The sequence below is a fragment of the Mugil cephalus genome, chromosome 20, assembly GCF_022458985.1.
Source record: "Mugil cephalus isolate CIBA_MC_2020 chromosome 20, CIBA_Mcephalus_1.1, whole genome shotgun sequence".
Classification (NCBI taxonomy): Eukaryota; Metazoa; Chordata; class Actinopteri; order Mugiliformes; family Mugilidae; genus Mugil; species Mugil cephalus.
The window spans coordinates 10,003,091-10,074,172 of NC_061789.1; the positions used below are offsets into that span (position 1 = coordinate 10,003,091).

Genomic DNA, 71,082 nt, shown 5'->3' on the forward strand with positions numbered 1-71,082 from the left:
TGATTCTCGCAATGTTCCTATGTGTGACAATAGTCCCCTGTCCTTCTAACGCTGTTTACAGCGCCGCTGTCGAGCCCGTTCCCCGACAGCATCCACCGCTGCGCAACCAAAACATCCCAGCCTGACCCGCTACGGGAAACATAAAAATCTTTTCACCGGTAAACAGATGAGATGGTTACGGCGAGGGTGCACAGTGAGAAGTTGGGACGGGGACATGGCGACGGTTGGGTAAATGGTTTACTTACGTCTCAGGAGAAAATCCACGAAGATGATGGTGCTGATGGTGCTGAGGAGGGTCGACATGATTGGAGTCTGACATCAGCAGCGGATACTGCCGTGTGTGTGTGTGCCCTTCCCCACTCCCCCCTTTAGACCGTACAGCAAGATGGGGAGGGTGAGAAAATAGATGGAGACTTTGGGCTTCAGCAGAGGAAAAGCTTCCCATATTACTTTTATGTTTTATTTACTGAATATGCAATCTTTATTTAAAAAAGAAAAGAACATTGTTTTGTCTAAGAAAACCAGTCCATTTCATTGTCAGTGGAGAAATTAATTGAACACATGCATTTTTATAACTGGTTGCGTTTTACGTCAACCTTGCAGAACGTTTGGAAGGATCATTCTAGTTCACAGAACTCCTTCAATTCAAATCACCATCTTGACATCATCCCTGATTATACAACATTAAACTTTCCATTTTCATCTTGGTGGTGGTGAGCCGTCCAGGCCCAGAGGCAAAAAAAAAGGACATCATCAGATTATGATGCTGCCTCCACCGTGCTTCAGTTCTGTTACTATGCGTTGCCTTTACATTTTTATAGGGCAGTGTGTTCTTTCCCAAACAAGGTTAACAAAAAAATAAATAAATAAATAATTTTTTTAGATGTTTCACCTGCCATTCAGGTACAACCTTTTGCTCTAGAAGACTGGTGCTCAGTTGGGTTTTAAATCGGAACATCAAACATGCACAGGCCAACATGGATTTAGCTGTGCTTTGAGGACGACAACAGAAAAGACAGATAGTGTGAAAGAGGTGTGAAGGGAGTCGTCAGCGTCAAATTGGAAAACCCTTCTAGGAACAATGGAGGTAGACAAAAGCATGAAGTTGAGTCCTCACATCAGCTGAAATCAAACTGATATAGAACAAACTGGGCTGGAGTGAACAAATCCGACCGCAGTCGTGGTTGGTTTTCAGTGGTTTTGAATGATGGAGCTGTTTGTCAACTCTGCTGCTATCTGTGTCAGCTTCTCCAACATGAGTCACGTTGAGTCCGCTGGCCTACATTTCGGTAAAGATCCCCCGACCAGCACTTCAAAAACCGAAAATAAACAGGGAGAGGAGAGATCAGACGAGAGGTGACTGTGATGGGAGTACGCTGTGGTTTACAGTGACAGTAATGCTGTATGCTGTATATGCATGCACCAGGTTTATTTTTAGTACCACAGCATATATTTGAGCTATGTCCCAGTACAAAATACAAATACTATGTCTTTTAATTCTCCAAAGTCCACTTATATATATACTTCAGGATGTACTCTCAAGACAAACGCACAAGAACACCTCATTATCCAACAGGTACAGGGAACCAAGGCTGTACCAAGACTGAGGGAAGAAGGATTTCCTTGTAAATTTGCTCTTGCGTTTATAGTTCTCGCATTTTAAAGGGAAACGACTAATGTTAGCAACATCTCTCATATGTGTGATTTGATTCATCCTTTTCCCCTTCTCTAATTATGGGAAGGGGAAGATTTGAGGTTTCAAAGCCTCACATGACAGTGGCATTTCAAACACTGGAGACAAAACACTGCATGACTCATGCATTTTGTTTTTCAGTCATATTCGCAATAAGATTCTCCTCTAAGTACGTAGAGGGGGGTGGGGTGGTTGGGGGAAGGAAAGCCTTTTTTTTTTGTGGTTTTCTAAATGCAAAACTGGTGACATCTAGTGGCCATCACTAAATCTAACACATGTTAAAGATGTTGCAATTCTCAAAGCTGTCAGTCAACGCTCCAAAGGGTCAGTGACAGGACATTTTTTGAATTGTTACACCTAAGAAAAACAACAAACACGATTCCAGGTTGACGCCTTTCATCCCTTTTCATTATCAAATGTTTCCTCTTTCATTCTGGCGCAGCGGTTAGAACCTGAGGTGTGTCGGAACTAAATCTCTTCTTTTGTGTAAGAGTGCTTATATATCACTTGCAATGAATTGCATGTCACCATGCTACAATACTTAAAATGATGCTTGTATATTCCTCACCAAAGGTCTGAATTATTAATTATACCTTTTTGCCTCACATGTTACGACTTGTACCCACTGTTCTTGGACCAAACTCAGAATAGCACAGGATAGTCTCCTTTCTCCACCTCTAAACTGTTCCTCCTCTGTTGGTACAGGTATAACATTTCCAATCACTTTCAGTCCCACTGTTGTCATACGCTGCCTCAAATCACACCTCTCTGCGTTATCACCCTCCACAGAGTGGGCCCTTATCTTGTACAACGAGTTTCACAACAGACTTTTGTTACAACTGTGATAACACATGTGACCTTTGTGCTGCTTTCATGTATGGATTACACATTTCTTGGATTTCTTTTAAACTTAAAACTTTTGTTGAAGCCGAGAGCACTTTGTTCAAATAGCAATGGTTAGAAGCAGTCGTATGCCCCACTGCATTTGACTTCAGTGTGTTTTCCACTTATCAATAAAAGCAATAGCAATAATAAAAAAAAAGCTGTCAATCACATTAAAATATGAGATGGAATATGACATGATATTCTCCTATTGCATATTTCAAATGTGTTATGATATCTTTTAGACATCAGTTTTGTTATACACTGTAAAAATACGAAGAAAAACGTGAGTGAGCAGGAGAAATAAATTCACAATGTTCTGTTTTACAGCGCAGGTGAAGCTTCTATCTCGTTAGCATATTTACGGACCACTTTGAGTGCAAGTCCACGTTTGAGACGTCTTTTATGAGAAAGCACGCGCTTGTGGTCCGACGGAGGATGTGGGACACATTCCAGTCATTGCTCCTTCTTCTTCTGTGGCTATGCCACCAAAACCCAAAAGACTAAATAAGGTTCTCCTTAGAGACTCCCGCCATAAATACACACCGGCATAACATTATGACCACCTGTCTAGTATTGTGTAGGTCTCACTTGTGTCTTCAAAACACTTTAAGCTCATGAGAGAGTGGACACGGGCCTTCTTGAGGGTGTTGGAAAGACCCTCTGGATCATTCCCAAAAATGGATCTGTAGTTGGACCTGAAGTGTAAATAGTTACAAGGATATAAATCAGCATGGGGGGGTGACTGTGGGGTCAAATTGACAGAACTCCCGCGGAGAAAGACCAGATGCTACAGAGTGCTCTGCGTAAGGGACGAGCGGAGGGCGACAGATTGAAGTTTACGCGCAGCTCCGGCTCGTATCAACGCTGACATAAATCTGCTGCTGTTGCACCGCTTTGTTCTCTCTCTGTTCTTTCCACTGTGGCAACATGGGAAGACCAACAGCACACTAGCCAGGGGTGGTCCGCCTCGCTGAGATGTTCGTGTTTAGTTTCAAGCTCAGAAACGAAAATCAGCATCGTTTATAACGGTCCAAATCGTCTCAAGGCGCTTTACAGAACGACCGGCGGAGGTAGGCAGATAAATCGTCTGGGCAAAGCAAACATGACACAAGAAACTGTGCAAGAATTTGAAAAACAAGTCCGTGACTCGTTTATTACGAGATTAAGAGGCTTTGAGGATCTCTTACTCATCGTACAGCAGGACAGCTCCCCAGTCATCGAGTTCTGACCTCTCTAGCACAAAATACTTGGGATTCTAATGTTGCGTGACAAATAGATACACAGTGTGGATGTGATTGGGAACGGGTGGAAGGAAGGCGAGGTTTGCTCATCAGATGGAGGAAAGGGAGTTTGGAATCCTGTGAATGAACCAGGCGTTTGTGAGGGATAACGGGACAGAGTGCGTTTTTTGCCCCCCGTTGCTTCAAGCCATTAATCATTAAATCATAGGGTTCAGATCGTGGTCACAGGTGCTGTTCTCTGCACACGGAGCCAGCTAGGGAGGAGAACAAAAAGGAAAGAAAACATTCAGTCCAACTGAATTCAGTTCAGTTGTGTGAACAGTGTGCTCCCAACAACACCCCTTTAAGCAAACACTTGGCAACAGCAACAGCACATTTTTTAAGATAGGGATAAGACTGTTCCAACGACATTTGGGTTTTATCCCACCGTTAAACAGATGCACAGCTGCAGTGACGCACCCTTGCATTGAAATACACTGATTTGTGTAGAACATTCTGATTCATCGTAGAGTTCGCTTCCACCGATTATGGACGGCACCTGAAAATTAAAGTTACTCCTGTTTAAAAAAGGACAGTTAGATCAAATTTTCATGTTTTTGTGATGGCATGTAGTCAGTTGAATGGGGGAAGACAATGCATTTTGATATTTTTCACACCCTATATTTACCAAAATACATCAGATTTTCTCTAAAACTTCACAGTGAAAAGGAAACGGAGAGTCATCAAATACAAGATACTCCATGTTTCAGTAAAACATTACACGAGCATGATGTTTTACTGACATATAGATAACCTATGGACTCATTAGTGCTTCCTGGTAAAGTAGTTTGTCTCTAACTGTCTCTGATTTGGCTTTAAAATAGACTTTTTCACCTCAGCCACTGATATGTGATACTGGCTCATTTTGCCCGAATAAACAAACACAAAAGCATAATATCTCTGTATCATTGGCTTGATTGGGTCCTCTTTGTCTACTTTCAGGAAAATCTGGTGATGTTTTGAGTCTTTTTTATGCAGAAGTGTAAACAGTGCATGCTGTGTCCTGAGGACATTCACTTAGTGTCAAACCTGAAGTACGTGATATATTTAGGAGCCCATACTTGGTGTAAACCGAGGGAACCTCTCAGCCGTACCTTACCGCAGCTGCTGAGCCTGACTCCCTAGAATGACGCCGATAGCATCAGCAGAGCATAATTGCTTTCATACTTACTGCCTGAAAGACCTTGTGTAGCGTGCACGTCAAACTTTTGTGTTTATTCCAATGGATTTTTTTTTTTTAACTTGAAGCTGAACTGTATACATGATCTGGTTTATGGTCAATTTGACATATTTAATACACACACACATGTTGACATGTGACAAATTCACATGTGTGAGAGTCTTAACTCATCCGCACGGTATTTCAGGCAGCTTTTTAATGCACTATGTTTAAAGCGTCAAGCATCTCTGTGGAATGTACAGTTGACTCAGAAAGTAATCAAAGCAATAGAAGTGTTCAGACTATTTGCTGAGCGACTGGAGTCCACTTGTGGCGCACTGAATTGATCAGGTTTGTGAGTGTTGCCTTGTTGCCGTCATTTTCAAAAATGACTGAGTTGGATGGTAAATATATACACCATCACACATAACATTATGACCACTGACAGGAGAAGAAGCATCTTCTGCTGGGAAATGTATGGACCTATCATCTGTGTGGATGTTACGTAGACACGTACCACCCAACTAGACCAGACCAGACACCCCATAAAAAAAAAAAAAATACCTGAAGAACATCGCAAGGCGTTGACCTTTGACCTAACCTCCAAATTCCCTAGATCCCTATTAAGTATCTGGATGCAATAAATGAAAACGAAACGATAATCATTGCTAACCCAGCGCCCTTCGCCGTCTCATTTGTTACACATCTCTAGTCGGTGCTGCAGGCCAATCAAAGGTCAGACCTGCGAAGCTGAGAGAGAGTTATGCAAGCAGCAAGCTCTTGAAAAGAAGTGACGACCTCTGTGCTGACTGTGAGTGAAAAGGGAGCGTAATTTGACAGTGCGGAAAATACTGATAGGTCACGCTTCCTTCATTTGACACAATTCAAAAAACAATTCCATTTGTCATGTGCACATGCACACGTGCACTGAACTTTGTGCAAAGTATAAACAACTTCAGAGGAACTTAACACAAAAAACGTGAAAGGTTTGTCAGTAAAAAGGCAAAACATTTCCTCCTCAGATGCCAAATTTTGCAGCTAATCGTAGTTAAATAGAATAGAAAAAGAGTGAAGCCAGGTGAGTCTTTATTAATCGGTTATGGATTTGTGTGTTTACAGAATGGGGTGTGTATTAAGTGTGAAATATGATACATCAGCTCCACCCATGTGAAGCAATACCCCTCACAAATAGTGTGGTGTGACTGTCACAGTATTAAATGTTGTGAAATGCAGGACAGAGGTTGTATAAAACCACAGTTCCATAATTATTCATTCTAAAAAAAAGGAGGGCGAGTCAAGAGGTTATGTTGTCTGTGCAGAGAGCGTGGGAGGAAAAAGGACTTTGAAAGGCGCACCTCCCCTTTTCAAACGTGCCCGATTCCTGCCTCTTCCTCTCTTCCTCTGCTCTCTCTTCTCCAAGCGTGCGCACAATGGCAGAGCGGAGGAGGAACCCCCTGGTGAAGTGGGCGCTCATTCTTTTCGTCCTGACCTCCGTCATTCTCAACATCGTCCTGATTGCCATCCACTCCAGCAGGTCGCCCAAATGCTCCGCTCACCCTGTCCACCCGCCGAGGGGCACCCACGACGAGCGCAGCCTCGTGTTCGCCGACCTCACCGAGGAGGAGTACGCGCAGGTCCAGCGGTACATGCTCAAGCAGAAAGATTTGGACTTATCCATCAGCCAGACCACCAAGCCATCGCAAAACTATCTGTTTTTAATTGACCTTTCTCTTCCAAAGAAAGCTGAAGCGCTGGCTTACTTGGATGGGAAAGGTGCCAAGCCGGTAAGAGAGGCGACAGTGGTGGTCTTTTACGGCACTAGAGGCTATATCAAGGAGTATGTGGTGGGGCCTCTTCCCAACCCGACATTCCACAGGGATGTCACTATAGAGAGATACAACACGAGTCTGCCAATCAATTCACGTACAGTCACCATTGGGGAACATGTCTTGATTTCCAAGTTTTTTGAAACTGAGCTTTACCCCAAGTTGGAGAAACTCCTGAAAGAAAGCTTCGGCGTGGGCCAGGGAGAGAAACTGAACACGTTCGAGCATTTGCCCCGTGGGGTCCGATCGGGAGACAGGAAGACTTGGATGTCGTTCTTTAGGGACAGGAGCGGCATGTACATACACCCAGTGGGCTTCGAGGTGCTGCTCAATCACGAGAGCGTAAACGAGTCCCAGTGGAGAGTGGATCGAGTATTTTACAACGGCAAATACTTTGACTCCTTGGAGGAGCTTCAGCATCAATATGATAGCGGATCCGTTAAGAAAATCGTTTACAAGAAGTCGCCAGATTATAGCTCTCTGAAACCCAAGACCAAACCTCTGCAGATCGGCCCGCAACAGTTTTACGCAGAGGGGAAGCGCTACAGCGTCAAGGACAACCATGTCCTCTACCTGGACTGGAGTTTCGCCTTCGGACTGAACTCTCTCACTGGCATGAGGGTGTTTGATGTGCGGTTTAAAGGTGAGAGGATCGTCTACGAGCTGAGCGTGCAGGAGGCCATGTCTGTGTACGGCGCGGTGACGCCGGGGATGATCCTCACCAAGTTTCTGGATTCGAGCACCGGGATAGGACGCTACGCATATGAGCTAGTCCGTGGCGTGGATTGCCCCTACGGGGCAACTTACGTGGACACATACCGTTACATCGATATCCCAGCCCCGATGAGATACAGGAACTCAATCTGCATCTTTGAGCACAACATGGGTCAGCCCCTGCGAAGGCACTTCTCTGACTTTTACCAGAATAGTTTTGGAGGGATGGCGAATAGCGCTCTGGTGTTTAGGACCATCACAGCTATAGGGAACTACGACTACATGTGGGATTTCATCTTCTACCAGAACGGAGCCGTGGAGGCCAAAGTGCACGCCACCGGTTACATCTCCTCTTCTTACCTGGTGGAGGGCAGTTTGAAATTCGGACACCAGGTGGCGGAGAATGTGCTGGGGAACATCCACACCCACTTCATCAACTTCAAGGTTGACATGGATGTGGGTGGTGAGTATCCTGTCCATTAGTTGCCAGTGTAAAAATTGCTGAAAACATCTCTGTTTTAGCCTGTGGCCTTTATGTTGCTATTTGCAAAGTGTTTTCCCCCTAATTGCTTCAAATGTCAGGGGCGTCTCTGGCCAACACGGGGCCCTGGGCAAGACTGGGGCCCCCTTACTTTTATTGAGATCTTTGAAACAAGTTGTGCTGTGTAGGAACATATTTTTTAACAGATGTGCTTATTTGCTCTTACAACAGAGTATATGGCATATAAACTAATAGACTTAGATTTAGACAGACCTTAATGATACACAAGGGAAATTACTTGGTCACACTAGCTTAGTTGCACATGAAAGTAAAACTCTTAAAAATCACAAGTAGAAAGAAAGATAAAACAAAATAAGTTTAGATTAAAGACAGAAAACATAAGTAATAAAAAAATGAAATAAATCTAGTAAAATAAAATAAACAATGTAATCAAAAAGTTACAGAATTAGCATTATCAATAAATGTACAAAAGTAGTTGGCAAAACAGTGTCCAAGGTGATCCAGTTGTTTGGTCAGTTACATAGCAACAGTAGCATTGATTGTGTAGCATGGTGTTTCCTTGTCCGCTGAGGGAGGGATGTCAACTCCAACACCCACGAGTGCGTAATTTAGGCCTCAAGTGCTGCAGTGTTGCTGTAAAATCAAATTGATTGATTTGGCACAATAAAGAATCGGAAAGGTTAACTGAGGACATACAGACATTTGTATAACGCAAGTTTGTCTGAATTCGTCTGAAATTTCAGCAAAAGTTTTAGTCGCTATTGTTGAAAGTGAAGCAGCAAGTAGAAACAAAAATCAACCCCACTGTTTGATGTTTGGGTGGAGTTGTTACAGAGCAAGCCAGACTGACGAGCGCACAAGTATAAATATCGCACACCAGTGAAGGGTCCATGGTAAAAAAAAAGTTAAAAAAAATCACTAGACTAATTAAGCTAGCTTCCTTCACGGTCTTGCCAGTGAGCTGCCATGATCGATAAAAAGGTGTGCCATAAGGCTATATAGGCTGTATATAAACAAAGCATGAGCCGTTCACATCAAGATTCCCCGGTGCAATTTCTCGAACACGACGTAGGGCTACTTCACCTAGGCGCTTCCATCAAAAATGGTGTAAAAACGCATTTGATCAACCTGATTGAAAAAATGGAAAAAAATCTCTCCCCTTCAGTCTCTCTGTCGGACCGGTCTCTTAAGGGAGGGAACCAAAACTTTGCTCTGTTTTTGAGCTGTTCACAGCCCTGGAGCTTCTACAAAGACACAGTCTGACAGGCCGTCCAGTGACAAAATCAGAATGTGACAGGCAGGTACATCAACATCATAGTGTCAATTAGTGGGTCAACACGGCATTCCTGTTCACATCGAAGGTGAGCCAACCCGATAAATCCTGGGTCGATTGCTGGGTTATTCGACCCATGTCTACCCGCATTTTTCAGGTCGATGTGAAATTGGCTTAAGTTTCAAAAGTCCTTGAATGGTGGATCAGACTGGTCATTCACTGCAAGAGGTGTACCAATCATATCTATCCACTGATGTGATTTGCATGGGTGTACCTGGGTCAGAAGGATGCAAATTGGTTTGACTTCATCTATCCATTGAAAAGCAATGCCACTGGGCTGGGAATGAGCCTTTGATTTGCTTACTTGCAAAGATTTTACGAAACAAAACAAAGGCCATTGCGAGTGTAGTGTATCTTGAGTAGGCCGTAGTGTCTGTGTTTTTAAAGTGCATGTGTTTTTCCAAGAGTTCTTAAGACTGCCTGGCATAATACAGCAAATCTTTTACGAATCAAATGACCTGTGGTAGTGCCAGGTTCCTAAAACATTCTAAAGCCCTCTGCCTGTTGCAGAGCGACAGCAAGATGGTTCTTAGCCTGAAATATCCAGGTGTTTGATGAATGAAGTTTGATTTTAGACTAATACAGGAATGCAAAAATATGTAGAAAAATTAAAGCGGTAAAATCAATACAATGAGCTAAAAGACTCTAAAATGACAGACATTTTTTAATTGTCTCTTCCGCAGGTATGAAGAATATATTCCAGACCAAAGACATGGAGTATGTTAATGTGTCATTGCCCTGGATGCCCGATCGCTATGCTATGGTGCCCCAACTGGTGGAGAAGCAGCTCAACACAGAACAGGTCTGCACTGATCTTGCATCACATGTGCAAAGTCTTTCTTTTTTATGACATGTAAATTAGAATAACAGGAACAAGTACTAGTGTGCAACAAAGGTCAGTAACAAAGGATCTAAAGCTTTGATATGGAGACAGCTCTAAATGTTCTCTGCTCAGGGAACACTGTGTCTTACTCAGTTACTTAGTTTGTAACGATGCATGTCAGTAAACAGCAAAGTCAGATATTGACCAGTTAGTTCAATAATGTAAGTAGCCTACATGTAGAGTCTATATTAAACATACTGATTTCTTACCAATTTTGATGTCATGGTCATACATACATTAAATGAAACTACTTCTCTGCACATTTGTTTAAGAAAAACCGAGAAAGAAATTAAACATGTTCACGTAGTTTCATAGTCTACAGTATGTTTTTTTTCTATATTTTATTTGAAATCGTCATCTGTCAGTAGAATCTCAACTTACCACTCAGATATCAATTGTCTCTAGGGGTGGGAAAAAATATCGATATGGCAATATATTGCAATATTATTTTTTTGACCACCACTTTTGACCACCACTTTTTCTGCACAAGTGCAATGAATTGGAAATGGCTCATTTGCATTGATCTTGTATTTTGACTCAATTTGTCCAGTGAATTATAACTGTCATATGTACCATGTGTATTTAAAGCTGCATTTAAAAATTTTAAGTGAACTATGTAGAATATTGCAATATATCGTAATATGATATCTATCTTATCATTAATACTGACCCCTGCTTGATTTGTTGTTTTGTTATGTCTAGAACATTGAATGGGGGACTAATATCTGATGCAACACTTCGCAGGAAGCTGCCTTGCGACATGACACCAAGACTCCTCGCTACCTCCACATCGCCAGTGACAAAACCAACAAGTGGGGACACAAGCGCTCCTACAGACTCCAGGTGTACAGCTTTGCAGGTGACCACCTCCCAGAGAGCCAGGCTGAGGAAAGGTCCATGTCCTGGGCCAGGTAGGACTCGACAGCTGGAGAAAAAAAACTCTCATCTTTAAGATAAAATCACTGCAAACATGTTTTTTACCAGCAGGTTTGCATTGAACCTGCCGGCAAAAGATGTATGCAAGCCAGTCAATCAGAACATTCATGTTGATGACCCTGTGAACATGCCATGTGTGAAGATCTGGATGTGATGGAAGCTGAGTTGACAATTTGTTCTAAAAATCGATGGGTTGGATGTAAGAAAAATGTGCAGTTGTGAGCACCACAACAACTTTGACAAGGGCCCCATCATTACAGTCTCGAAGCTGGGTTAAAATATCTCTGAAACAACAAGGTCTGTGGGGTACTCGCACACACAGTAGTGGTGACTATCTGCCAGGAATAGTCAGACAAGGGGGAATCTTGGAACTGGTGAGAGGACGTTGGAGACGATGCCTGAAGTCTGATTTGCAATAGGTCCATCTCGCAACAGGGACTTACAAGACTGGCTGTTGCTGCTTTGGTCCAGGTACCACACGGCACTTTAGAGATCCTGTAGTCTTCGATAGGAGGAAACCTGTTTGGGGACACTAAAAGAACCAAGCCTGTTAGGGAGATGATTGTTATGATTTGGCTCATCAGTGTATGTTTCACTTATATGCAGATGACACAATGCTATATGTTGTCCCAAGACCTGCAATTTATGTTATAAGTGACCTGGAAATATTTTGATGTTACCAAGTGATTCAATTGTGGATTTCTGTTTTGGCCAAAGTCAACATTTTTGAATCTTCATGAATATGGCTTTTCTATCATGGTTCTGCTGCAAAGCCATCACTCTCTGCTCATCTTCTCTATGTTTCCAGGTATAAGGTTGCTATCACCAAGCATAAGGACTTGGAGCAGACCAGCAGCAGTCTGTACAGTCAAAACGACATGTGGACACCAGCTGTTGACTTCAGCACATACATTGAAGACAATGAAAGCATTGTTGATGAGGTACATAGACATGGAACCTGAATGTAAAAAAAAAAAAAATGCTAACTTAACTTAAATCATTTGCATGATGTTTCTACAGGACCTGGTTGCCTGGGTGACTGCTGGCTTCCTCCACATCCCTCACGCGGAGGACATCCCCAACACAGTAACTGTGGGCAATGGGGGCGGGGTCCTGCTGCGGCCCCACAACTACTTTGATGAAGACCCGTCCATCCACTCTGCGGACGGAGTGTATTTTAAGCCAGGTGCAGAGGACAGTTGTGAGCACAACAGGATGGCCTGCCTTACTCAAGATGTCTGCAGTCCTGTCCTGGAGACCTTCACCTTCCAGGGCTTCTTCACAAGCATGAAGTTTGATTAGGTCTGAGTTGATGTTCACTGCTGGGTTATAGCCTCCACGAGGAAGTCAGAGGTGTTCTCAGGGTTGTTTAACAATCTATCAATAAGCTCAAATGTCTTTTTAAATGGCAGACTTTAGCATTGGCTTCAAAGCTGCACTGGGCAGCATCTTGTGCAAATTTTCTAATGTACGTGGAAGAAAGAACACATTCGACACATTTTTGCCATCCCTACAGATTGTCTCAGAATGTTTCCAGAATGGCCATGATGAATGTAAATTTATGTGACAGTACGCCACATGTATGTTTGGCAAGACTATGCAAGGTACAATTTAGGGCTCTTGTGACTTAAGGCATAAATATTTAAAATGAATATATATTTTTCCATTTTTCACCCACTGTACTTTTACCTGCAAAGTACAGTCGACTGTGTAGAGTCTCTTTTATAATGGAAGTCTATGTGAACAATGGTGTTGCTGCTGGAGATTTTTTCTTTTAGCAATAGACAATTGCCATTTGGAAGAAATAGATATTCTGTATCTGTATCTTGTTGTGACTGTTCTAAAAAATGAAAGGAGAGTGTCTGTTCTGCCAGGCGTACATGAGATGGACACCATAATTATTTTTAAATGCCAGTAGTAGTGACCCACTGTTGGATAAATCAGGATGATCTTATCTCATCACAGATATTTTATTAGTTAAATATTTGTAATAATTTTCATTTCTCTTTCAGCCTCAATCTAAACCAATCACCAAATTTTGATTTGGACGGACATGATTGTTTTTCTCAGTTTGTTAACGATGAAGCTCTGCGATACGAAATGTGATGTAATATAGTCAGATAAATAAATGCACTGATAAACATGACCAAGGCGGGGCCATTCCTATGTGGCTCCAAGCTGTGACTTTGTGTTGTGCATTGATCTGAGGAAATTTATGGACACTGAAATGATTGTTTCACAGAACAGAAGTCTGAACTTTTACACATGTATACCTTCAAAGTGGCGTCCCAGCCAGAGGGGCAATATTTCTCTTACATATAATTCTCTCTCTTCACTTAGTTTTATGACTTGCACTTGTTAAAGAAAGGCAGTAATATGATGTAAATGACAAAGGAGAGCAGGGTCCCTAAACAGAAGCAAGCAAAAATAAACTGTGCTCCATTTGAGGCTGTGGTAAGACAGATGGCCACTGACTGCGACAAAAAAAAAAAAAAAAAAAAAAACTTACGAGACCTTTTCATTTTTTCAGGCTAAAATGCCCAAAAAATATACATCTACTTCTATGGGATAAAATGCACACATCTGGGACTGATCCTGAGATTTTAATTACCAAGAACACTGAATTATAAACCTGAATACGACTGTAAATGTTGCCACTGTACTTTACCTTATGATGAGCAGTGATACATGCAAAAAATGTAACACATAAAAGTTTTTTTATGGGGCAATGTGCAAAGTTAAGGTAAATATCTGCCGGTTACACATGAAAATATCATACTGTAAGACTCTCTTTATCCAAACTAGTTTGGCTTCACTTAAAAACCATGGCTGTTGTCTTGAATCTAGATCTGGAATTCCCATGGCTATCAAGCACATCAATATGTGAAAGAGGATGTTGGCCTCATGCCTGTTCTGAAATACAAACATGTCCCATCAGGCTAACAGGATGCAGGGCGAATCAGAAGCAGGCTGATTAAGACCAACATCCTTTGTTTCTGTGTGACCTGACGGGACACAGGACACAACAGGAGATCGGCAATTCACAAAAAGGCAGGATAGATATACTCTCAACTGAGTCGTATTAAGTTGTTTCATTCCTCTCCTCTCTTCTCCAAGCGCGCACGTAATGGTAGAGCAGAGGATGAATTGTTTTGTTTTGTTATGACTTGAACACTGGGGATTAATATCTGCCGTGACACACCACAGGAAGCTGCCCTGCGACATGACACCAAGACTCCTCGCTACCTCCACATCGCCAACAATAAAACCAACAAGTGGGGACACAACCGCTCCTACAGACTCCAGGTGTACAGCTTTGCAGGGGACCACCTTCCAGAGAGCCAGGCTAAGGAAAGGTCCATGTTCAGGCCAGGTAGGACTAGAAAATAGGAGAAAAAACACTCATCTCAAAGATAAAATGACTGCAAACATGTCTTTTGCCAGCAGGTTTGCGTTGAACCTGCTGGCAGAAGATGTATGCAAGCCAGTCAAGCAGAATATTCATGTTGATGGCCCTGTGTGATGGAAGCTGAGTTGACAATTTGTTCTAAAAGTCAGAGTTGGATGTAAGAAAAATGTGCAGTTGTGAGCACCAGAACAACTTTGACAAGGGCCCCATCATTACAGCCAGAGAGCTGGGTTAAAATATTTCTGAAACAACAAGGTTTGTGGGGTAGCTTAAACTAGCAGCACATGTAGCTAGATTAGTTAGATAAACGTACTCCATACGAATCGCATTTGTTTTGATACTGCAGCACTGTACTGTCTGCTGGACATTTACAGTCCACAGCATCCTAAAGCTAATGCTACTACATCTGGACAGAAATGTCACCTCAGGGCTCCACCAGCTCTGTACATGGCATTAGCTAAATATAAGCTAAATAAATGTAGCTAAATAAACGCTACACTTAACATTTAGAGTTAGCATTTAACATTTGGATTTAACATTTACATTTAGGTTTAATATTTACATTTAGATTTAACATTTAGATGTAAATTAAAAATTTAGATTTAACTTGAACATTTAGTTAATGTGACAAAAAAAAAAAAAAATAGTGACTTTGAAAGATTTACACCTATTTTTTTTTTAGTATTTTTTAGTATTTTGGAGCTAAAACTGTGTGTCCATTTTAACATGCACAACTTTACAAATCCACCCCAGAGGGAGTCCTCATCACTTTCTGCATTTAGATGAAGACTTGTATTCCACAATTACACATAATTTTCTTTTATATTTTTTTATAAGCAAAGAAGTCCAAAGAAGTCTTTGTATACCTCTGATATAAAAAAAAAAAACATTTCTGAGTGTTTCCATAGCCTGAGCAATTGTGAAATGGGCAAAGCTTGAAATACGTGATACAGTGCAAGTGCATGTAAATATTTAATTCTGTTAAAATTATATTTTACTGTGTTAAATGACATGGAACGTGGTGAGAATAGTGCTGTGTAGGCATTTCATTGAAAATATGTGGCATTAAACCACAAAATTGTACTTATCCCACTAACAAATGCGAGAATCAGTTAGGACTTTATGGCAACTAGTTGTTGAATTTTCCTGAAAGTCGTTCCTAAATGTGTACACCTGTGAGCTTGAAAAGACTTCATAGGGAAGATGAGGGAGCTGAGACCTAAATAGTTTTTGAGGCGTCTACAGCTAGAGCTAAACTAAACAAGGCGAGAATAAATGAAAGCATGAAGACAATATATCATGCTACATTCCCAAAAAAGATAGCTGGAATGTATTGAGCCCACAGGGTCAACCTAAACAACCATTTGTAAAGTTTAAGTGGTAACAGACGTTATGTGTCTGCGTTGGTGTGCGTATCCGTGCGTGTGTGTGTGTTGGGCAGAGAGCTAGCAGCCCCCATTCATCCTCTCCGCACACTTTTAAATATTTATGACCAGCGAATCCCTCTCAGGTCAGCTGCTATCACGAGCCAATCAAAGAGTCAGGGCTCTGCCAAGAGCTCAGAGAGGAGTTACGCAAGCAGCAAGCCTTTGGTGGGAAAGAAAGTCGTACAAGCTCGCCCCATGTACTGATCTGTGAGCTGTAAAAGAAGTGTGAGTTTTGATAGTGCATGTGGAAAATACTGATAAGTGACTTTGCTTATCACTCACTTCACAGGACATGAGTTGGTTAGGGTATAACCTGGCGTCTGAGAACATCATGGACAAGCATAAAAGCTATTTTTAGGAGACTGAATGGTGACATCAAGTTCATTTTGATGTGATAACAAAAGGTGCTTAAGAATCAGCAGGAGCAACAGGAACGGAGAACAATCACATTTATTAGAACTCTGTTTTTAGACTTTAGTTCCTACTTCGGGGTAAGAGCACAAGAGGAATCTTGAGTGTTGTAAGTGTATGTGTGTTCATTGATAGTTTGGAGACATAAATACAGAGCTGGCAATCTGACACATATGAGACATAACCTGAGGAAAAGGGTGTTGTCAGGTGTAACTTCTGTTGCGTGTCACACAGAACTACTGTAAGTATGATGCAATACTGTAAGAATCAGAACAAAACAAAGAGTTTGATCTGAAGGTGCCTAAAAAGGCTGGAAACATTCAGGACATGCACAAAAGTACGCAGAAGACAAACATCCTTAAATGGTGCAAGCAGAGAGCAGACAATAACAACATCAATAAATCTAGTTGACGTTGCGTCAGAGGATCTACCAGGAAGAATGAGATAAAATACACACATCTGGGCAGGACTGATCCTGAGATTTTACAGACTTACCCAAGAACACTGAATTATAAGCCTGAACACTGCCATAAATGTTGCTACTGCACTCTACCTTTGAAGAACAGCAATACATGCAAAAAAAAAGTAACATATGGAGGTTTTTAATGAGGGAATATGCAAAGTGAATGTAAATATGCCGGTTACACATGAAAATATCATACTGTAAGACTCTCTTTATCCAAACTAGTTTGGCCTCACTTAAAAACCATGGTTGTTTTCTTACATCCAGTTCTGGAATTCCCATGGCTATCAAGCACATCAATACGTGAAAGTGAATGTTGGCCTCATGCCTGTTCTGAAAAACAAACATTTCCCATCGGGCTAGCAGGATGCAGGGCGAGTCAAAAGTAGGCAGATTATGACCAACATTCTATTTTTTCTGACGGGACTCGGATGACACAACAGGAGATTCAGAGAAAGGCAGGACAGAGATAATCTCAAACGTCCTGCTAAAAATATTCAGCCGATTAAGGGAAATATAATTTACAAGGAACTGCAAGGACATTTCAAGGACCTTTCTATATGCAATGACATTTTGTGCAAAGTATAAACTTTACGCAACTTCCAAGACAACTGAGCCATATTAAGTTTTATTTATTTATTTTTTAGTTTTTGCCAACCTTTGCAACCAACTGTAGATAAAAATAAATAGAATAGAAAAAGTATTAGACTACTGCTCACAAAACATCCTTTGTCTTTTCCGTTCTTTCTAAAGCATTTAATCGAGGTTATTATCACAATATTAAATGTCGTGCGTAAACATCCGTGACGAGCAGAACAGAGGCTAAATAAAACCGCACTTCTATAATTGTTCATTCGAAGGAGGGCGGGTCAAGAGGTTATGTGATATAGGAAGAGAGGGTGGGAGGGAAAGGGCGCGCCTCCCCTTTCCAAATTTTCCTGACTGGTTCCTCTCCCCCAGAACATTCCTCTGCTCTCTCTTCTCCAAGCGTGCGCGTAATGGTAGAGCGGAGGATGAACTCTCTGGTGAAGTGGGCGCTCATCCTTTTCGTCCTGACCTCCATCATTGTCAACATCGTCCTGATTGGCATCCACTCCAGCAGGTCGCCCAAATGCTCCGCTCACCCTGTCCACCCGCCGAGGGGCACCCACGACGAGCGCAGCCTCGTGTTCGCCGACCTCACCCGGGAGGAGTACGTGCAGGTCCAGCAGTACATGCTCAAGCAGAAAGATTTGGATATATCCATCAACCAGACCACCAAGCCATCGCAAAACTATCTGTTTTTAATTGACCTTTCTCTTCCAAAGAAAGCTGAAGCGCTGGCTTACTTGGATGGGAAAGGTGCCAAGCCGGTAAGAGAGGCGACAGTGGTGGTCTTTTACGGCACTAGAGGCTACATCAAGGAGTATGTAGTGGGGCCTCTTCCCAACCCGACATTCCACAGGGATGTCACTATAGAGAGATACAACACGAGTCTGCCAATCAATTCACGTACAGTCACCATTGGGGAATATGTCTTGATTTTCAAATTGTTTGAAACTGAGATTTTCGTCAAGTTGAAGAAGCTCCTGAACGAAAGCTTCGGCGTGGGCCAGGGAGAGCACCTAAACGCGTTCGAGCAGATGCCCCGTGGAGTCCGATCGGGAGACAGGAAGACTTGGGTGTCGTTCTTTAGGGACAGGAGCGGCATGTACATCCACCCGGTGGGCTTCGAGGTGCTGCTCAACCACGAGAGCGTAAACGCGTCCCAGTGGAGACTGGAGCGAGTATTTTACAACGGCAAATACTTTGACTCCGTGGAGGAGCTTCGGCAGCAATATGATAGTGGGTCTGTTGACAAAATAGTTTACAGGAATCCGCCTGATTATGGCTTTCTGAAACCCAAGACCAAACCTCTGCAGATCGGCCCGCAACAGTTTTACGCAGAGGGGAAGCGCTACAGCGTCAAGGACAACCATGTCCTCTACCTGGACTGGAGTTTCGCCTTCGGACTGAGCTCTCTCACTGGCATGAGGGTGTTTGATGTGCGGTTTAAAGGTGAGAGGATCGTCTACGAACTGAGCGTGCAGGAGGCCATGTCTGTGTACGGCTCGGTGACGCCGGGGATGATCCTCACCAAGTTTCTGGATTCGAGCATCGGGATAGGACGCTTCGCACACGAACTAGTCCGTGGCGTGGATTGCCCCTACGAGGCAACTTACGTGGACACATACCGTTACATCGATATCTCAGCCCCGATGAGATTCAGGAACTCAATCTGCATCTTTGAGCACAACATGGGTCAGCCCCTGCGAAGGCACTTCTCTGACTTTTTCCATAATAGTTTTGGAGGGATGGCGAATAGCGCTCTGGTGTTTAGGACCATCACAGCTATAGGGAACTACGACTACATGTGGGATTTCATCTTCTACCAGAACGGAGCCGTGGAGGCCAAAGTGCACGCCACCGGTTACATCTCCTCTTCCTACCTGGTGAAGGGCAGTCTGAAATTCGGACACCAGGTGGCGGAAAAAGTGCTGGGGAACATCCACACCCACTTCATCAACTTCAAAGTTGACCTGGATGTGGCTGGTGAGTATCCTGTCCGTATGTTGCTAGTGTCTCCTGCAAACTTCTCTGTTTTAGCCTGTGCATCTTGAGTATTTTTGTTGGCTATTGGCAAAGTTTTTTTTTGCACCCCCTTAAATACTTCAGGTATTGCCAGGGGCGTCTCTAGGTAACACGGGGCCTTGGGCGAGACTGGGGCCACCTTATTTTAATTGACACGTTTAAAACAAGTTGTTCTGTGTAGAAACATAATTTTGTAACAGATGTGCTTATTAGCTCATATTAACACGGTATATGACACATAAACTTATAAAGTAAATGGAGATTGATTTATATTAGATGAAATGGATATTGACCACAAACCACCCCCAGAGGGCGACATAACTCCTTTTAAATTCACCCTGAATAAACCTGCAGCTGTAGCCAGCCCAGGCAGGTGTTATTGGTCTATTTGAAAAGTATTTACTAAACAAAACAAAGGGTTGAAGGGCCACATGGAATTGCGAGTTTAGCATATTTTGAGTAGACAGTAGCATGTGTGCTCTGAAAGTTCATGTTTTGTTTTTTTTCAAGATATGTGCTGAGCTCTTAGGGCCCCCTGTTATGAGATACCAAATGTTTTATGAATCATAGTTTAAATGATCAGTGCTAGTGCCAATTTCCTACAACTGTCTAAAGCCCTCTGACTGTTCCAGAGTGACAGCAAGATGGTTCTCAGCATTAAATATGCAGATGTTTGGATGAGGATTGATGGTTATTGTGGTTTGATTTAAAACTAATGCAGGAATGTGAAAATATATACAAAAAGTAAAGCTGTAAAACCAAGACCATGAGCTAAAAGACTCTAAAATGCACAGAAGATTTACAGAATTGCTCCTCATTTTCTGGGGTTTCATCAATCCCCCAAAATTCTTAAATCCAGTAAAGAATGCATTTATTAACTTGGACTCATTGACAAGGATCCACAGAAGCACTGAAATGCAGATATTAAAAAAAAAAATAATTGTCTTTTCTGCAGGTGTGAGGAATATATTCCAGACCAAAGACATGGAGTATGTTAATGTGTCATTGCCCTGGATGCCCGATCGCTATGCTATGGTGCCCCAACTGGTGGAGAAGCAGCTCAACACAGAACAGGTCTGCACTGATCTTGCATCACATGTGCAAAGTCTTTCTTTTTTATGATATATTACTTATTTTATAAAGATTTCTGTCTGTGAACACCAATGCCAGACATTGACCAGCTAATTAAGTAATGTAAGTAGCCTACCTTTAGAGTCTATATTAAACATACTGAATTGTTATCGATTTTGATGCCATGGTCTTACAAAATTGAAATGAAATTTCTTCTCTGCACATTTGTTCAAGAAAAACTGAGAAAGGAATGGAAGATGTGCATGTAGTTTCACAGTCTACGGTATTTTTTTTAAAAAAAATTTATGTATACTCTATTTTATTTGAAATCACCATCTGTTGAAAGAACCTCAACTTACCAGTCATTTTCTTCTGTTGACTCGTTGTTTTGTTATGACTTGAACTAGGGATGGACAATATGGCAGAAATATCATATCACGATTTTTTTTTTTTTTTTTTTAAATAAAATTATTTTATCATGATCTGAAATTGAAAAATGAAAAACAGACAATTTAGTCCAAATAACCTTTCTTAATAGATTTTATTTTAAGTTTAAGGTAAACAACAACAACTTTCTAATAAAGTGCACTCTTGCAAAGGTAGTAACCGAAAGTTTTCTACCGTCTTGAATGGTACCATATCTACTGCAAGATGAAAGGTTAACTGCTTTTATTACCTCTTTCCATCGCTTGCTTGACTTGTCATACGGAGTGCCTTTGTTATAAACGCCTGTATTAATGTTGACTGTTTTGGTCTAACGCCAACTGCTGCCTCCGTCTGCGGTACCGGTGCCGCCGGGCCCCTCGCTGTTTGCCTCTCAGCATATTGTTTGGGATGCTTCCTCTTCAAATGATTGAACCTGTTCTGTGCACAGAATATTCGCCTCCAAACCAATTCCATATAATGGAAGTGGAATTTTTTTTAGTGACCAACTCCGTTTGGCTTTCAGCCATGGCTCTCCATGCGGCTACCGCTACACACATAAACAAGGAGGCGGGTAAGAAAGCGCGTCACTGCCCGTAATTCGCTATGATTGGTCGGTCAGGTTGAAGACGTAATACGTCTGGTGCGTCGGTGCATCAGCATAGAACTGCAATTTATAGAATGTGCCCTTGACGATCCCATGATCTCTACAGTTTGACAGATCGTCTTAACGTTATAATCGTTCACGATTTAATATCGTCATATCGCCCACCCCTAACTTGAACACTGAGGGATTAATATCTGCCGCGACACTCCGCAGGAAGCTGCCCTGCGACATAACACCAAGACTCCTCGCTACCTCCACATCGCCAGCAACAAAACCAACAAGTGGGGACACAACCGCTCCTACAGACTCCAGGTGTACAGCTTTGCAGGGGACCACCTTCCAGAGAGTCAGGCTGAGGAAAGGTCCATGTCCTGGGCCAGGTAGGACTAGAAAATAGGAGAAAAAACACTCATCTCAAAGATAAAATGACGGCAAACATGTCTTTTGCCAGCGGGTTTGCGTTGAACCTGCTGTCAGAAGATGTATGCAAGCCAGTCAATCAGAACATTCATGTTGATGACCCTGTGAACATGCCATGTGTCAAGATCTTGGATGTGTTGGAAGCCAAGTTAACAATTAGTTCTAAAAGTCAGAGGGTAGGATGTAAAAAAAATAATATATCTGAAACAGCAAGGTTTGTGGGATACTCCCACACACAGTAGTAGTGAGTATCTGCCAAGAATAGTCAGAGAAGGGAAAATCTTGGAACTGGTAAGAAGTTGTTGGAGGGGATGCCTGAAGTGAACAGGGACTTATGGGATCAACTGTTGCTGCTTTGGTCCAAGTGATCTTGTAGTCCTCGTGTGATGAAACCTGTTTTGGGACACACAAAGAACCAAGCCTACTAGGGAGATCATTATTGATTGCTCGTCAGTGTATGTTTCACTTATACTGTATGCAGATGACACAGTGCTACATGTCATCCCAAGGGGATCTCATTGATATATCCTGCAATTTCTGTGTAATAAGTGACCCGGTAACATTCAATCTAAGTGATGACTGTGGATATGTTTTTTTTTTTATTATTATTTATTTTTTTATACCAAACATTTTAACACCATCAACATTTTCGAACCTTCACGAATATGGCTTTTCTATCATGGTTCTGCTGCAAAGCCATCTCTCTCTGCTCATCTTCTCTATGTCTCCAGGTATAAGGTTGCTATCACCAAGCATAAGGACTTGGAGCAGACCAGCAGCAGTCTGTACAGTCAAAACGGAATGTGGACACCAGCTGTTGACTTCAGCAAATACATTGAAGACAATGAAAGCATTGTTGATGAGGTACATAGACATTGAAACTGCATGTAAAAAAATGCTAACTCTGACAAACTTAAATAATTTTCATGATATTTCTACAGGACCTGGTGGCCTGGGTGACTGCTGGCTTCCTCCACATCCCTCACGCGGAGGACATCCCCAACACAGTAACTGTGGGCAATGGGGGCGGCGTCCTGCTGCGGCCCCACAACTACTTTGATGAGGACCCATCCATCCACTCTGCGGATGGAGTGTATATTAAGCCAGGTGCAGAGGACAGTTGTGAGCACAACAGGATGGCCTGCCTTACTCAAGATGTCTGCAGTCCTGTCCTGGAGACCTTCACCTTCCAGGGCTTCGAGGGAGTCATGAAGTTTGATTAGGTCTCAGTTAATGTTCACTGCTGGGTTATAGCCTCCATGATGAAGTCAGAGGTGTGCTCAGGATTGTTTAACAACCTATCAATAAGCTTAAATATCTTTATAGATGGCAGACTTTAGCATTGGCTTTAAAGCTACACTAAGCAGCATCTTGGAAAACATGCAAATTTGAAAACCCTCACATCTACTGTACGTGTAAGGGAGGTCACATTCACCTAATTTTTGCCATCCCTACAGATTGTCCCGTAGCCATGATGAATGTAAATTTATTTGACAGTATGCCCCATGCATTTTTAGCAAGACTATGCAAGGGACAAATTGCAGCCTCTTATAACATGCAGTACCGACTCCTACTGCCGCTCGGCTTTTATACCCACAATTAGCTTGCTCACACTTTTCTACTAGGATTACTGCAAATCCATCATAAAAGTACAAGGCTGACAGTGTTCTGTAATTTCCTGTGGCCCTTTTTTTGCCAGCTTTTTCACCTCACACGCCTAGCACACACGCAGCAAACACTGGTTGTGACTCAATTTTTAAAATAAACATATATTTTTCCATTTTTCCCCCCACCGTACTTTTAACTGCAAAGTGCACTATGTCGTGTCTCTTTTATAATGGAAGTCTATGGGAGCAGTGGTGTTGAGACTGGAGGGGATTGTTATTTTAGCAAAGGAAAATTACCACTCTGAAAGATGTATTACTCTGCATCAGATGCTCTTAGATAAATCTATTGCGTTAATGTGCTAATTGTAGCATTAACCCTTTATAGGACCTCATTGAAATACTTGGAAATTCTAAATTTCAACCCTAGAGTGTCACAAATCAGCTAGAGTTGACATGTATGCCATGGATGTAGTAAGAGGGGTGCATGGAAATTGCTGCCTGGTGAAAAAGCTAAAAAAGTTGTCTTGCTTCTGACTTTGTAATCGTCCTGTGCACACAAAACAAATAGAATACAATCAAGTGAAGGCATTGGAAAAGTTTTTAGGGAAGATCTTGTTTGTTGAGGTTTTTGGAAGTCTCTTTTACATGTTTGTTGTGATCATTCCAAAAAGGAAGAGTGTCTGTTCTGGCAGGCGTAGATGAGAGGGACACCATGATTATCATTATATGCCAATAGTAGTGACCCACTGTTGGATAAATGAATCTTACTGCAGATACTTCATGAGTAAAAACATTTCATTTTCATTTCTTTTTCACCCTCAATCTTAACCAATTACCCAGTTTTGATTGGGAAAGGCGTGATTGTTTTTCTCAGTTTGTTACTGATGAAGCACTGTGATACAAACTGTGATGTAACGCTGTATGGTCAGATAAATAAATGCACTGATAAACATGACCATTCAGTCCAAGGCTGGGACTATTGCTTTTTGTAATTGTTGTTTTCTTCCCAAATAAAAAAAAAAGAAAGAAAGAAAGAAATAAGAAGTGATTATTTGTCTTGTGCATTGATTTGAGGAAATGTATGGACACTGAATGCATTGCTTCACAGAACAGAAGTATGAACTCTTACACAAGTATGCCTCCAAAGTGGTGTCCCAGGAGGGCTAAAATTGAAACCAGACCAGCCAAGTAGCCTGAGGAGTAATCCACCTCCACTCTTCATGGGAACAGGCTCAAAGAGCTGGATACGAGTGCATGTATGGTTCAGTGGTTGCGTGCGTGTGTCCCTTGGTGAAGTTGGAACATGTGGTTCTCTTCCACAGAAGTTGAATGAAATATTTCTCTTACAGCTTTCACTTTGTTTTACGACTTGCACTTGTAGTGAATAACAATGGAGAGTGGAGACCCTAAAAAGAACCATTTTCTGAGAAATGTTTCTGATGACCGGAAAACCCTTTTACGCCGGTCCTGTAAATTTGTAAACACGAGTTCTCATCACTTTCTGCATTTAGATTCCACAGAACCTTCAATTGATGAAGGGGGTCCGCAGAGTCACTACAGGGGGCGTCGCAAAATCTTTGGTTGATTAGACATTTTTCTTATATATATATTTCTTAAAGGGATAGCTTAATATTGAATCCAAAATTATAATATTAATGTGTATTCATAAATAGCACTAGGCCAAGTTTAATACTGAACACATCAAAGACCCCTGCTCTAAACCTTTTATGATCTGTTCAGTTGGAAAAGATTAGCAACTACTGACCATGGTCTCATGTTGGTCTGTCTAAATATAGGGTAATACGCACAGTATACTGTATATACACAAAGCAGGTACAACATTATGACCACAACACAACGTTCTGCTGGGAAACATTTGGACTTAGCATTGGTATGGATGTTGCTAAGACATGTAACGCCCACCTAGACCAGCCCAGGCTTTTGTCCTCTGTGTCCAAAAATATTTCAAGCTTTATTTTGGCTCCTAGCATAAACCACTTCAGGTTTGGCACACAGCAACACTTTAGGCCACTTATAAGCAGTAGACTATAAAATGGCAGCTAATTGCCATTTCTCACAGCAGCATCAGCGAGCGCAGGACACAGCAAAGTCTTGCCGAGGCATCGTGTTACAGCTTAAGAACATCTGGACCTTGTCAGCGAGATCAGAGCTGTGCCAGGGGACTGTTGTTTTCTTTTTTCCTTTTTTCTTTTTAATTCATGAGAAACATTCGTAGAGCTGTCATAGTGACAGATAAAAATAATACTACATTGGTGGGCAGTTAGTTGTGGTTGAGTAATCCGTGGTCAAATCACTTCACTCATTTCAAGCCAAAAAATAAAGATGGTTGTGATTGATATCATGACCTTGTTGACTCATTCGCTGCACCGCATGTAATGGACACTCAGCTTATTAATCAACATCATCTTTGCATCATAATGGGAATTGATTTTGTGGGTTGTGCAAAAATCATTTTGAGGTCTGAAAATCTATCACATCGCACTGTGGGAAATGAGGGGAACAGAAATAACTTGGTGGAAAATCGAGGTGGAAGAGGGCCGCAGGGGTTGTTGGTAGATAAACAGATAGACAAATTAAAGCTTGATCAATGGCATATACCGCAACTAGAATTCAGCCAAATCTCAAGCAGAAAGCAGACATTGACCTTTCGCCAGGAGTTCGTAGAAGCTTTTCGGTTTGTCCTTTACAACGTACAACTTTGACCGGCTGCGTGTGCGTGTCTGTAAACATGTTTTCAAGCTGCTGATAGCAGCATGAAAACAAAATAAGGAGCGAGGTCGCAGAGTAGCTCTAACGTTTTCTTTCCTGGGCTGCTTCCTGTCCCACACAACAAAGAACGGGGTTTAAGAATGGGCCCACATGCGGTACAAAGAGAGCGAAACAAAGGCCCCGACAACAAACAAACGTCCTGTGAAATATAAGTCCACATGCAGCTTGTTTCTTAGAATTGAAATCACACCACAACACACAAGGGGTGATTTCACAAACCACCAGTTTTGGGTAGGGTGAATGAGAAAACCATGACAGCACACATTTGGTCCTAATCTGGGCTCATCTGGGCTCTGCAGACATGGCCCAAATGATGTGTTTAAGCAGACCTGAAAAGCCAGACCCAAAGTAAACTGTAATTAATTCTGGATTCATCTGTTTCATAAAGGCAACTCAAAGTTATGGGGATATGACAAAGACAAACAGTTCCCTGTTAAATAATTGCACATAGGAATCTCAAATTACAATCAGCATTGAGACATTAATATGAGCCTCAAATTATACATGTTTTGCAGTAACAACTATATAATGTAAATAAATAAATATAATACAGCGAACAAGGTGAGGAAGAAGGGGGAAAGTTGGTAGATTCTAAGATATTTGAAGCAGTTCACTATTCGAACCATAGGCTCTATGAAGATGGAAGGAACAGCTCCTCAAAAGTGAAGTCAAAGCAAGTACAGCTCCCCCTGTTGGCTAGCGGGACTTGGGTCAAATTAAAACAAAGATGGTTTCAGTCATTTTAAGTCGTTTTAAGGTAATATAGCACTGATGCATATTCAAGTGTCCATTTTTCCGAGAGTTTTATGTATTATTTAGTTATTAGATGCTATAGAAAAGGATGTGACATCATCACATTACTACAAGTTGCCATGCCAAACACTATTATATATAGTCCGTGATCTCATCACTTTCATTTCATTGTTACAGGTGTTTTGTGGGTTGACTTGTGGGGTGTGCTGTGCGTCCTGGAGGTGTTAACGACTAGAAGTTTTTATCATTGCTTTCAACTGGAGTCTAATTGCCCATGCTCCACTGAGTGAAGAGGAAAATGAGGAGTCTTGAGATCCTAAAACTGAGGTATTGTCAGTTAAGTAGTGCAAGTATGACAGTGTCATCAAAGTATTTGAAAGTATATGGTTGTGGGTTAGAATATATCGCGATGGATGAGGGACTGAAACGGTCCTTGGTGTAGATGGTAAATAGGAAGGGGCTCAGAACACAACCTTGTGGGGCTCCAGTTTTGGAGCTGGTGGTCTACTTATAGTTTTTTGTAACCTGCTACTGGCAGCAACATCTGAAACTGGTCAGAATGTTATTCCAAGAAAAGGTGCAAAAGGGGGAAACCAAACACAATGGTCAACCAGTAGGAGGGCTTATCAGTGTTCGCACTGAAGGGCTGCAAGGAAGGTTGTCCCTGCTACTTCAGTACAGTTTGGCATATTGTGACATATTTGTGCAATGCTTCCTAATCTCTGTATCTAACTGCAAATGCCAGACACATCCTGACAGGCGACCACACAAGTGCCAATTTGTGGAAACTGACTGCATCCTCTGAGTGGCTGAAGAAAACCAAGAACGTTTTTCCTTTTGCACGCTGGGCAAACCAATGTTCTTTGTCTTTCTGATCTATAAATCTGGAGTGGATGACCAAGTGAAACATACACTGTGCTTAGAAATGTCAACACTGTGCATGTACACTAGCACACTAGTAAAAGTTTGGACACACCTTCTCATTCGATTCAATGAGAAGGTGTGTATAAACTTTAAACTGGTAGTCTATACTATCAATATAGGTTCAATCTGGCTTTGTCATTTCCAGTCCATTCACTCCATTTAACATTTGTCATCTACCCATCTTTGATATCAATTCCCTTTGTGACGACTGTGGAGAAATGTCATTAGACTGAAGTATAGGACGAAACACACTAATATGTTGTCGGTACTTACCACCAAAACAGCACAGACACTCTGAAGTGTGAACTCTGCAAGACCTCTGAAGGTGTTCCCGTGGTCCTTTATAATATTGAATCAAGAATAAAATTAGCAAGAAAAATAAGTAAGTTCATCATAACCTGGGACAGAAAATGTACGATATTATTCAATTATTTGTTATGAGAAGCATTAACCCCTGAACTTCTTGTTGTACAAATAGAAATCTGCAGAAGCTTAATAACTAAAGTCGCTTTCTAGCATGACCGCCAACATGTCTGAGCAGTTTTGACGAGTGGGTCCTTCTTTTAGCTTTGTTTGCTCAGGCAGTTTGAATTGCTGCCAGTGGTTTCACACTACACTATCGGAGGCTTTAACCGCTTCAGATTTTTAATTATTATCGTTTTTAACTTGACATTTCAGCTTTCTGGCCTTCTTAAAGCTGCATGAAGCAGTATTTTTACACTGGATGCAAATCTGAACGGGGTTGCACTTAATCTTTTTGGAACAGTATTAGGGTCTTTAAGCTCCCTGTTTTGTTTTGAGGGCTAGGGTAGCTGTTAGTGAAGACCAATACGAAACTATACATAGGTAGTTGCTCTGTATAGCCTGTGGGAAAATCGGTTAAGCAAGACTTACACAAGCCAAGTCACCAAAAACATAATGGCAATTTAGTGCAAATGCCTATTCTCATCTGCTGGCTGTGCAAATAAGCAATTGCTATTTAGAAATGTACACGTATGTATGTACCTTTTAATATGGTATGTATACTTTGAGGTCTTGGCCTCTAAGGGTTAAGGTTAGGGTTAGGAGGGAGGTTAGGGAAATCAAATTAAATGTCTGGGGCAAGATTTATGCTTTTGCGTCATTTCTGTTCCCTACGCCACTGACATTTTACTACAGGTCACGGTCTAATAAAGTCGTTCCATTTACTAAAAGTGCTGCAGGAGCCCTGATCTCTCTACAATTTCTTTTCCTCCTCAATGTACCGTGATTGCAGGTGAAGTTGGGCTATAGATACAATTAGTTTTTTATTTTAACAACCAGTCATAGTGACACACCGAAGAGAAAATTAATTCTCTTTTGCCTCCGTCACTTCAGTGGTTAGTTGTTTCTTAGCTGCAATGCCACCATTGTATGAAAAACAAAAATCAAATGGCCGAAGAGATTTAGGTATAGGCCACTCTTGTAGGCTCTCCATAGATATGTAGTGGAAATATAAACCGAACCATAGTTCCTCACAAACATTCTTCAGATTTTAAAGAATAGGGCTAATATAACCTCAACCCCACCAACCCCCAGAAAAAATGGTCATGTACATCAAGACTGAACTTTTTATTCTGTACTTTTCCAGAACTTCTGTACAATACCAACATGTTCAAGGCCAAGAAACGACCACTTCCGTCAGTAATCCCAAGCTCTAAAGAGCCACATAGGAACCCTGCTTTAAGCACAACACAAGACAACCAAGCAGGGACAGAAACTCTTCTCTTCCACCGCGCAAAGATAGGTGGCAATTGACATTTCAGCAGTCGCATACATTTTCTAGAAGCTGCTTCTCATAAACATTCTACAACGTAATAAAAGGAAAATTAAAAGGAATGCCCGACAATAGTGACTGATGGAGTGGATCAGTGGTTGGCTGCCAGCAGAAGCAAACCGCTGCCCTTTTTCGATGCTAACACGACTGTGGGGAGCTAAAGGCAGACACAGGCAGGGGGGACAACGGAAGGCAAGGAGGAAATCAAACAGCCACAACAGCCAGTTATCGCTCAGACCATTTGTCTTTCTGCATTTAAACACTTTTTGGAGTTTATTACAAGGGAATTACATACCAAATTTAATGTCTATATTTGGAAATGCTGGGCAACATAGCTAGACAATCCGAATTTCTACAGCCAGCCACTAGTTAGCTTAGCACAAAGACTGGAAAAGAGGGAAACTGCTAGCCTTGCTCATTTCAAGGGTAACAAAACCCACCAAGAAACCGAAACATGAGTGGGACTAGAAACTAGTAGTAGTAAGAGTAGCAAATAGTACGAGAAATACTTCTTATCTGTATGTTTATTTAGAGATGCAAGTTGTTTATTGTACTTATTGACAATTGTGCAAGCTGCGCACGGTTTCCAGCATTTTTGCTAAGATAAGCGGAAACTGACTGTAGTTCATCCATACCGGCTGCAGAGTTGACATGAAGCTTCTGCCGCCTGAGTCAAATCCCTCGATTATCTTCCAAACTTGCAGGTCTTCAGTACAATATTTACCTGTCGCTACAAACAGTATCTCCTTGCTAAGCTGTCGCGTAGGAATATGTACTGGTAGTTATATTCTGTGTAAACCTGCACCCGATTACCAAGGTGCGGATGTTGGCTCGGTTTTTGTAAGCCACATTTCTGAAGGATGATTAACTTCAGCCGAGCTGAAAGGAGGGCTAGGATTTTTGTTCCATCTCTCAGAATAATGCTAGAATGGTTTATTCAGAGTCTGAATGAACAAGCAGAGCAATTACAAATCAGTTACTCCTAATATATATATTTATGGGCCATGTTTCACCAATATCTTGTGTCAGACTGAAGCCTGTGCCAAGTCTGACACCTGCTGGTAAAAACCACGCACTCGCCAACACTAGTAATCGTCTGAATTAGTCACCTAGTGAGCAAGAGCCATCTTTAATTACTGAATCAAACTATGCAGAAACCATTAGCCAAGGGCTTCGGCAGAGGAGAACAAAGCGACTGTGTTACTTGCAGTGTGAACAGCATTGGAGCGTTCTCCTTGTCTATCTTCCATTAGTACCCCTGAACTTAGGCGGCTCTAGCTAAAGCACGGGATGGTTTGGTTTTATTGTGACATGTTAATCACAAGAGCCGGCAACCCAAAAAAAAAAAAAAAAAAACAGCAGGGTTTACAAATAAACAATGCACCCTACACACTGGGAATTTCCGTTACTTTCAGTAAGACAAAGAGAAAACAGCATAACAAAAGGTATAAATGTGGATGTCAATGAAACTGACATTTGTCTATCGGCTTCTTATCTGGTAAACAGATTTACAGTCAGTTCAACCGCACGGTTAGAACTGAAAGGTAAGCAGAACTTGGTCTTTTTTTTTTTTTTTTTTTTTTTGAATACACAGGAATCAGAATATTCAGTATTCAGAAATCCAGAGGTGCTGATGTTTCTGTGTGGCCTGGTTGGAGACGCAGGTGAGGTCCAGTCTGATAGAAGTGTGTGGGGTGGCTTCACCCTGGCCAGAGGCGACAAGGCACATGACTTGCAAAGCAATCACTTTCTTCTTCGGTCGTTTACCCTCCACTGATAAAAAGGTATTTCTTCCTGCCCTCTTGAATTCAAAGAAGATAAGGCTACTTTGCAGGACAGCCATCTGTCCAAGTTCTCCTCCTCCTTATGGTAACTAAGACGGTACCCTTTCTTGGGAAAAGAATACAGAACATGTTTGGGCTTGCTGATTGAAGTGGAGCAACTTAGAATTCTGAACTTATCTTATTTTGTCCTACTAAAGGCCCAAGCAATGATGCTACCCTTTTACATCCCCCAATCTATGAGTCTGGGGAGCCGTCTTGAGTTTTAGAGTCAATCATGGGTAGCTACAATAGTAGCATAAATGCTCCGCTATGGGTCAAATTTGCCAGCATTTGACTAGCGGATGGTGTTTCATTGCGAGTGCTAGCACAAGAGTAGCTTGATTCAAATCGTCAACCCCTGACTTAAGTGACTCATAAAGCCTTAATTCTAGATATCACATTCTCTTCTGTGATGTTGATTCTCCACTGCAAACAAAAAAAAAAAAAAGAGAAAGGAAAAAAAAAAAGAAAAGAAGAAAGAGTCCCTTTGTCTTTAGCTCTTGGTCTGGCTTTGAGTCCCGCACCGTCCAGGGAGTCAGGGCTGGGAGCTGCCCTGGCTGTCAGGGTCCGTCCCAGAGGAGCTGGTGTCTGAGTCCGAGTCGTCGTCGTTGTGGTCTTCCTCCGCCAGGTTTTTCTCCCGTATTCGCCTGTGAGTGGCGCCGAGGCGAGCCAGCAGGCCCTGGTAGTCAAAGCGGCCGCGCTTCTCGCCGAATGGATCCTGGGGAGAGGCGACATCGACATTGGGAAGAGGGACAAATTGTCAGGGAGGCTGAGCTAAGCCTAGGCATGAACGGTGTCTCTATTAGGAATAGTGCCTCACAAAAAGGGATGCATCGCTTGGCTGTTGTCGCAAAAATACATGAAAAAGCTATTACAGTTATTCTGGGATGAATTAAAATAGTGACAAAACAAAAGAACAGAAGTCAAAATTGAACTGGTTTTGCAAACAGAGAAGGAGTACATAAATGTGTCTTAGGCGCTTGACGTTAGATAGTTGCATCAAAGGACTGCCATGATGCTTCTTTCTGGGACGGACCGAGGAGACTCTGGGTAAAGTGCATACACTGATCAGACATAACATTATGACCACTTTCCTAATATTGTGTAGGTCTCCCCTGTGCCTACAAAACACTTGTGACTCATCAGAGAATAGACATGGACCTTCTGAGGGTGTCCTGTGGTGGCTAAGGAATGTTATAAGTGGGTCCTATGGGTTGAGGGAAGGATCTCTGTGGATCATCCCACAGATACTTGATCAGTTTGGGATTTGAGGAATTTGGAAGTGCTATTTTTCATGTTTTTTTTGAGCTGTTCTTAAAGAGTTTTTGTGTGTGCCCATATCAGGCTGCGTCCTGCTGGGGATGGCTTCTGCCTTCAAGGAGTGCCATTGCTATGGGATGGGGGTCCCTGGTCTAATCTTGGAGGTTGATAAATGTCTAAGTATGTTATTTCCCTGCTCTCTGTATTGGCGTAACCTATCCCTCCCACGTGCTTCCAAATGAGGGCAAAACTGTCCAAAACGAATGTCACAAAACAACAAGTCCCGTTACCTGCATGTTCTGTCCCTGCATATGCAGCCTCTCTTTGCAGACTCCCTCGTAGAAATCGTAATACTCGAGGAAGGACTTTTCCATCACACTCCTACGGAGACGACACGCGCACTCAATCAGTACGAAAGTCAGAAATAAGAGAATGGACTGAAAAAACTGACAGAGAACGAGAGGTGAGCCGAACGATTTATGCATCTCACCACAGAGCCTCAGGGCAGGGAACTTTGCCCTCGAGCATGTCACACACAGCCACCCTCATGGTCTCGTGGCGAATGCACTCGTTGTAATTCTTGCTGTCCCCTGGGTGACGCTCCTGAGAGACACACAAAAGACAGTTACTTATTTCGGAAGTGGCGGATTTGTTAAGATAAGAATACAAAAAAAAAAAATGAAAAACTAGTACCTGTTCAAAGCCAGGTTCATTGTGATAGGGGTTTTCTGTCATCAGAGACTGGATAGAAATTAGGACAGATGAGATACTCTGGGCTGGACTCCACGCTGGGCCGGTCCATGTCCTGTATACAGATTACATAAACAGTTACCTGTGTGTTAGATTGGGAAATGCACATAATGGATAACACTATGTGTATTCCTCTGCAGACAAATAAAACGCATATTTAAAAAAAAAAAAACACTGACTTACCCCAGGATGCTGAGGCAGACTTTGCCGTTGCGGTAGAAGTTGGGGTTGAACCGGACGGTGTTGTGTCCGGTGGTGATGAGCTTGACCCGCGGTGGGTGGATGGGGTAGTCGGGAGGGCAGCGGAACAGGAAGAGGAAGAAACCGCCCTCGTACGGTGTGTCAAAAGGTCCTGTGATCAGGGCGTGGATCTGAAGGATGAGCCAGGAGGAAAATGTTTGGGATTAATGGATGCGAGCAAGGAAGGCCGGGAGATGGATGAGACGCCGTGCGTAGGGTAACAGAGGTGCGTAGGCGAACGGACCATGGAGGAGAAAATCTGACAGAGAAAACAACTGACAACCTCCCTGTGAGGAAGAAACATACAGATCGAGTGTCTCTGATTCTGCGTTTTTAATCATTCTGTATTAGTCAGTCATTATTTCTTTCCCCACTTTGAGACATTTGCTTTCAGAAGGTACGACTGCTCGACTCTTGACTCTCCTTCCAGTTTGTGCATTGTGCTCCCAGATGTCAACGATTACAGTTCTGCAAGTACAGCGTTATCCGCATGCGTATCTGATCCCATATCAGCTGGTCTGTGTGATAAGGGAGGGCAAACGTTTTGTTTTATACATGCAATTAATCCATGCGGAATAGGCTGATGGCTCTTTACTCTTCCAGCCTTTGCATAACGCTTACTTCAAGTGCTTGACCACCACCTGCTGGATGAGACTAGGGTTGATGGTGATCTGCATGAAGTCACCGTCACTATCAGGTTTGTGATTTGGTCAGCGCGTTAAATCTGATCTGGATTTCATCTTTAATTTGAGACACTTGAAATATGATGTAGTGTCGGGTTTTTCAGAGTTACCTCCAATAGTCTTTACCCAGTCTACACACACTATACAGTATCATGGAATTATAATAAATCGCAAAATCATTCATCTTCTACCAATATTGTTCTCATCATGTTGACACCTTGTACATATTGTTTTCTTGGCAGATTAACAGACATTTATACTAAAAAATAATGATAATTAACTGGACTACGAAGAAGATCAACTATCACTACTGCAGATGGATCATGGTGTGAATGTCTTGTTGACTTTCCTTTACCTTGGTCATGTCTTGGGGATCAGGGACTACAAACATGCCTGGCGGTGGCTCCTTGTAGATGGACATGATATCCCTTTAGATGCAGACAGAGAAGGAAGACAAATGGGGTTTGCTAAATTGTGACAATACAGTAGGTTAACAGCAATGTCTGCAAGTGACCTAGATCTAGTGTAAAACGTCTGAGGTGAAATCTGAATTCCAAATAAAGAATTTCCTCTCATCTACACCACGTGACAGCAAGAATCTCTGAAACAGACTTTTCAAAACCAAAAAACACGACCAGTATGTTCTAATTTGGCTGAACTGACCCTTTAATAACATTCTCTGTTAAAACGTAAGAAATGTCATTTGCATGTAGCTCAAACAAAACTCACAAGGCGTGAAAATGTGATCTGTTTATCACTGTCTAAATTACGGTAAATGCTCTAGTTCCTTGTAACATTCCATCTCGAAAGTTTCCGTTCAAGTTCCTGAGGATGTCAACTAATGGAAGAAACTTAAAGGAAAGCTTTCACTTTCGATTTAACTCACCTCTTTAATATTTTAGGCCTAAAAAAAAAAATAAATAAATAAACACCTGCGTTTGATTTATTTTAAAAAAACGGTGCCGTGTTTTCGTTACCTCTTTATCCTCAGGATGCACTGCTGGGAAGCCTTCTCGTTGTCCCAGTCCGCACTCAGAGTCGGGTCCCAGGAAGTAGCGTGGATTTGGGACAGGAGGCCCGCTCCTGCCACCCCGGCTACCCCTAACCCGACCCCGGGGAGAGGCGTGGAGGTGTGTACGGTCGGAGACATGGCCACGACAGGTGGCGAGGAGCCGGGGGAAAACGCGTTCCCGAAGCCGACTGGCGTAGCAGTGACAGCGGACATGGGGGCCACCACGGCGGTTAGGCCACTCGGCGCGGCCGATGCGGGAGGCGGGGAGGCCGGGTTGGATCCGGGGTGAGCACCGCTGACGGCCGAGTGTCCCCCCGGCAGAGAGTTGGTCAAAGTCGGCAGCAGCGAGGCTGCGCTGCCCGGTCCGGTTACGCCTAAACCAAGGGCACCGCCGCTGGACTCCTCTCCGAAGCTGTCCGCCATGGCTCGCAAGCTAACAAGCTAGAGTAAACCCGTCGGTGTTGACTAATTTATAACACCAACTGTTAGCTGCATTGACAGTTCAGTGCGAAGTTACCTCTGCTTGTTTTGTTGTCCGGTCGGATCAGAGAGCAGGGAAACAGAGGAGAGGCGAGGCCAGAAAACGAGGCAATTCTTCCCACGACATGGTGGCTATTTACCGTTAGCTTAACTGTGTTTTCCTCCGGGCCTTTTAAAAAAAAAAAAAGTACTTAAGTCTTCGGCAAAATTACAACGCCCGCCTCGCCGCGGCTCACGGAGCGACTCACCAGACGTCAAGTGTTGCCTTAAAAGAAAATGGTGTCAGGAGTATTTCGTTTAACACCGACCACATCCCCGCACCAGTGCTTTAACGTGATCGCAACTTCAGGATCTGATTTCTCACCAGTGAAGCGCGATGAAATAATAAACCGCGACACATCCGGCGACGACTTTAAAAAATAAAAGTCCCCCTTTGACCGTGGGTGTCGCAAAATAATAAATAAATAAAAAAAGATTTGCGTAGAAAATAAATAAACAAATAAAGTTGTAAAATAATTATTTTCACGTCATAAAATCCATTTGAGTCAAAGCTCCCATTTTTTTCTTTTCCCTTCCAATCGCATTTCCCAAAAAAGTAGGACACAAATGACGTAACAATGTTAAAAAATTACTTTTTCTTCTTTTTTAAAAAATATGATAAATCTGTGTTTTATGTCAGCAACACGGTCCCGAATATATAGATAACTTGTTACATAGTTACACTGCACACAGTTAGGGCCATTTAGACAGTGACACAATCTTGTACTTCATTATATGCCACCACATTAGTTCTGAAATTAAACGACCAAGGTGCAGTTGAAGTGCAGTCTTTCAGGTTTAATTCAAGATCCTGTCTCCTCATTTCAAGGGCTCAAAAGCAATTGAACAAATTAACATTACAATAAACAAAATGTTCATTTTTACTACTGTATTAACGCTGGGTTTCCTTTTTTACAATGCTTTTCCAGACCTTTACTGTCTTCTGTTGTTGCTTGTTTGTTAGTCTTCCTGCCCTAATGTTGTCTAAAGTAAGTGAAACGTGTGCTGATCGGTTTGAGATCTGGTGAATGACTCGGCCATTGCAGAATATTCCATTCTTTGCCTATAAAAAAAATGTTCGTTTGGCTGAATCTAAGCAGAAAGTATATCCCTATACGGGACCCAGTGCTATTGGAACTATGCCTATGCAGTCACCATGTCTTACAGAAGTTGTGTTGTGTTTTGGATCATGAGCCGTTACTTATTTCTGCCCAAAATTCTCGTACAGGTTTATTTTAGTTTCATCTGTCCAAATAATGTTGTTCCAGAATTGAGCTGCCTTCTTCTAACGTATTTATTTATTTATCAGCTTAATCTAATCTGGATTTCTGTTTTTGAGGCTGATTGATGCTTTGCACCTTGAGGTGAACCCTCTGCATTTGCTCTCATGAAATCGTCCCTATATGGTACTTGCATACTAATTCACCTACTTCCTGGAGTGTTCTTCACGTGGGTGGATGTTTTGAAGGGTTTCTCGTTCTGAGATCACCAATGTTTTTCTTTTCTCAGAATGCATCACACTGTCGACTCGGCCGCTCCTAACATTTCCACCATCCCTCTGATGGATTTCTTCTTTTTATTCAACCCAATGATGGTCTGTTATGCACTCAGTGAGATGTCCCTTGACTGCATGTTGTGGGTTCACTGCGCCTTTAAATATGCTTAAATGAAAAAGGATTAATGAGGTAATAATTCAATTAATTTTGGTCCCTTGAAAAAGAGGTGGATGTGTATTTAGAATCTACACTTTAGGCCCGTATCGAGTATACAACTTCATCTTGAACATAAAAATGGCTAAAACAACAAAACTTGCCACTGTCCAAATATATATGAACCTAACTGTATGTTCTGCCAACCACAGCTGCCTTTAGGAACTGAATTAATGGATAAGTGGAGTGTGATGAATAAATACACACCAAAATGCTGTGTAGGTATGCAATATGCGTTTCAGTATTAGTTTCGTTAGTTACGAGAAGAGCTTAAGCATCTGACGGTCCTCACTGGATGCAAAATGATCGCATTAAAACACGCTACAACATTTTTAGTTATCCCAACCATTTATTTTGGACAGATCATTTAAACCGAAGTGAGGTCTTACATAAAACTTCAGAAAAACAAAAATAAGTTCAGGAACATAAAAATGAAGGATTTGAGGTTTGGTAACCTCAGATGCAAATATTTTTCCTTTAGTATTCTTCTGTTGATTGGAATGGCCTATCACCTCGTTCGGAGATCCCGCTGTGGACCCTTCCCCTCCGACCGAATGGAGGGAAGGGAGAAGGGAGCAAGGAAGGATATAAAGAGGGGATGTAAGTGAAGGGGAAGGGGAGGAGAAGTGGGGGCGCTTTTCCAGATTTACATGGCAAACAGGATGAGGAACGCCACCATCAGACAGAACAGACCCATAGCCTCAGACAGGGCGAAGCCCAGGATGGCGTAGGAGAAGAGCTGCTGCTTCAGAGAGGGGTTCCTGTGAAGGACACAGAAAGACATACACATGTAAGTTATGTCCATTTCTGCATACTACACAGGTTTTATTTTTTTGAAACATCCGTCTCACTTCTGCAGGTCAGTCTGCCTTTTACATGTAGAGCCAACACATCTTACACCAGCAAATTCACACATATTGAACAGTTCACTTCACTGGCTGATTAAGCTGAACAGATCCTTGACATTTCTTGCTGGGAAGCATGTAAGAGGCAGAATCAAGCTACTGAGCGTAAAAGTCCAGGACACACTATTGTTTTCACGTTTTATTGATTTAATACATATTTGCATGTTGAATTGTTCAGCTGGAATGGGGGAGATTGAAAGAGGGTGTGGCATGCAGTAAAGAACGGACTGGAAATGAACCTGTGCTAATGCAGGGAGGACTTTAGCCTCAGTTTATTGTAGTGGCTTGACCAGGCAGCTGATTCATATACGTATACGAACTAGCACGTCAAGGAAAAACACTTAATCCATGCGCATGTTGGTCATTTACCTCCTTAAATTAAAATGTAGATAGTTTTAATTTTAAGTCCATTTGTGTTGATGGGCTTTGGCTGCCACCTGCAACTGTGCAGCCTATTGCCATGCACAATAAACTGAATATTGCCAGGCAATGGGGACGTCTATAGTCCAGTCTGACACATTTCTCTAGAAACTAGAGACGGAAAAAAAGCTTACAAGTGGACCCCGAGTTATCATTTTTCAGCCGGCTCCAAGATCATGATATTTGTAGTCCTCTGGTGATTTAAAGGTTTTGAAATTAAAAAAGATTTCATATACAATGATACAGTTTTAACAGTCAACATTTTCAGGCTGATTATAGAAACCTTGTCACATTGGAGTAGCTTGAAGCGACCGGCCATTAGTTTGATGGATCCATTCAAGCTGGGCAATTAGATGTTTCATACAAAAGCCCTTAGAGGCAGGAATCCGGATTTGACCATGCATAGCATTAGCAATTATGGACGTGGCGCACGGAGTAAAATCCAGAGCCTCAGGTTTTAATTTAAAAGAATCTGAAGACTAGTCTCAAACATAATTTTAACACGCTGGTCATCTTTTCCTTTTAAGATTTGTTTTGATAGCGCTATCAGGAGGGAGTCAGGATGGTACAGGCCGTTTTGAGCAGAGCCAGAACCGTAAACGTTCACACAAGCCTGGAAACACTGACTTGCCGATTGCTCAATATTGAGCAAGTCAAGACGGAATATTAGACTTTTAAATTTAGAGCCAGGAATGTGGGAATGAACACCTGATTTCTTATATAAATACTTTTAATACTTTTTAATAAGTACTTTTTTTGAAATTATTGTTCATTTTCTGTTAACGCACATAGCAATTGTGCATCCTTGGGAGACATAGGAGGACACCTATGTTTTATCTCTGACGGTGTTCATGCGGTAAGTGTCATTGAGTGTTGGCTGTCGTCTATTTAGGCATGGGTACTGCTTATTACTGTCAAACTGAATTGCCTTTGGAAGAAATAAAGATGTACTGAACTGAACTGAATTATCCAAGTGGTCAATGTGCGACAACTTTACCTGGCGTAGCCAATGATGAGGCTGCCGAACACTGTTCCGATTCCGGCTCCTGAACCGGCCACACCCACTGTGGCAGCACCAGCACCGATGAACTTGGCGGCAGTGTCGATGTCCCGGGAGACAGCGCTGGTCTGGAAGGAGCGGGTCAGGACTGCAGACTGGCTGACTGGCAACAGGGCCTGAGTGAAGAGGAACAGAAAAAAGAAACTACGGTGTCTGCTGCTGCTGCTACTACTACTGTATTTGTCAGGAACGTGTATGTTGAAAGTCTTTGCTGTGACTGAGACACAGATACATTAAAAAGAAGATTCACTTCACTTTTAGGAAATATAGTCTGACTGGAGTCAAAACATAAAATTCACCATCAACTGAAGTGTTGAGACACTATGATGTTGCACAAAATTGTGCACCAAGAATTGACTTTTAATATTTAAAGCAGGTATGATATGAATAATATGAATATATATAATATATAAAATATGAAGGCTTCTCAAAGCCGTTTTGTGTCAGCTTTGTGGATGTACTAAGAGCTGGGATTCTGAGCTTCTGTCTGAATTGTGAACATACTGGTAAAGATTCAGGTCTACCGTGTACGCTATTCAGACCTTACAGTAACGCGATTTTCACAGGATTTCCATTTAATTACAAAATTGGACCAAGCAAATTCATTCTCTGAGTTTTAGCTCATTTCTGGATAAGTTTCCAGAGTGTCAAGGCCATCATCCTGCGCTCTGCGAGGTTACACTTCAAATGACCATAAACCAATACCTTTAAAAACTGCTCTGGGTCCTACAGGTTGTTGTATGCGTTGGTGAGAGAAGTGAGATAAGTTAAGGTAAAAGAACTGACCTGCTGCTCCACTGTGGCTTCAGGTCTGTTGAAGAGGGAGACTGAGACTGGCCGTGCGAGGACTCTGGACCCCCCACGCAGCTGGAGACGGACAAAAGACACATTCTGAGAATCCATATATCGACTTCTATTCTACAATGCTCCATATTACTCATTTTCCTCTTATTGAGCAATGGAACCAAGACTAAAACTGGAGTCTGGCGTAATGGGGTGCGTGTTGCTGTATGATTTCATGGACAGATTGTGCGCAAGTATTTATGGTTTGTGTGATTGTTTCATAATGCTAAGTTAACGTGCACCATCACTTGAGCTGTACGCCTTTAATTTCCAACCTATTGCTTGGTCTATATGTCATAAGTCATATCATAAGGTCAATGGTTTTGTCACACAGACCGAGCGAAAAATAGAAATAATTTCCAGGAGACTGCAGCTTTTTCTTTAGGTAGTTTGTGAAATTTAAAAGTAAATTTCAATTTTAGCACCACCTTAAGGCAGTTTCTTTCGAAGTTTAGCAGACCCCCATGATATTTGATCATGCACAACCCATGTTAACACCAGGTCTAAACAGCCTCAGTGAATTTTGTCCCCACTACATTTGTGTATGTTACAGACCTGTGGGCATCCAAGCATGTATCATTTTACAAGGGCTGTAGTGCTTTCAGACACTAATCTGGCAAAAATCTAACTTCAAGACTTGGTAAAGCCAGATATTGGCAGTAACATGCCTAATTCCATGAGTTTATGCCCATATAGATTTGACCACACCATCTAGGGCTGCTACTGATCAGACTTTATTAATATTCAATTTTCCTAAAGCAACTGTCCTTCCATTAGGTCTCACATACAAATGGTGAACTTTGTCCCTCACTGTGCCTCCATAACTGAGATGTCCAACATGCTGCAGGGTCAGCTGACATTGAAATGCCACCAACTGTGTAACTGTAGCAAGAGCACGGTCTAAGAACGGTTGTCATTCACTCGTGACAGACGATCTTAAAAAGCCTCAAACTGCACAAACGTAATCCACTGGGAAAACCTGGCAGTTCCGTTTGAGCGCTCGGGACACAGAAATGACTCCACGAGTATCACGTCTGACGTACCACAGCTGGAGAGGTGACGAACTTGGCGCAGGCGTACATGGTTGGGAACCTGGAGAGAGAAGATTTCAGGTCAGAGTCATGGTTGTTGAAGCAAAATTTGATCGAAGGCTACGTGTTTAGAGAGTAAACCCGGGAGTGTAAGGGGAGCACTACGCCGCCATTAACACCTGTCAGACGAGCATGTGTGGACAGACAAACCAATAACAAAGTTGGACATTTAATAGTAGTAGTGCTGAAAGATTTGTTTGTATACTTTTTTGTTGTATGAGCTGATGGATGCATAAGATTTCTTCTTTTTTGCTTGCCATCTTTGAAGTTTTTAATACTGTATAGTGTCTTGTAAGCCCATGTAAGATGAGCAAAATAATGTGCATGATAATCAGGTACAAATATGAATCAAATCCATCAGAAAGTCAAGTTCAAACAGAACTGAGCTTAAACTTCTGTTTTACAACTTATCCCAGTCTTGACAAATTGAGTAAACACCACCATCAACGTGGTTGGGGCAGCTATGGCTGCAGCTCTGTGCCTTAGCTCCTCATTTATTTGCCTGCAGATTTGACAGCTGATAGAAGTCACTTAGGTCAACTCCTCAGGGTTGAAGACCGGAAAAACACTCATGTTAAATGCATTCACAAATGCACACAAGATAATCGGTTTCAAGTTCCAGGAGAGAAATCCTGGAGTAGCCCAGGATCACGTCCATCACCTTGATTTAGATGAGGAACTGCAGTCTGTAGTAGTTTAGCCAGGAAGCTAATCCAATCTAAACGATTACTGCACGGATAAACAAACAGATAAACCGCTAAATATCCAGACATGGTGCAGAATGAATGGCTTTAACATCCTCGTTTCGTTCAGCTATTAGCACAGCTCAAGAGGACGCGGGTGCGTCAATTACTCCGAATATTTTATCGTTTTTAAAAGATTAATGCGATTTTAAATCTCGTTAAGTTGTTTTTAAACTTGCACGGACGTGTCATCTGCTTCTACCGGGGATTGGCTGACTTTCCACGCAGATGAAAGGCAGCACCGGAGCTAAGCTAAGTTGCTAAGCTAACCAGCTTGCAGACGTGAAGGTCAAAAATGACCCACGGACGGTCACACGGGGCCTGGAGAGCGAGTGTGGTGCACTTCTTGCAAAAATCCTAAACCCCTCTTGTGAACACAGGTGGGTAACATGGCACAGTCGGTCTCCAACAGCAGAGTCCTTGCAGCGGCGGACTGACTCAAAGCCCGTTAGGCCCTGACTGTCAGACATTTTACGTTCATCCCTGTGTGTGTGTGTATGTGTCACAGCAGCTCGGCCCCGCGCTTGCCCGGTGCGTGACCCGCTGCTTGCACCGGCACAAAGACAGTCACGGCGGCAGGCAAAGCTCCACTCTCCCCGACACTGATAGCCCACTACCTGTCACGTACATGCACGCAGCGTAAGACACACGAACAGGATCCAATGTCATGCCCGAAACCCAAATCATTGAATGGCCGACCTAGCTCGCTAGCTAACGAACGTTAGCAATGACAGCGAGCTTTTACAGGCGTTTCCCGACATCGCACGGGCGGAGGTTCAAGCGTCAAAGCGCGAGCACATGCACAAACATGTCAAAATTCAATGTCAAAGAAGAGTGGGGCTAAACGAAGGAAAACATTACCGGTGTGTTACGGCTTTCGGAGGGTCCGCAATAAGCTGCTCTCGCACACAGCGGCAGTCAATGAATGGATGAAGCCGCTTGTCACCTTGTCATTTATAAGCTTAGCATCTACGTCCTAAACGCTCATTGGCTCAACCCAGTCCTACTTCCGCATTTATAGCCAATCGGATTAAGTATTATTGAATTACACGTTTATGATTGGTTAGATTGTTTACTAAGGCGGGATCAAGTGAGCGTTCAACAATTTAATTGGATAGTATTGCCGGGAACGAAGCTTTGACCCACGGCTTCTGTTTACACGGAGCGACCTTTCAATGCACATCCAGTGTCCTATGTACCAATTGGTTGGGTAACGGGAAGTCTCTCCTTAGGGAAAATATATTGTTAATTCTAATATTTATCATAACATGAACGAGGGTCTGAAAGGTTTATCAAAAAACAGATATTTGAATGAGCTGTATAGCTTAGACTGTCAGAATTTTATATTTTATATGTAATGACATAAGCAAACCCCATGTCACAGTTTGTAACTTGATACTGAATGTCATATATAGTCTAAACTGTGCATGAACCTGGGATCAATAAAGTAATTCCGATTCTGAAGTTCGTACTTAAATAAATATATAAATAAATTAATAAATAAATAAAAAACGTATTATACGCACTGGATGAAGATAAAGACAAAATAAAGTTTGGGAACCTACTTCCCTACTGAGAAGGCTTACGTTAAGTTAGTAAAATAAACTGGAATTCAACTGGATACAACACTTGGAGGAGGATGAGAGAGGGGGGCAGCTTTAATTTGACTAGCGTGAGGTAATTGGATAATTATCAGATTGGATTTAGAAGTGAGTATGCACAATTCAGATTGAAAAATAAGTAGTTATACTCAAGTTGTAAGTCAATATACCTTGCCCTTTCACTACGCTGGCTGGCTGACATGTTGTCACTTTGCAGTTGGAATTGTTTGATCTCCCTGATCTTTTTATGTGTATGTTTTTGTATTGTGTTTACATGCGGGACAAATGTCCCAGAGAGGTATTTTCATTTCTCATTTGGATCTCAAGAAAAGATCTTGAAGCCTCTGTACCACACAGAAGTTTGTTAAATAGATCACTGGTGAGACAGAGTTAGAGTAGACCGAGAATGTTGACAAAAATATTTTAATGAGAGGTGGCTTATGGCAGCGAATGCTAAATGTAGACCAACAAGAAGAAGATGTGTTCAGTTGTATAGGTGAATGCTAAATGTAGACCAACAAGAAGAAGATGTGTTTAATTGTATAGGTGAATCCTGTTTGTGATTAGTATGTGCACATATCAATGCAGCCACTGTGGGTCCCTAAATCCTTTAATTAACAACATTTAAATACCTGCAGCCATAGACTTTCATGTATTTCATCCATTACACTTCAGTCATTATCAGACAGGTGGTGTGACCTCTGACCCCTGCACTCTATGTCGTGCTTACTCCACTCATAAATCATTTTCTGCTTCCTCCAGATGAAAACAACGGCTAAATGTTCAAAATGCAAATGGGTGCAGTTTGGTAAATAGTTCTGTACCATTTACTGCCACCACAGAACAGAGGAGCCAAGCTGTCCTCTGATTTATGCTTACCTCGCTGTCAGCTGATTGGCTAATCTCAGATGAAGGCCCTGCTCATAAATATTCATTATATCCTGTAAAAAGAGTCATAGATTCACTTCAGAGATTTAGGGCCAGTATTGGAGCTCAAGGATTAACACTGCGGAGCTGCAGGGGGCGCCAAAAGATAGGAGAGTAGTTTTGTTACATGCTCAGATTTTGCTTTTGTTGGCTTCAATTCGGATTGGTTGATTTTCAGGGCGGGGTTAAAAAGAGTATTTTGTGTATATCTAAGACTACTCATATTCTGATTTCTTCTGTTCATAAGTAATCCTTCCTCCCATGTTCCACACAGTAAGAAAAAATATTAGTGTACGTTTATTTTTTTCTGCATATTGACATAAGAAATTGAATTAAAAAATATAATATCATGTGCACCCAGTTGCTAAAAAAAAGTTTCAAGAAATAGAAAAAATAAGAAAATTAGACAACCAAATTAGAGCTAATGCAAGTCAACTTCTGTGGTTATTTATCTATCACGGCATAGTTTAGCAAGATATAGTCAAGAACTGATGGTCAAGAATACAATGCAGTGTGTGCATGTTAACAATACAACGCAAATGGTTTTTCACAAGTTTACATTGTACACACACTGAGAAAACTAGTTTCTTTACGTGTACACTTTGACATCGCCATTGTCAAGGAGCTGAGCTAATACACTTCTTTCCAACTTCCTGACAAACAGCATCGGATTGAAAGGGAGAGTTTTCCAGAGAGTTGACTTCCTGCAGACCTGCATGCGTGTTGCATGTTAGTTTTGTGTAAACGAGGCTTTTGTCTCACCTGAACCTATGCACACACCTATAAACTTCTGCTTTAACTTGCTTCAAGATCTCATTCACACTAAAGCCAGGTGTGTATCGACACGAGCTTATCATTCTTTAACAGAAAAAGATTAAATAAAATAAATGTAACTAACCTACTTGTTACTAGTTTTTGAATTAGAGCTACTCCCAAAAATCCGCAATGATAAATGCATGTAATGATCTGGCAGGTACAAACATCCATTAAGTGTCAGTCTTGTTTAAATTAGAAAAATGCATCAATCATTGCAGTAACACTGTATTTTTGTGGTAATTTCAGATGTGAAATTCTAGCAAAGTGCTTAGTTATCTAGTATTTTATTCTAGTTTAGCTAAAAACTTTCACATGAATAATCAAACTATTGGGTTGGGGAGGTGGGAAGTATATTAAGTGGTTAAGCAAAAATGATTCTTGGTCAAATTTATTGCCAACAACAATTTAGTAAGTGCTGGATATTTGTACTATTGATATTGGCACCAGTTATATACTGTAAGTCCCTGCCAACATACTGGTCATGCTTACAATGCCTCATCCAAGCAGATCCCAAGAGGACTACAAAGTTTATGGACAACTATGCTTCCATGGGTGCTGCACATGTGTGCGTCTGCAGCTGAGTTTAATTGAGGCCTTATTTGGAACCAATCTAATTGCGAAACACAATTTCAGCCGTCAGCCCACGCAGATATTGCATCGAATAATCATCAACAGCGCCTTTTACAAAAATGACGCCCCCGGACAACGATTATGTAGGGGGCGCTGTCGCTGCAGAAAAGAAAATTGGACTCGTCAGCAAACAAGAAAACTCTTATTTTCCTGTTTTCCCACTGAGGCAGACATATTGAACCCACCTCTTTACTGTCCCGACATGTCAATGCAAAACACACACACACACACACACACACACACACGCTCGCACTGGGAGAGACAACCATCTTCATTAGTGCTGAGTGCCAGTGTGGCCTCTGGATTTATTGGCAGGCAGAGGGGAAGCAACACCCACATATAGAGACGCACACAGACAGGACACACATACATGCACACACACACACACACACACCTCCTCAGAATTCCTCTCCACAGTAGCCTAGTAATAACGACCAACCTGAGCGTGATCAATAGACTGGAGACAGATGAGTATGGTTAACACACACACACACACACACACACACACACACACACACACACACACACACACGTACACACACAAACTCACACACACACACACACACACACACATGCCGGTCGGCTCTACGTTCTAGGAAGATGGATTGCTGCATTCACACCGCAATTAATAATGTTTTTACAAGCTTGATAACAGGGTGTGTGTGCGTGTGTGTTTGAGAGAGATCTATAGGATGATGGAAACATGGCTGGTTATTTCTCCCTCCCTCCCTCCCTCCCTCTAGTCCATCCATCCATCCACCCATTTCCTGAACTACTTCTCCTGTTTATGGTGACAGCATTCTGGAAATCGTCCCAGCGTGCAAGTCTGCTAAGCTGCACATATCCCAGTGTGTGGAAATCAGGTCATCAGAGAACATGATAGTTTCCTTCCTTCCTTCCTTCCTACTTCTGGAAAGTGAGAGTTTGATTAATTTGTCCCACAGACATCTGACAGTAGGAGCCCTTAAGCAGTCTGCATCAACATTATTTATTGCTTCCAGCAGATTATCGTTTGTTTCGCTTCAAATGAATGAACAAGTCTCAGTTGTAGTAACAGCATTCCATTTAGAGTGAACTTGTGCTCTCAAGCTAAATCCAGGCACATCACTGTTTTCTCACATAGACATCTATCTATTCCAAAATACAGTTGGATGAACTGTGACTCTTTTTGCTGGATGCATCTTCTCTCCGCGTCGCGCCTTCAGCTGCTCGTGTGAGACAGTGGGATGCGTTCTAATAAATTCTTTGTTAGGTAGCGGCCTGACTCTGATGTCACCAGAGGCTAAGACACAGACTATCACTGCCTTATAAACCGTGCTAATAAGACACACCCAAATAGTCTCATTATCAGGCCAGAAACTGGGAGTCCGGGCACCGCAACACAGAGGACTGAAAATATGATGAACTATTAAATATTAAACAGCTCGGTCAAAAGATGAGAAAGTTAGAAAAATAGCAAGGAAGTCCGTATGTCAGTTTGTCTCTGTAGCGTGATGCAGCTCCTGTGGAATACAAGACCAGCCGATCTGACACAACAATGAAAAAAGAAGCTAGGAACATTGACCACCTTGTGACAATGTGCAATGTTCTACTGTGAAATTTGTATGGATGTTACTTAGACATGTACCACCCACCTAGACCAGACCAGACCACCTCTACCCCACAGCAATAACACTCATTGATGGCAACAGTCAACCCTGACAGGAGGCAGCCTGATATTTGATAACGGTTCAGGAACAACTCAAAAAACACGAAGAACAGAACAAGGTGTCGACCTCCAACTCCAAATTCACTATATCCCAAACAGATCAATGCACTGGAACAAGTAGGATCCACAGACCACCCTCCCCTCAACCCATACGACCCAAAGGCTCACAAATCAGTATTCAAGGAAAATGCTGTAACCATTCCAAGAAGATTCCTCACACTTTGTCTCAAAGGAAGTTGAGAGTCATGCGGAATTCCTTGAGCATTTAAAAAAGAAAAGATAAGCTATAGATTCTCAGAGGACACGTCTTATCTTTACCAGCTTCTTGGGCTTTATATTGCCAATTCCACCAGGGTGTGATGTTGCACCTCCTTACGCATCTTCCATCAAAGGGGCGACTCTGGTTATTGGAGAGGGCCAGCTTCTCAGCAGGAGTGTGTAGGAGGGCTCCCTCCTCTTTTTTATTTTCTTTTCCCGTCGGCCAAAAGCACGGCGAGGCATTTCGGTGTCCTTTTGCGTATCGGTTTCGTCCTACGACGGAGACAGTTTTACGCTGCTGGAGTTGCAGATGAAAGAATAAAAAACATCTTCATGGAACATCTAAACAACACATTCATTTAATACAGTACACAAATAGTCCGATTTAGTCGTGTCCTAACAATGGTGTTTAATAACTTACGCATACAGCCTGCACACTTTACAGCCAACTTCCTGCATTTGGCATCTTAAACTGTGTTTCTTTGAAGCTGAATTATGTGTGTAGCTTCTTTGTATATGTTAAATATTATAGTTAGCTCTTGTGAAACACCACCCCTTTTATGTGAACTCTTTCAAGGCTTAGGTTGGGAAAGACTTGGATGCCTTAACAAGTCGTTTTTGGGCTTGACGAAATCAGATATTAAGAAAAGGATCCTAGGTTTGTTGTTGATTCAGAAAATACGCTTGTGTAGTTGGTGTACAAAACACCGTTGTGTGCAGGCCGCAGACCGATTCTAGTCCTAAAGTCAAAACGTAAGTCCAACTTACCATTTCTTCACATGTAAATGTAGCAGCATTGCAGATGACAGTGCGTGTTTGTGTGTGTGTGTGCGTGCGTGTGTTTGTGGACGACCGTGCGCGCCCACGCGGTGCATCTCACACTGCCTCTGTGCATGTGCGGAGGCCGTGAGGTAGTTTTTACAAGCAATCTCTTTACTGCTCTGTGTGGTGCACACCTACTTTTACTAGCCTACCACAGCGACGAAAGAAGAGAACACACACAGATGCAGATCCACGCACCCACAAACACACCCACCCGCGCAAACACACACACACACACACACACACACACACACACACACACACACACACACACACACACACACACACACAGACAGGCCGCTCCAATAAGCGCCATGTGAATGATATGAGCCGCTCGGTTTGGTATTGAGTTCTCCCCGGTTCAGTTTATGAGGAAGCTGCTGTGGGGCGGTGGGGGGGAGGAGAGAGGTGGTGAAGGTGGGGTGGGTGGGGCGGAGAGGAGCGGAGGCAGAGACATTAGTTTAATTGTAGTTGGGGTCTGAAAGTGAGTTTCTTACACCAGTTTTTGTACAGTGCTCTCTCTCTCACTCTCACTCTCTCTCCGCATATTATCCACATACAGTGAACGGCCTTCAAAATGCCATTAAAAAGTTCCCCACCAGCTTTTTATTTTGCCCAGCGGTGCAGATAGCTTTTGTTTTTATTTGCCCGGTTGTATACTACGTTTCTCTGCAACCAAACTTTATTTATGAGTATTGAAAAAAGCCACAAGAAAATGGCTTTTCAGAAGCAGTGTCTCTGTTACTGTGGATGCATTTCAGCACAAAGTTTGGTAATTAATTGTTTGATTGCGCCTTAAGATCGAGGCTTTTTATTTTTAAACCCGCACATTTCTAACCCAAAATCAGACTGGACAATTTTGTACTACGGACAAAACTATAAATTAGAAGGCGGCCTTTTTACAGTGAGCCAATGATTCAGACGTTAGTTGAATTCTCATCTAGAGGTCGGCAATAGTCACATTTTAGAAGCGGAAGAAACAGAGACAGACAGAGAAATAAGCATTCTCTCCAACCTTCCATTTTGTTAAGTGATGCACACTTAATTCTGGAGGATTAATACTTAGTATTACACATATTATTTAATACAACCCAAATACCAATGCAAAGGGAGAAAATTAAAGCAGGCATGAAAAAATATATATACCATTTTTTCTTATGACCTCTCTTAGTCACCCAAAGATAAGTTAGTGCTACATCTATCAATAGGTAGTAAATGTACAAAAACATACATGAATAGTACAGAAAATAGAAAGTTTCACAACAAGTGATCGTTATATTTAGAGCTAGTTACTGTACAAAGGGAGCATGCAGCATCAGTACTGTGCTCAGTTATTCACTGTTATGAATCACTTTTAGTTTTACGTACTGTACATGTTTTCTTCTTCTCCTGCAACCATGCATTGTGTCTTTTTTGTTTAATTGAGAGTTGCGCTTGAGGACTTTCACGATTTTACGTGTCACCGATTTTTAAAGAGACAAGTTTTTTTTCACCATTTATTGTTGTGCCGAATCAGCGCGGGCGATAAATCCAAGTGCGAGCTTAGATTGAAGTGGATATTGTGTTTACACATCAAGTGTCTCAGCATATTTCAACCCAGCTGGCCCTCAGCTTGATATTTAAATATAGCAACATAAAATAGTCACTATTTGACGATGAGTGTAACTGGATAGAAATGAATAAAGGGCACAGAATAATACAAATGAACAAATGATAAATTAAATTAATGCATTTCATGAGCATCTTACACGCGGCCTAAGTTGTCGTATTATTTAAATGAATAAAAGAGTTGTGTTCTAGTCATATCGGCACATTTCCGCATGTTTTAGTTTGCTGTCATTTTTCACAAGACCCTGAATTAAAATCCGTTATCACATGCAAAGTGAAAGCATCTGATCAAATAAGATAAGGATTCATATTATAACACTACAAAAGGCTATTTGCTGAATTGTAATCATTATCGCAGTTGAATGACTAGTAAAAAGAAGTATGACGGAAAAAAACAGCTTGTGGTCTGACTTTACTCAAATAAATGCTGCATTCATAATGCAAATTATGTTTATAAGTACTCAGTTGCACAGCTTTGGTTTTTGCGCAACACATAATACAACAACTTTCCAAACTCCAGTAAGATTTAGACCACAGAAACTGAAAGCTAAGTAGATTTTGTGGTGGTTTAATTATATTACGTTAAAATATGTTGGTTTTGTTATTTTTTTGTCTTAGTGTAATAAATAAAAGAGTGACCATTATAAACACAGTTGCATTATAACGTGCCGTGCTGGTGCTCGGGGCCTACGTACTGCGAACTGCCCGTCCTGTTGTTTGTTATCCCTTCCTCGTACTTTGGTACAACTTTATTAGTCAAAATAACACGTGATACGTGTTGGCTGTGGTTGCGCGCGCGAGGTTTATGTGAGATCAGTGTATGTGTTTACAAGTCCTTCATGTGGCTTCGTGGTTTGCAGCGTTCCCCCGTCGCAGCCTTCTTTTTCCCTCAATAAAAAACACAGCTTCTTGGTTCGTTTGACCTTGATTGCCACAGTAATTAACGCCATAATGCAGCTGCATGTACTGTACGTAAATGACAGTAGCGGTGCTCGGAATGTGGCTTTTCAGCTTGCGGCTCAGTCGCAGCGCGGCTGACACAAACAGACATACGTTAACGCTTTTCTTTGCAAAGGAAGTAAAATAGTAACCCTGTTTTTATTTAAAAAGAGCTCCAAGTATAGCTGCAGTCTTCTATTAAACCGCCTATTAAACTTGTTTTTTAGACTTCTGAGTGTTTTCTGATTGACTTCCCAAAGGAAGTGTTGAGAAAACTCAAGTCTAATCACATTTTGTTGGTGTAACAATACCATCGGAGGATCTGACAGTGACAACATGTACTCATTGTACATAAACAGTTTCATTTCAGCAGTGTTTGCCAGGAACATTCTTACAAAAAACTGTGGTTGATCACCACAGTAAAAACTTTAAGTCCTCTAATTGTATTTTGTTAAATTATAGGAGACGACAACAAGAACAATGTTATGACGTTAGAATCCACTACTACTGTGCTACTCTTTAATACTTGGACTTACAAAAATGTAGGGAATGCTCATAAAAAATGCATAACTGGCTCATTTAGTAAAGTTATCACAGTAATTAAGTCCAAAATAAATAGTTATATCAGCTATTCACATATACACATCATCTGCATTTGGTCACAGATTGTCATTTACCGTCTTCTCGCAGAATGTAGAATATTGCTGTTTTTTCTCTTTGAACATCTGTTAAATTGTAAAAGATCGTACATGCATACCTTTGCAGGACTATTCTAGGTATTTCTGAGAATATTTATCCATCCACGTGTGTTTCAGCAGTCCTGGCATGCATACCCACAGTGTGCAGTATAGCAGTAACGCGGTAGTACTGTAGTACAGCCTTGTAAACATCAGGTGGCAGCACAGATATGTGAGTCCAGCAGAGGGTGAAGGACTCTCTGCCAAAGTCTGGGTTTGTTGACAGAGGAGGGAGAGGCATGCTTAAGTCATAGTGGGTTGAAAGAGGAACATTCCTCATTCAGTGCCTTGCCTCATGCGGGGAAGTCATTCTACCCGTGTCTACCATCTGACCCCATCGGCAGTTTTACAGTTCACTCATATTATATGTAGTGGTACAGAAAACTTGATGGTTTTCGGTGAATGATGTATGTCAAGACGCAGTAGCTGCCTGAACTTTCCTTACATCCCGTCCACCAAGTGTGGCCTAGAACATAATTCAACACATGACAGTTGAATCATGCTGTAATCTCTCCACTCACAGCCATATACATTGATAGCAGGATTTTCTTACTGCTCACTGTAAGGCCGCTGTATTTTATGTTGTGTGTTTCTCATGACATGTCTTTTGTTGTCCTTATTCATTTTTTGAGCCCTTCTGTTGTACTTTTCCCACTCCACTTTGTGTTGAATAAACTGAAACCGGATTTCTTGAAAAGAACATTTCTCCTGTTGTTAAGCATGGTGGTGGCATGATCATGCTTTAGTTGCGTGAGTAAACGGGAAATAATGGATTCAGTTACAAAATGGCAAATTCTGGACGCAAACATAAGCATGACTCACATACACAATATAATTCTGCGGCATTACTCATGAACAAGAGGTTTCGATTGTCGATCTCACGACCAAAATCTGTGCATTGACCACAAAAGAGCTGTGGATGCATGACAGCCCAAGAATCACACAGAACTATAAGCCTTGCGCAGTGTAGAATTGGTAACAATCAGATCAAACAAGAATCAAAAGATTCTCCAAAAGCGTTTACAAGTGTTGTGGTCGGATTTTATGCCCCTTTTTTTTATGCCTTTTGCTTTTGCGTGCTTAGCTATTTACAGTACCAGAACATTTTACTTCAGTACAGTTCCAAAAAGCAACCACTATATCAACTTCAGACAACTCAGTTCCCTGAATAATTAAATCCTCTTACTTCCTAAACAGATAGAACCCTGTTAAAAACCCTCCTCAGAAATTCCCAGAAGATCAGATATCAGCAATTCAGGTTGAATCCAGAGACAATCCAGTACCTAGAAGCAAACCAAGCGATATACTACTACTAAACCACTCCTTGAACTCAAATGACTGGCACTCCGGAGCTGGTTTGGTTGCCTGCTTGTTGACAACTGCACAACCCCCAAGTCTGCTAAAGTGGTTTCACTTAGCTAGCAGTGCCACAGTATGGCTTAAGCCAGATGTAACAGACTGAACAATTTTCTGACAGCTGGCTAGTGTTTATAATGACACAATTGCATTTCTCCTCAAAAAGTGATGGGGGGAAACCACACTTAAGAACTTTTTATTGTGTTGCATTTATCAAATGCATTTATACGTGGCATTTATCAAAAGCCAGTTGGCAGTGGTCTGATGGTTGGTTTGAGTTATCTGCTGCACTGCGGCAAATTGTCAACTGTGTCCACTTAAGGCACGGCAGATTAACAACCCAAAGAATTCCTTCACTGACTTCCATGCTGGTGGATCAGCAGTCAGCGAGGAATGGCAGGACAACGACGAACGCTCCAGAAACACCCTGAACGTGTTTCGCTCTATTGTAGTGTAAGAGCTTTAAATAAATAGAAGCACCCATAACTTCCAGATGTCTCGCATTGGGACTCAGGAGTTCAACAGACATAATCACAAATATGACACACGCAATCTCTATTTAAAGACATCCTTCGCTAATTAAACTATTAGTCATGTTATAGCACATAATACTGGCTCCAATACAATGTGGCATTGTATACATCGATCAGACATTAAATGATGACAACTGAGGTAAGAAGTGACATAGTCATAGAACATAGTCTATCTTAAGACAGTGCTTTTTTATTTTATTTTTTGGGAATCATATCTATGACCTTGTGTGTTTTGCCTTTTTGGTTAGGCCAGTTAGCTGGTGTCTTCTTGTTGGTTGCTAGCTGGTACCTGACTGCTAGCCTGCTGATTGGTTTTCAGGTGAACTGGGCTTCTAAATGTGTTTTTCCTGAAATGGAAGACAGTAACCTTACATCACTGATAAGGCCAGGGCCCCTTATGGGTCACAACGAAGTAGAAGGTGAGAGATACAACAAAATAAAACTCTGAATGTATGGCTTTAGGCCATAAAACAACTAGACAGAGATGGAAAGCCGTGGGACTCTGAAAGGCGATATGTGTACTTTAAATTATGATGCTAACGTTAGCTAATGTCAGTCATATATTACCTGGAAATTCAATGAAGTAAGAGTAAATGCCCAGTCTGAGACCTCCGGCCACTGAGTGGACTTGTTCACCCATTTCTCATCCCCTATTCTTTCAAGTTTTTCTATGTAACATCTGCGTTTGTCACCCGGCAATTATTTATGTGTCTGTCTGACTAACTTTAGCACCCGCTTTCCGGCCAACAAATACTAGCAACACAAAATAATCACAAGCTACGGGGGATTTGTACTTACCACCAGTGGTTTGTTTTCACCCAAATGAGGGTGTGGCCTAATTTGCCGCTGTCATCTACCTTGGCACAAAGGATTGTAACATCTTATCCTGTGTATTAATGAATGACCAATGTGGATCAAGAAGCTGAATTCTCCTCTGAGATCCCTCTCCTTGGTTCTACTTCTAAGAGAGGCTCATTACATTGGACAGGAAATTTATTTGCTTTGCTAATTTATTCTGCAATAAAATGGCAGTCTCAAACTCTGACAAGCACAAGGTTAAATGTTACTTATTTGGCTAATCGGAAGGACCAGTCGGTTGATTAAGCAGGACAAAATTAAATGTAAGACCATAGCTCACCCTGTTAGTACGCACCGCACAGTCTGTTTGACAAAATGTACTTCAACTTTATTGAACTGAAGTGCTAATTTGAACTGTTAAAATATAGTAGATTGACAGTTTGATCAAATTGTCTTTGTGTGCTTTTCTTGCTAGGTGTTTAACATTGGGATCAGTGATGTCCAGAAACGTTCAGGAAGTCTGCTCTGCTGCTGCAACCTGACGGAAGGCATTTTCAAAATGCTTAACTATTCCATTAACAGCAGTGCATTTATCAGTAAAACTCACATTTTGCAGTGAAACAGCACCATGTCTAGTACAGTCTCTCTCGACACAAGTCCAACCAGCTGCTCACATGGACGAGAACCTCCAATACGGCCACCAGACAGTAAATTATGTCACATGAAAGACCTTAATTCACCACTTACTTCTCTACATCCCACCAGAGCCAGTCCTGACAGGCCTGTCTGCCTCCCCCCTCTACTTATGGCTTTCCGCGATTACACCACATTATTATCAGAGCTGTGCCCTCTGTGCGTCCCGCCATGCTAAGCTCTGTTCATACGTCCGCACCTGTAATTAACCCTGTTGTGTATTGTCCTATTACACACGTTGTGCAATAATGGCTATCATGGTGAACAGCTGTCCAGGTGAGCTGGAAATCAGTGCATGGTGTTTGAGGTTTAAAGACACACCTGGTGGCTTTAATTCAGCAGAAAGGACAGGACAGTGGAGTCTGTTCATTCAGCTCTGGGGTTCTTATAGCCACATCAACCAACTAGCCACAGCAACAACAACTAAGTCCATCTGGAATCCATTCTCCTAAAGGGTATGGATATTCATAAGGAACATAAGGGATTCATATGCTTCACTTACATCTTTAGTTTGATTCTGTAAACATTATATTGATTTGTCAGTAAAGCATAAGTCCTGGACTGTAAAAGGCCTTACAGTGAACACACACGGCTTTATTCGCGTTTTGATTTGTTCATACCCCAGCTTTTATGACTGTTAAACTTAAGAGTCCGTCTTTGAATTGTACATCACTGTTCTCCCGTGATCTTTGTGAGCTGAGAGCTATAAAATGAAGTCTGATAAATTCAGGTCCTCCGCTGTTGATGAGCACAATGAAGAATTTGATTTGTATGGGATATGACAACGGGCACGTGCCTGTGTTTTTACACTCAATACAATCAAATTGCCCAAGCCAATAAATAAATGAAAGATTAGTTAATGCAGACATTTCCCCACAAGTAAGGTACTGGTCAAAAGTTTGGACACACCGGCTCATTCAAGTATTTTCCAATTTGAGGAGCAGAGCTGAAGAAATCAAAACTACGACAAAGCATATTTGATTTTCCAACAGTCTGCTTATTTCCCCCACTTTGCTATCAAAGGCATCGTAAAACCACGTCAGCCAATGATCGTGGAGGTTAGATGTTCTAGCTCAGCACTCCAACACTCTTGATCCATGCTTCTTGGTAGGAACATTAAAACTTGTCAGACCAAAGTCCAGATTCCTTGTGGTTCTTGGTGGAAGCAGGAACTGGTTTGGTCAAGAACCACTAAGACTGGTGGGATGTCATTATTGGTCTGGCGCAGTAGTAGTAGCAACAGTTTGATCACGAAGACATGACTGTCAATCTCCTCCCAAGAGCTGATGTTGAGATGGGCCTAGTACTTGAACTCTGAGAAGCATGGATGCGAGCTCTAATCTAACTATCCATTATTTCTCACCTATTAACTGCAGGCGAGACATCATGAAGCTGGTTAAGATGTTACCGAAAGGAACATATGGAGCATATTATTTTGTTTGTTTGTTGACGCTTTTTAAGAAGATAAATGGCTCTACAGTATGAAAACTAATGCTTGTGCCCAAACCTTTGACTGAATAAGGAATAATTTTTAGTGTTGTCTGATGCTCATCTGGGAGATAGCTGTATAGGAAACTGAACTCATGCAACAGGAAGTTGAATCCTGGTGATGCTGACTTTATTAGAAATACAACATTTTGGCTGGGGACTGTCGGTCGATGCCAGACAAAGGCCTATGACACTTTTATTGTATTTCTAATAAACTCTGTGCTGACAGTGTGTGGGCTTTCAACTCTTTCTATTAATGAAAGGGAAAAGAAAGGGTCTTTCGAGCCAGATAAGAAATACTGCTTTAGCCTCCTCTGTGCGAGAAGGGCTGTAACTGCAGCCTATAAGCTAAAAAAAAAAAAAAAAAAGGATATTGTTATTAGCACTGGATGGACCAAGGATGCACCATTATTATTATTATGGTTTAACATATAATGTTTTACTGTATCCATGTGTGTATATTCGAAGAAGATATTAGCTAGAAAGCTGTCTTTTTGATTCATTTGATTACAGTGCCAATAACAGTCCAAATTGTTTCAAGACCCTCTACAGAACCCAAAGCCTGAAACCCCTGCAGCTAGCACTAAAACAATAGGGGCAAGGAAAACCTCACTTTCATTAGGAAGAAATCCAGAGCAGAACCCAACTCATATGAGGGGAGGTGGCCGGGTGGATAGATGGAGAAAAGTGGTGGTGGGGGGAAGAGAATCAGAAGTGAGTGGATAAGTTCATACATATATGAAGTATGAGCATGCATGCAGCTTGGGTACTGTACATCATAAAAACAAGATTAAATGATACAGAGAGCGAGCATTCAAAGTGATGACTAAGGACAATTTAGTGCTGTGCTCATAAAGTTACTGTTATATGAATAAACAGGAGCAGAGAGACAGAAAACTGTCAATAATGTCAGTCTACAGCTGAGCATGCTGGCAGAAAGTATGACTATAAGACAGAACATGAGCAGAGTGGGAAATTATTTGTACCAGTCAGTTTATTTCTACACTCAATGTCATGATAACAAATACACCACAGGGAGTTTGAGAATCCGCATGTCTTTGCCAGAGAATTCTCTTAACAGTGATTTTTAGTCTTGGTTTATTTCTCTTGGATAAATAAGTGTTTTATGACAATGATCATAAAATAATCCCCCGTGCACGGTAATTTTGTAATAATGTTTTAAAGGACACTGCAATCCGGGGAACACTGAGGGTGGAATTGCTGTGTAACTTCGCAAAAACAGTGACCTGTTCTATGGTTTTCTTTGAAGCCTTGCCTAATCTGAGAAATGACGACATGCTCTGATTTATGTCGTCACTCCATTGCTGGCTGTTAAAGTAGTATCAAGAAAATAAATTGGTCTTTATAGACAACTTTCAATGGCTCCGGCTACCTTTGGCCGACACTAACAAGGTAAATAAAAGTCGTGCTTCATTCTCTGAAAGTAATCTAGCCAGCAGTACTGTATTCATGGTATATCAATTTCCATAATTACAAGCTTCCCACTTGTTATAATTGAGGAAACCAAGTTTTTGACAGCTCTGATACACCCATTAGCCACAACATTAAAACCGCTGACAGAAGAAGTGAAAAACATTGACCATCTTGTGACACGCCAATATTCTGCTGGGAAATCTTTGGACCTGGCATTCATGTGGAGGTTACTTATAGCCCTTTCACATTGAAAATACTTTGTGGACATGGGATTTTGAGACCCGGGTCGACCTGCCTTTGGTGTGCTTTCACATCGCCAGCAGTCCCGGGTCTGACCTCCCTCTGTGATTTGAATCTCCTCTTCTCCATGAATGCAGAGCAGCTCACAGATCTCATGGTCTTGCCAGTGGGAGTAGACCAAAACTTTGCTCTGTAGCCCTGGAGCTTCTGCATTGACACAGTCTGACAGGTCATCCAGTGACAAAATCACATGACAAGTACATCAACGTTATCGTGTAAATTAGCGGGTCCTGTTCACATCGAAGCCGAGACAATAAAATCCCAGGTCGATTGCCGGGTCATTCAGCCTAGGTCACCCGTGTACCACCCACCTAGACCAGACACTCCTTGATAGCAGCAGCCATCCCCAGCAGGATGCAGCCTGACACAAGCACGCACACAAAAAAGGTTTAGGAACAACTCAAAAAACATGAAAATCTGCACAAGGTGTTGATCTGGCCTCTAAAGTCACTATACCCCAAAATGATCAAGTATCTGCGAGACAATCCACAGAGGCCCCTCCCCTCAATCCACAGGACCGTAAGGCCCCCACTAACAACGTCCTGTTACCAGACACCACAGGACACCCTCAGAAGAACCATGTCCATTCTCTGATCAATCAAAAACAAGGTGGACCTACACAATATTAGGAAGGTGGTCATAATGTTATGCCTGATCGGTGTATTTCAAGTAGTTTGAATTAATTGCCATCAATGTCAATTTCAGGGGTATAGATTTAATGTCACACGTAATACACACAAATGTTCAGAACAGTTCATCCATACCATGTTCTCACTGAGAAGAAGAAATCTCCACTGTCATCTTCTCAGCTCTGTCACTATTTCTCCTTTCCAAATTCTGCTCCCATTTCTTCAAATTTTACTTATGTCCTCTTTCTTTCCTTCACTCTTTTTAATGTCCCCGGGGAAATTACTCGTCAGTAGAACATCTCAGTTTGTGATTTTAATGATTTTATTTCTTAGTTCGACCTCTTCTCAGAAAGTGACAGTGTTCAAATAAATCCTTCGCAACATCCTTCGCGCGCAACTTTGGTTTGTTTCGTGCGTCACAATAAAAAAAAAAGACATCATTATCCTTCTGATGGTGTGAGTGCAAAAGGTTTCGTTTTGTGAATAAACCCCTTCAAGTGTGGAAATGTTAATGAGATTGCTATGTGAAGAAATGAAAACTGCGAGACAAAAAAAAAAAAATCGTGTGAAGTTTTTACGACCGTTTGCGTTGGAGGGCTGGACATCTGGTTTGTAGTGTGAACAAAGGTCAAAGAATTGAAAACATAAAACGCACATAATATTTTAAAACTTGATGTTTTTTTTGTTCGATACAAAGTTTTCAGTCACATATCAGGATACTTTATAGTTCACATGGAGAAGATTACATTTTTTGAAATTAAGAACACATTTGGGGTTCAGTGTATTTTGGGAAAGACTAATTTGTGAACTTTTGTGAAATATTGGACACTCACTTTAAGTAGATGTTAGGTATAGAAGTGAATGTAGATTTATTTAGTCAGTAAATGTGTTAATAACATCACAATACAGTGACTGAAACCCTGGCGGCACACTCACATACAGCATCACACTTGGCTTTCCTACCCTAACTAGGAATTTAATGCGTCCTTGAATCAAATGTAAACAACTACAACTCTCCTCTCCAAACCCTGAAATGGCCAAAGTTGTCAGTGAATGCTACTTAAAACTTTATGGTTATACAAATAAATAGAGCAGTAGTTATTAGTGTTACAGCAGAGAAAACAATGAAAACCGACACCAGAACTATAATACGTACAATAAAGTCTTCACTTGTGCTTTTACAGACACGCACTTCAGAAATGTCCCTTTGTGTTCGTGTGTGTGTGTATTTTCACGTCTTCATCCTTCCCCTTCTCAACCTATTCTAAATCTGAATCGCATCACTCGCCACAAACTAATATGTGCATACTTGTTGTGGTTTTCTATTGTTTTTGCCTCAACTCTCCACGCCAGTGGGACCTGTTAAAAAAAATAAAAATACCCCTGGTTATTGGCACACGCGGCAGTAAGGGTTAAAGAATCCCAGAGATCGACGATGTCTGTCGCTGAAACTGACAAAAAGGAGAATTGAGAAAGGCATTCGGTTTACATGAAGCTGCAGAAATGCCAACCACTTGGAGGAGATGTCCGCCAGATGTTGGCATGGACATGGAATCAAAAGAGGTGAATCGGAAAATGATACAAACGCGTTGCATTTAGAGGCAACACAGGCAACTTTAGACGTGTTTGCATGTGCTGCGAACTGAAAATGTCATGAAACAAAGTTCATTTAAATTGTCAATATGTAGAAATTTAAGTAAACAGGATACCAAGCCATGGAGGCTATAATATCCCTTTGTGTGCATGCATTGCAAACTCAGCTATCACAGTAATAGATTCCTAAAGAGTAATTAAACTAAAATCAACTGAAAATCCTTTAATCTACACGAAAGAAACACCAGGCACATTTATTGTGAATTGTGGGGTTACGGCGACTAAAAAACAGATTTGTGCTCAGGAAGAAAAACTGAGCTTATCTCAAATAACTCAGAAACAATCAAGACAATATATGGTTTGTCATATAGGAGAACATTGCCTGCAATTAATTGGCATTGCCAGTTGATTTTGCAGGACTTTAGTGTTGCACATTTTTACACTTCTTTCTAGTTCCAGCTGCCGTTGAGACTTAACTTGTCGGAAGTCACTGTGCTGCTACGTGCTTGCAGATTACGCCTGGTTTTACACCATCTCTTCTCTACGCTCCAGACCAGCAGACTGGTTATTCGCCTTTGGACTGTGAGGTCGGCTCAGTCCCAGCCCCTGCCCCTGCCCCCTAGCTTTCAGCAGTTGCTCTGGTCCCCAGTGCAGGCACAGGGGGCACGGACACGAAGAAGGATGGTGCATTAAGCTCGCAGCTGGGTAGAAGGCTGCTGATGATAAAGGCAGCCCCCCCGGCCTGCTGTGGTACTGGGAGAGGTGGAGCGCATCCAGCGGACGTATATGTGCGCCGTAGGCACTGTGGGCTGGAGATGCCGTTGAGGAAAGGCCCAGTGGAGAGTAGTGATGTAGGGGGAGGTGGGGGAGGTGTGGCGGGATGAGCGGGTAAGGCAAGGCGGGGGAAGACGAAGCACGGCCCAACAGAAGCGCCCCCAGTGGGTCGACGAGAGGGTGAGGCCAAGGCAAGGAATGTCTCTGACGTTTGTCTTTCATTCTCCTGTTCTGGAACCACACCTAGAAAGAGGGAAGGAAAGAAAGTAAGTAAAATCTGAAGAAATGGGAGCAGAGTTAAGAAAGGAGGGGTAGGGTTAGACAGTGACAAAGAAGATGACAGTGGAGATTTCTCCTTCTTGGCGAGAACATGGTGTGGATAAACTGTCCTGAATGGTTGTGTGTATTACGTGTGACCTTAAATCTATACCTCAGAAGTCTACATCAATGGCAGTTAATTCAAACTATTTTAAATACACCAATCGGACATAACATTATGACCACCTTCCTATTACTGAGTGTTGGTCTCCCTTGGGCCTCTAAAACAGTTCATCAGAGAATGGACATGGACCTTCTGAGAGTGTCCTGTGGTGTCTGGCAACAGAATGTTGTTAGTGGTGGTCCTGTGGGTTGAGGGGAGGGGCATCTGTGGATCAGGCTTGTTCCAGTGATATTTGATCCGTTTGGGATCTTGGGAATTTGGAGGCCAGATCAATACCTTGTGCTGTTTTTCATGATTTTGTTTCATGAGTTGTTCCTAAACTGGTGCTGCCGCCATTAATGGGTGCCATGGCTATGGGGTGGGGGTGCCTGATCTGGTCTAGGTGGGTGGTACATGTCTAAGCAACATCCACACAAAAAGCCAGGTCCAAAAGTTCTCTCTCTCAACACATGGTCTTGAAATAACTGTCTCATACACTACAACCAGGAGCTGCTAACAGCTGAGAGTCCACAACATAAACACTGACTTCTACAATACTCTGCTTATTCAAATCTCTCTTAAGACCTAAATTGTGTTTATCATTGCATCGTTTTTAGCTAAATGCTAACATCAGCATGCAAAATTCATAGCTGCAGATTGTAAGCATTGCAGTGTTTTCTAATTTGTACTCAAGTTAAAGTTCAGGGGACAGTCAACAATTTAATCCAACAGCTGTCGAAATGTTTTAGTCAAAATGACCTCATGACTGTGCTAGATTAAAAGTCCACCTTATCATCGAAGGCCTTAGGGTACTTCTTGTAAGGAACATGTATGTTTGCACAACATTTTATGGTGAGCTAAGAGTCCTTAGGAGACATTGTGTAGAAACCATGAGTAGGGAGACATCTGCTAAAACGGCCCATCAGTTAAATGGGTCAGACAACGTCGGAGAGTCATGGCCCTTTAATATTTTACAGCCAATCTCAATAACTGAACTTGGATACTGGACTAATTAACTGACAGACAAAAACTGCCATCCCCAGAGACACATTGCTAACATGATAAAAGAAAAAACAACAGTTCTCCACCAGATTACATGGCGTACCACTTACTTTTTGCCCTAGTTTTCTCTTGCTTTTCTCCTTTGCAGCACCGTCACCTCGGCCTTCTTGATATTTTAAAGCTGAGACCGACAAGGTGTCTGTGTGTCTGTCTAGTCCTCAACAGTTTTACCAGCTCACAGAATCTCCCGGAAGGCTGTGCTTCTAAAACGTCAGGTGGCAGCATTTACAAGACCTTGCCTCACATTCCTGTCCTTTCATAAAAGACCTACCAGTAGTTGGCAGAAAGGTGGGCGCATTTACTACATATTAAAGCCGCTGCATTGGGCGCTGTGGGCCTCTGAGTCAAATGTTAGACGCCGCTAAACCTGTCACTACTCAATCTACCGTACTGATTGAAAACACAAGGGAGAGGAGGGGAGACGAAAGCTCCTTATTCATGGGAAATGTCAAGGTTGCGTTGTCACTTGGTTGGGCACTGCAGTCCTCAAAATTGGTGCCTCCAGTTTTGAACTCCTTGGTTTTAGTTTTTGGCGGTGTATATAAGCAAACAGAACAAATGTGGTGAGACAAGAATTTCGTAAAGCCTTAAGTTCGATGTGGGAGGTAGTGTTCGTCATTGTTTTGGCTGAGTCAGTTAAAGAATGAAATGAATAATGAATTCCATTTAGAAGCTCCAGTTTTAGGGTCCTATGATTGCGCATGTTAGATCACTGTCATAATCTGCCATGACATTTGAATAGAACAGAAACCATTAATGTAATTAGTAACACTTAGGGCTCTGAACAATGTTGCCCCCTATTACGGTAAGTTGGAAGTGATAAAAACTTGAAAGAATGGAGGTTCTTTTGTCAACTTTTGTCAACCCAAAATTAATGCATGGACACACCAACACCAAAGAACTATCAGCAATCAAGGTCGACTATGACATGGCCTCATGTCAACTGTGTCTAGGCCAAAAATCTGCACTTGAACACGCCCCAAAGACTACAGCCAATTGCATCTAAGTTCAGTTGAATGACAGGAAATAACTCACCGTACCAGCCGGTGGTGATAGCCTGTATTTGTCATACAAAGAGGTAAACTGAAAGCGCTAAAAAGCATGAAATAAATTATAAATCGGAGTACAGACCTGACCTCCTGTGTAACGGAACGTTTGGACGAGAAGAAGATGAAAAACAAGACACAAATTGAATTTCTATCCTTGACTTTCCTTGAGTTTGTTTACTTTCAGTCATACTCTTTTCGGGTTAGGGTCCAACCTACCAGGCTGGGCAAGAACTAGGGTTGCAAACACTTACTGACAGCCCAACACTAGCCAGCTTCCACCTTGAGGTGTCATGGAATTCTTTTTGTGTTGTCGGAACATTATTGCAATCAATCAAATTACCATAATCCGCTGCCCCAGAGTGCACCATGCCATCTGGGTACTTAGGGTTAGGGCCAGAATTGTCTTCAGAGTGCGATCAATTCACCTGAAACCCAAAGTACTTCAATGGACCTCTAGAGGTCTTTCGACAGACTGGTATTTGACTGGAAATGTAAGGTATGAAAGATCCAGGTGTAATTATAAACATAATACCTTTATTGTTGTCTCTGGTAGGTTTAGTGCAGTGGCCAGTTCGCAGCGCCGAGGTCTGGACACATAACTCTCCTTGCCATACTCCTGCTCCAGACGGGCCAGTTGCTCTCGTGTAAAGGCAGTCCGGTGGCGCCGGCTTTGGTCGAACAGGGCGCTGCGTGGACACGACTCCTGCTGCTCATCACCACCGGAACCATGCACAATGGCGGCGTCCGGCATTGGCGTCTCTCTGCCCTCAGCCACTGAAAAGAAACATTTCAAATTATCCTTTTAGTCAGTTGTGGTTCCATGTCTTCAACTACTTCCAACTGAACAGATTGTGCTCTCAAACCATTATACACGTAAGATTTTGGTTGTCCCCATTTTATTAATGGTGTCTCTGTTTTTGGATTAAACTTTCTCACTAAGTGTCTAACATGGCAAGTTTAGCATTGCTCTCACAATCTACTTGTGATTTGATCTCATTATGTTTCACTAAATTTCACCCCCTTATTCTTTGGGTGTTGAGACATTACTTGTAAAAACCTGGTAAAAAAACAACAAACTTTCACAAAGCCCGTGATTAGCACTGACAAAACCTAGCACGACTCTATTTAAATTCCATAGATTTGTAACTGTTTGCTCCACTAAAAAGGATTTGATTATTTTATCAATTTTTCATTTCATTTTACGGTTCGTTTCTGTTGTTATTGAGCTTATTAAATAATTATTTTTTATTTACTTATGTCTTCATTTCTGTATTAGTTCGTCTACAGTTGTTTCCGCATCTTTGATTTATTATGCAAATGAGTCATTGCAAAGTGTGTCACTAGTTCAACATTTCACTTCATGGGTTGGTCCACATCAGAGCAGGTTCACTCCACCAGAGAACTGAAGCTTATCCCTGGAACATAATAATTGTTCTTTCACCAAACCAGAGAAGTCTTGGTTAGCCACCTGCTAGCCAAACACATTTAATAGATGTCCTGGGTATCCAAAGGCTGCATTTGAGGAGAGCGTCCAGGTGTTTAAACAATATTTGTAAGGTATACTGACATATTTAAACAGCCACATCCTCCAAATTAGTGACCCATTATTAACAAAACCTAAGAGCCACCCTCTGTGCCTTGATGGTGTTCTACAAACTGGAACACAGTTGGCTGAAATCATTATTTTCAGTCAGATAAGTCTGGTTCTCAAACGATTTCCTGATAGGAGGTGGTCATTTCTGTGTATAGCCTGACCTCCTGTGTGGGACAAAGCCACTTAAAAGGGCCGTTTAGATGCGCTCTCATGTCGATCAACCAATAGGGAAAAGTCGACCCCGTGCACAGTTCGAATGGCAGCCTCCATCATTTGCATATTGCAGGACAAACGATAAAAGGAAAAGAAAAGACGGAAATAACTTAGTTTGTAGAAATAAACACATTGATAAATACATAAAGAGATACATTTGAAAAAAAAGAAAAGAAAATCAATAGGTACAGTGGACAATAAATTAATTTAAATGGTACAGAAACACATAAAAACTGAAATTTATGTCAACATATTATAAATTACGTCTAATTTTAATTACGTCTTATTATGGTACATACGATTTAGTAGCATATACCTTATTTACTGGGTCATTTATTTATTAAAGTGTGATTTTGGCACAAATTTTTAGACAACCTGGAACAGACTATGTTTTACAAAACTGGCTTCAAATTGTCAACAGTAACCTAATTTCTGTTAATTCTTTGGTGGCACTTCTTGTCAAAACGAACTATAAATTCACACAAAGTTGCCATACGATTAACGTTTACTTACGCATCAGGTTGCTTCTGTGTGTGCGGCCTTCGTGGTGTTATGGAAGTTTAAAAATCCTTTTTTTTTTTTTTCTTTTAATTTCTCGGTGGTTCTTTAAGCCAGATATCTCCCTCATGCAGGCTCCTCTGCGCTTCAGAAAGGCCCGGTGGAGATGCTGCCCGCAGTCCGACAGAAACTTAACTCCATGGCACGCTCCCGCTTTCACGCACAAACACACACTTTCCCCAGGTCTGCTCAGACGGTCAAGGAGATGAGGTGTTTTTGTCTTATCAGCCCTCCTCCTCCTCCCCACACCCTGCTGTCTGTGTTCCCCGGGGCTGCTCTCCTATCCTCTCCTTCTCCTCCTCAGCGCCACTCCAGACGGACCGCGGAGTGCGCGTCGGGCCGGCGCGGCGCCGCGGCCCGTAGAGGTGTTAAAGGTGTTTAGGGATAAAGCCTTTGGTCTCCGTCTCGGCCTTTGTACTTTTGTTATGGAGAATTAAAGTCGCGCAGGCAGAGACAGCAGCCAGACCCTCATTGTTCTCCGCCGTTTGATGTTTGCGAGTTTGGAAGTAAATCATTACAAGCCTAATGGCTCCAAATTTGCCGAGAGGAATGATTCATTTAGATAATATTACGGTTATGCCCGTTGGTGTTATAATCTTACGTTAACAAAGAGATACAAGGCATAATAATATTATTTTTAATGATTGCAATCCCAAAATTAAACGATCAGTTTTAAGTCACCTATAATTGAATACTGTGTATTTTTAACTGAGAAGTGTTGCATTAAACAAACAGGCTTAGGTTTTTGTTTTTGTTTTCTTTTTTTTTCTTTTCTTCTGAAGGTAATCTGAGTAGAATGTCTCTATTTGGACCCTTATAATAACTATTTATGACAACAAGACTCGACAGGGCAGCGCGGTATGAACCGAAACCTATCCCGCAGTCTCCAGCACAGGAGCTGACCCTTGAACGTGTGTTTTGGAGTTTATTATGGCTATAATCTGCTGTGATTGTTAATCCAGCGGCCGCATGATGATAAAGAGGACAGGCGGAGGACGGAGACAGACAGACGCCAGGTAGGGTGTAGTCACTGGTAGGTGGAGGGAATTTATCTGGATATAAAAACACACCGTGCTGCAGCCTAATCATGGTATTGAGAGTCACTGGTGACTTTTTAATCTGTAGCTGATGTGTCTCGGACACAACTGACTTGCTCCTTTCAAACTGTGTAAGACAGTGTGCACAGATCAGATGATCAAATTACATGTAAAGATCCGAAGGTGAAAATACACATTATGTAGACTATTACAATCAGAATGATTTATGTTTTATTTATTTTTCAGTGGATTATTTGGAGTAAATATAGTGCAAATATCTTGTAGTTGTAATACAGTACAGAATCTTCAAGTACTGGTTTTCTGAGAAGCCTAACCTATTTTAATTCTTCTGGATGCACTTCTTTATTATTTGGACACCCAATATAAATTTTTTATATTACCTCAAACAATTATCAACAGTCCCCTCAAAGTGGACTTTAAAATATGGCATTAATCATAAAAAATCCATATTACATACTTTTGGATTCTATCTCCCCGTTACAACTCTTACGAACAACAAAACCTTTCTTACATCGATTTATTTGATATTTAAGGGGCACTGTAGCCTAAAAGCCCGAGCAGAAGTGATACATCATTTTATGTAACAGACTCTTGAACCTTGTCGTCGCTCAAAATTGCCCCTCGTAATTTGCTCAATTTATTAAGTGCCAAAGTGATAAAATATCATTGTTGTACAGTTACCAATCCATGTGTGATGGAATGGAAGCCTGCTGTCGATGGGGACGGGGGGACGGGGCGACCTCTCGGGGGAGGTAAGGCTCCCTGGTTCCAGCTGTGTGGGTGACTGAGTGGGAACTATGTGTCGTGATAATGGTTAGCTTTTGGAATACTTTTCAAAAAGATAATTGCTCTGCGGAGCTTTGAGGTTTGTAATTTACCAGTGTATATGTGGTGCTGATGTATTAATATGGTGACACTCGAGAGAGGAGGGAGACGGCTTCAGTGTAAAACTGAAAACTTGTGACTGGAACGCTTTTCTTTTTCATAAGGATGAATGGTGCCCTTAATATTGTTGTTATTATTGATCTCATATAAGTAAAAAACAAGCCATTTAAGATAGTTCTGGCTCGAATAAGCATGTTTTAAATAGGCTTTTACACTGACTTGTTATGACAGTACACTACAAGTATGTGGTAATACTGTGACACTGCAGAGTGATCTGCTTCTGGACCAAAGAAATGTGCAAGTTATAATTGGGAAAATATGTTAATAATGCTCAAGAAGAAAACACAACCGTTATCCTTTTATAATCTTTTACAGTAAAGTTTTTGGTTAATTCCCATTTCAAATTTCAGCTCCAAATAGGCGATAGCCGTTCTTTCTGCCTTTCTAAATCTGCCTGCTTCAGTGTCTGTAGCTTTAAATGCAAATGTGCTTCTGATGAACCCTTTCAGAAGAATGTCTGCCCCGCCAGTGCCACGAAAAACAAGGCAGGACAACCTTTTCCTCTTCGGCTCCGTCGCTCTTTTGTACAGATGTGAAGCGTGCGTGCAGAAACAGAGCGGAGTCCAACATCTCTGATCTGCGCCGAACACGAGGAAGAGGGTGACTTTTGCGGAGCACTTGACTGCGTTGTGCATTACACAACTTGTGCCATGACACACATAAAGCGTCTGCACTTGGGAAAGAGACGATACATCTAAGGAAAAGGGGTTTTAATGAGCTTTAAGTCGTCTTGAAGGAAATGTAAGCGTTGTTGGATTTTAAAGGGGTAAAAAAAGAAGAGAAAACACAGCATAGTCATAATTAGCGAGACAAAAGGATATCTGTGGCACTAGTTTGAAGTGAACTGGCAAAATTACTGTCAGGCATTACATTATGACATTATATCCTTATATTGTGTAGTGTGCTGGTCTCCTTTGTGCCTCCAGAACAGTTGTGACTCATCAGAGAATGGACATGGGCCTTCTGAGGGTGTCCTGTGTTGTCTGGCAAGAGGATGTTGATAGTGGGGGTCTTTAGGTCCTTTGGGTTGAGGGGAGGGGCCTCTGTGGATCAGTCTTGTTCCAGTGCATCCCACAGTTTGGGATCTAGTGAAATCGGGGCCAGGTCAACACCTTTTTGTGTCAGGCTGCATCCTGCTTTGGATGGTTGCTGCCATCAAGGAGTGTCCTTGCTGTGGGGTAGCGGTGCCTGGTTTGGTTTAGGTGGGTGCTACATGTCTACATGCAAAATCCGCACAAATGCCAGGTCCAACAGTCTCAAACACTGAATTGTTTCAAGCATCGCTGACAATGCTACTGGGTACAGCAATTGTCACAATTTGCTGAAATAATATTTTGCTTTCTGTGTGCCAGGGGCGTGTGCTGTTGGAAGGACACCAGTGAGACACGCTGATCAGACTCAGTCCAGGACTGGATGAGCCATTGTTTCCAAAAGTTTCTGCCAACCCTGCCTGAATTGCAACCCGAGTTTTAAAACTAAAATATATCAGCATCATTTCAAACGGCCTTTTATGGGCCAAATGCTCAGAGTTAACTCAGCTAGTGTAATGCATTCGTGTG

General features: G+C 41.9%; 6 protein-coding genes across 9 annotated transcripts in view; 2 read left to right on the forward strand and 4 right to left on the reverse strand.

Moving 5' to 3' along the window:
• The window catches only part of LOC124997691 (TANK-binding kinase 1-binding protein 1-like), a 16,467-nt gene extending 16,114 nt beyond the window's left edge, over positions 1-353 (reverse strand). For all 3 annotated transcript variants that reach the window (XM_047571615.1, XM_047571616.1, XM_047571614.1), the window contains exon 1: positions 246-353. In XM_047571615.1, the coding sequence (XP_047427571.1) occupies positions 246-319 (74 nt within the window). In that variant the 5' untranslated portion in view covers positions 320-353. The remainder of the gene's footprint in view (positions 1-245) is intronic.
• Positions 354-6,258: 5,905 nt separating this feature from the next.
• Positions 6,259-13,357, forward strand: LOC124997699 (primary amine oxidase, liver isozyme-like). The gene is made up of 5 exons (XM_047571629.1): positions 6,259-8,020; positions 10,076-10,194; positions 11,020-11,186; positions 12,020-12,152; positions 12,232-13,357. Exons 1-5 carry the CDS (start codon positions 6,448-6,450, stop codon positions 12,511-12,513), a joined length of 2,274 nt encoding a protein of 757 aa, XP_047427585.1. The 5' UTR covers positions 6,259-6,447; the 3' UTR covers positions 12,514-13,357.
• A 138-nt stretch (positions 13,358-13,495) lies between these two features.
• On the forward strand, positions 13,496-24,697 carry LOC124997698 (primary amine oxidase, liver isozyme-like). The gene is made up of 6 exons (XM_047571628.1): positions 13,496-14,584; positions 17,882-19,492; positions 20,487-20,605; positions 21,846-22,012; positions 22,784-22,916; positions 22,994-24,697. The coding sequence occupies exons 1-6, from the start codon at positions 14,572-14,574 to the stop codon at positions 23,273-23,275; spliced, it is 2,325 nt and encodes a 774-aa protein (XP_047427584.1). The 5' UTR covers positions 13,496-14,571; the 3' UTR covers positions 23,276-24,697.
• A 5,004-nt stretch (positions 24,698-29,701) lies between these two features.
• On the reverse strand, positions 29,702-36,526 carry ube2z (ubiquitin-conjugating enzyme E2Z). 2 transcript variants are annotated; one of them, XM_047572408.1, is made up of 8 exons: positions 36,207-36,526; positions 35,655-36,130; positions 35,033-35,105; positions 33,938-34,125; positions 33,698-33,809; positions 33,495-33,607; positions 33,295-33,385; positions 29,702-32,462 (listed from the first exon to the last, which is right to left on the reverse strand). In XM_047572408.1, the coding sequence occupies exons 2-8, from the start codon at positions 36,110-36,112 to the stop codon at positions 32,280-32,282; spliced, it is 1,218 nt and encodes a 405-aa protein (XP_047428364.1). In that variant the 5' UTR covers positions 36,113-36,130; positions 36,207-36,526; the 3' UTR covers positions 29,702-32,279. The 2 variants fall into 2 exon arrangements, with proteins under 2 accessions (XP_047428364.1, XP_047428363.1); XM_047572407.1 differs by having other exon boundaries at positions 35,655-36,526.
• Positions 36,527-38,246: 1,720 nt separating this feature from the next.
• Positions 38,247-43,952, reverse strand: atp5mc1 (ATP synthase membrane subunit c locus 1). The gene is made up of 5 exons (XM_047572594.1): positions 43,841-43,952; positions 42,189-42,237; positions 41,089-41,169; positions 40,240-40,418; positions 38,247-38,678 (listed from the first exon to the last, which is right to left on the reverse strand). Exons 2-5 carry the CDS (start codon positions 42,225-42,227, stop codon positions 38,564-38,566), a joined length of 414 nt encoding a protein of 137 aa, XP_047428550.1. The 5' UTR covers positions 42,228-42,237; positions 43,841-43,952; the 3' UTR covers positions 38,247-38,563.
• Positions 43,953-60,560: 16,608 nt separating this feature from the next.
• eve1 (even-skipped-like1) lies at positions 60,561-68,661 on the reverse strand. The gene is made up of 3 exons (XM_047571100.1): positions 67,476-68,661; positions 65,688-65,929; positions 60,561-62,866 (listed from the first exon to the last, which is right to left on the reverse strand). The coding sequence occupies exons 1-3, from the start codon at positions 67,477-67,479 to the stop codon at positions 62,375-62,377; spliced, it is 738 nt and encodes a 245-aa protein (XP_047427056.1). The 5' UTR covers positions 67,480-68,661; the 3' UTR covers positions 60,561-62,374.
• Positions 68,662-71,082: the final 2,421 nt, after the last annotated feature.

Coding starts and splice junctions, on each gene's coding strand:
- LOC124997699 (XM_047571629.1), top strand. CDS start 6,448: ATGGCAGAGCGGAGGAGGAACCCCCTGGTGAAGTGGGCGCTCATTCTT. Junction 8,021..10,075: donor GGTTGACATGGATGTGGGTG/GTGAGTATCCTG, acceptor TCTCTTCCGCAG/GTATGAAGAATATATTCCAG. Junction 12,153..12,231: donor ATGAAAGCATTGTTGATGAG/GTACATAGACAT, acceptor ATGTTTCTACAG/GACCTGGTTGCCTGGGTGAC.
- LOC124997698 (XM_047571628.1), top strand. Junction 20,606..21,845: donor AGCAGCTCAACACAGAACAG/GTCTGCACTGAT, acceptor GACACTCCGCAG/GAAGCTGCCCTGCGACATAA. Junction 22,917..22,993: donor ATGAAAGCATTGTTGATGAG/GTACATAGACAT, acceptor ATATTTCTACAG/GACCTGGTGGCCTGGGTGAC.
- ube2z (XM_047572408.1), bottom strand. CDS start 36,112: ATGGCGGACAGCTTCGGAGAGGAGTCCAGCGGCGGTGCCCTTGGTTTA. Junction 33,810..33,937: donor GTCTGCCTCAGCATCCTGGG/GTAAGTCAGTGT, acceptor ATCTGTATACAG/GACATGGACCGGCCCAGCGT. Junction 33,608..33,697: donor ATGAACCTGGCTTTGAACAG/GTACTAGTTTTT, acceptor TGTGTCTCTCAG/GAGCGTCACCCAGGGGACAG.
- atp5mc1 (XM_047572594.1), bottom strand. CDS start 42,227: ATGTACGCCTGCGCCAAGTTCGTCACCTCTCCAGCTGTG. Junction 41,170..42,188: donor TCGTCACCTCTCCAGCTGTG/GTACGTCAGACG, acceptor GTCCGTCTCCAG/CTGCGTGGGGGGTCCAGAGT. Junction 38,679..40,239: donor CTCATCATTGGCTACGCCAG/GTAAAGTTGTCG, acceptor TGTCCTTCACAG/GAACCCCTCTCTGAAGCAGC.
- eve1 (XM_047571100.1), bottom strand. Junction 62,867..65,687: donor TACCAGAGACAACAATAAAG/GTATTATGTTTA, acceptor CCCTCTTTCTAG/GTGTGGTTCCAGAACAGGAG.